Source organism: Zingiber officinale, chromosome 10B, assembly GCF_018446385.1.
Source record: "Zingiber officinale cultivar Zhangliang chromosome 10B, Zo_v1.1, whole genome shotgun sequence".
NCBI lineage: Eukaryota > Viridiplantae > Streptophyta > Magnoliopsida > Zingiberales > Zingiberaceae > Zingiber > Zingiber officinale.
In genome coordinates, this window is record NC_056005.1 from 52,900,012 (window position 1) to 52,972,100 (window position 72,089).

At 36.9% G+C, this 72,089-nt stretch overlaps 1 protein-coding gene across 1 annotated transcript; it reads left to right on the forward strand.

Moving 5' to 3' along the window:
- Positions 1–10,753: 10,753 nt before the first annotated feature.
- LOC122028564 (transmembrane protein 50A-like) lies at positions 10,754–36,258 on the forward strand. Its single transcript, XM_042587406.1, has 4 exons — positions 10,754–10,988; positions 11,068–11,164; positions 35,841–35,993; positions 36,070–36,258. The coding sequence occupies exons 1-4, from the start codon at positions 10,853–10,855 to the stop codon at positions 36,104–36,106; spliced, it is 423 nt and encodes a 140-aa protein (XP_042443340.1). The 5' UTR covers positions 10,754–10,852; the 3' UTR covers positions 36,107–36,258.
- The last annotated feature ends 35,831 nt before the right edge of the window (positions 36,259–72,089 follow it).

Here is a 72,089-nt window from a genome sequence, read left to right on the forward strand (position 1 = left end):
AGGGTTTCAATAACATTAGTAATTTAAACTTTAAAACTATTGTTAATATGTGTCATTATTTTTCCTAGAAAGATTATGTCTATTTATATATTATGTCTTTGAAAGTCTCCATACTCTCTGGTTTGTACTGAAATTTTAATATGCTCTATAAAGTTTGAGATTCTCATATTGAAATTTGGACAGAAATAGGTAATTCCTAAATTGTTATTCATATCTACTTCAATGAGTCCAATAACTCCCTTATCATAGTCAGAAAATCTTGAGTTATAAAGGACTAAAAATACTTTGGCTCCTATGTTTTTTCTAGTAAGTGCTCTTAGGCCAAACACTATTAGTCTTAAATGTATGTAGTGATGTTCTCTCTCATCACACTTTCTCATCATACTTTCTCTCTCCTCAATCTTTCATTTTCTCTCAATCACACTTTCTCTCTCTTCATTTTTTTCTTATTTCTCTCAACACATTTTCTCTCTCATCATACCTTTTATCTTCTCAATCTCTCCTATCACGCTATCTCTCCTCATTTTCTCTCATCATACTTTCCCTCTCTTCATTTTTTCATCACACTTTCTCTCTCATCATACTTTCTCTCTCATCATATGTTTCTCTCACATTCAACTTTCTCTCTCATCTAATTTTTTTTCTTATTTTCCTCTAAGAGTAAAAAAGAAAATTTAGGTTCATTCCGATTGAAAATATTCAATTAACCAAACAATATTTTTAAGAATAATACCCAAGCTCATATCCATTTCCATTCCATAATACTATGATGTTGGTGCGGGAAGCATCCGACGATCGAACCTGAGTTTTGATAATGGCAAAGGATTCAAAGTTAAGGTGTGTGTTGATCTAACAGTCTGAATGAGATTGCAGGAAAGTCCTAAGTGTACATAGGTAAAAGCCCTAACTGTGATTAGGCAAGGTGAAAACCCTAGGGGATGGTAACCCTAGGTCATAGGGGGTGATAACCCTATGCGGAAAGTCTTGGTGGGTTGAGTGCTTCAGGCAAAAGTCCTAGGGGGGTAACCCTAGGTGGAAAGTCTTGGTCTCGCGAACCAGGTGAAAGACTAGACCAGCCGAGAAGCGGAACTCCAGCAGAAAGTCTGGAAGAATCGAGCACCGAGCAAAAGTCCAGCCGATCTGGAGGATCGTACTGGCAACAGGTAAAATCTCCTGAGTGGAGTAGGTGAGGACGCGTTCCCCGCAGAGGGAACAGTAGGCGTCGGGTCGACTTAGGGTTTCCGGTTGGAAATCCGAAGTCAGATCCGGATAGTCCGGAGGCTGTCATCATATTCTATTATCATATCCATATTGTTGTTTTGTGCTAACTTTGTTTTGCAAGATATGTGTTTGGGACTAACACTGTTTGCAAGATCAAAGGAGCACAACTTAGCCTCGGATGAATAGTGTCCGAGGCACCTCCATGGAGCTTGGAGGCGCCTCGGGTGCTAAAGTGATGTGGCTGCGCAGACCCGCTGGAGGTGCCTTCGTGGTGCGCGAAGGCACCTTGGATGCCCCATTGGAGGCGCCTTAAAGATGGATGAAGGCGCCTTCAAGGCGATAAGCGACGACTGTTCAGCGCTTATCTGCACGAGCAATTCGGAAGGGATGGAGGCGCCTTTGGAGGACTTAGAGGCGCCTTAGATACCCTTTATAAGGGGAGTTCGAGCAGCAGTTCCATATAATGAAATCATAACTTCTCCCAAGTGACTCTCTTACGACAAGCTGCGAACTCAACGATCCAGAAGTGCTGCGAATACTTCCCGATGACCCGGAGCTCCAAACCTGATATTTCCTACGTGTCGTTGGTATTTTTTAATTACTGCTTTAAACTGTATTTAGCTTGTAATAATTTTGTGCTTATAGTTGTTGCCCACGGAAAGTGATCAAGGATCGCGGGCCTTCGAGTAGGAGTCGCTACAGGCTCCGAACGAAGTAAATCCCCTGTGTTTGTGTGTTTGCTTTTTATTCCGCTACATTTTATTTACTCGAGTGTTTTACCATTCCGAAACGGACGAAATAGCTGCGAGCGCTATTCACCCCCCCCCCCTTTAGCGCTTCTCGATCCAACAATTGGTATCAGAGCGGGGTCGTTTTGAATCGGTGCAACCACCTTTCAAAATAAATTTTCGTGGTATTTTCAGATTTTTCGAAGTCAATTAGAATTTAGCTTTATAGCTATATTTTAATTCTTTTCTCGAATTGGTTTTTGCTCGAAGTTGGTGCAACACCACTCGAGTACGTTTTCTTTTAAATTATTACCCACACTACTAATCCAAGACTTAGTCTTGGAACAGATTTTCGTTGTTTTTGTCGTTGAAGTTCAAATGGCCCATCAAGAGGGTTATAGCACCGTTCGTCCCTCGCTCTTCACCGGAGAAGACTTCGAGTACTGGAAGGGGCGAATGGAAACATTCCTCAAAACCCAGTTCGAGACTTGGATGATCGTCAAGACTGGACTACAACTCCTATCCGATGAAGACGGCAAGCCAACACCTTGCGAAAAATGGGAACCGACCATAATCAAGAAGGTGGAAGCTGATGCCAAAGCGACCTGCACCCTCCAGTGCAGACTAACTAAGGAGGAGCTCAATCGAGTTGGCCCGTTCACATCAGCAAAGGAGCTCTGGGAGAAGCTGATCGAACTCCACGAGGGCACCTCCGACACTAAGGTAAGCAAGAGAGATCTCTTGTTTAATAAATTGTATAATCTAAAGATGCAGGAAGGTGAGACGGCGAGTTCACTGCACGCAAGAATTCAAGACATCCTCAACTCTCTCCACGGAATCGGGCAGAAGGTAGAAAATAGGGATATCATAAGGTACGCTCTTAACTCGTTTCCAAGGAGTACATTGTGGGCATCAATGGTAGATGCCTACAAAGTCTCTAAGGATCTATCTTGTATTAAATTAGATGAATTGTTTCCGGAATTCGAACTTCATGAGCAGACTAATGCACAGCCAACCGAGAATGGGGGTTGCTTTGGTTGCAGGTACCAGTCGAACATGCGAACCAAGATCACGACGAAGATCTGAACCGGAGTCGGAAGAAGAACCCGACTCAGACGATGAATTAACAACCGAGCTCGTGAACCTCGTAAAGAAGCTCTGCAAGAAGAAGGGCTTCAACAAGAGAGATCCAAAGAAGGCAGTACAATCCAAGGAGGTTCAAACCGAGTTCGAAGGGTAAGTTCGAGGTTATCTGCTACGGGTGCAACCAGAAGGGGCACATCAAGGCCAACTGGCCAAGTCTGAAGGATGCAAAGAAGCGAAAGAAGAAGGCCCTGAAGGCGACATGGGACGAATCCTCAGAAGAAGATACCGACGACAAACTCGATCAGACGAGTCTCCTCGCACTGATGGCCCGGGACCAGATCGACGAATCCGAGAGCGAGAGTGAGTCGGAGGCCGAGTCCGAGCGAAGCCACGTATCCGTATCCGTTTCTGAAGGGCCCAATCCCCCTGTAAGTATCCCTCACCTCAATAACTTAGTTAATTATTTATTACGAAAATTATCTAAGTCGAATCTTAAAATTAAGTCACTTCTAAAGGAAGTAGTTGTCCTTAAAGAAGTGACTAACTCCAAATATCTGACTGAACCAATTCAGACTGGAAACTCAACTCAAGCTCAAAAACTTGAGGAAGAGAATTCCAGCCTGAAAACTCAAATCAAGGATCTGGAGAAAACATTAGAACGGTTTTCTTTAGGTTCCAAGAATCTTGACCTAATTCTTGGACACAAAGAGTCGTTTACAATAAAACTAGTCTAGGATTTAAACCAAAGAAAAAAATACAAATCTTATTGATCTCTTGTACAAAAAGCAAATAGAAAAACAGTCCAAGCATGGGTCCCCAAGTCCAAGTTGATTAATCAAGTCGAACTTGACCAATATTGGATCCCGAAGGATCAAATACACTACCTCGATAGACCATATCGAGGCTATGATCTAGGGGGAGCAAAAACAAAAACGATATTAATCAAAATTCGAAATTAAAAATTAAAAATTAAAAATTCAATTAACAACTCAAAATTAAAAATTAAAAATTAAAAATTCAATTAATAACTCGAAATTAAAAATTAAAAATTCAATTAAAAATTAAAAATTAAAAATTAAAAATTTGAAATTAAATTAAAAATTCAAAATTCAAAATTCGAAATTAAATTAAAAATTAAAAATTAAATTAAAAAAAATTTGAAATTAAATTAAAAAAATTTAAAATTTAAAATTTAAAATTCAAAATTCAAAATTCAATTAAAAATTTGAAATTAAATTAAAAATAAAAAATTTAAAAATCAAATAAAAATAGAAGGAGGATCCAGAATAGCTGGCACCCCGACTAATCTACCCGACAGGTTAACCGAACTTTACCTCCTCGGCAGGGTAAATAGGGTTAGAATAAAAAATGCTAGGCTTAACTTGACCCACGGTACTGGTGAAGTATTGGATGATAGTACGTTGGGGAAGCTTAGTCATCGCATGTCTAGGAAGATATTGCTTTGACCTGGTGCATTTGGCTAACCGAAGCTACCCTTTATAAATCCTAACTAGTTAGACCAAGGTTTTGTACTAAGTTCAATGGGTAGAACTATTTGGAAAACCTCGAAAGCATGGTTACTTTAATGATGCCCTTGTGACTCACCATAGCCCAGAAGTTTATCCAAAAAACGCCTGCTTGTTGAACCCAAAACTAAACCTAAATCTAATACAAAGTTAAACTAAACCCTAAAATTGAATCTAATTCATCTCACAAAAATTATAGGTTTACCTGATTGAAAATTTAGATCGGGTGAGATGACTAAGGAATAGAAATTTAAAAGAAAATCAAATTTGAAATTCAAATTAAAAATTAAATTCGTAATTAATATTATTTTTCAATTTCAAAATTATTTGAAAATTATTTCAAAATCAATTTCAAAATTATTTAAAAATCCTTTCAAAATCAATTTCAAAATTATTTAAAAATTATTTTAAAAATCAATTTCAAAATTATTTAAAAATTATTTCAAAATCAATTTCAAAATTATTTAAAAAATTCCTTTCAAAATCAATTTCAAAATTTTTTAAAAAATCCTTTCAAAATTTTTTAAAAATCCTTTCAAAATCAATTTCAAAATTATTTAAAAATTATTTTAAAATCAATTTCAAAATTATTTAAAAAATTCCTTTCAAAATCAATTTCAAAATTTTTTAAAATCCTTTCAAAATCAATGTCAAAATTATTTAAAAAATTCCTTTCAAAATCAATTTCAAAATTTTTTAAAAATCCTTTCAAAATTATTTGAAAAATCTTTTTAAATCATTTTAAAAAAATTTTAAAACTTAATTTCAAAATTATTTGAAAAATCTTTTAAAACTTAATCTGAAAAAGTCTTTTAAAAATTATTTTTCAAATTAATTAACTTAAAATTATTTTTCAAATTTAAAATTATTTTTCAAATTATTTAACTTAAAATTATTAACTTAAATTATTTTCAAAATTAATCAAACTTAATTTACTCTAAAAAATTAATCAAACTAAATTAAGTGCTAAACATAATTTAAAAAAAAAGGCACACGTGGCACCTAAACAAAGGTGCTTCCCACACAAGGGAGGCGCCCTCAACAGCGGCGAGAAATTTCCCGCCGACCTGTTTAAGGCGCCTTAAGGAGTCTTTAAGGCGCCTCCAAAGGCGCCTTAAGGATCCTTTAAGGCGCCTTTATTCCTCAATTTTGCCACGAACAGAAGGCCTCTTCTGTTCGTTTCTGCCAAAACACAACCGAAGGTCTCGTGCGATTTCTCCCAAACCAAGGCGCCTTCAACCCATCTCTTCCTCCTTTAATCCTAGCAATACCTCCTAGGTATAATCTAAACTCTTCTCAATCATCTATTACATAAATTTCGTGCTAGTTTTGCTATTTTTCTCGTATAATGTCAAAAATAGGAAGCGTCATATTGTGGATCCCACACCGACTAGGGCCCCTTCCACGGACCCTAGATTCCCCTCGGAACAGCATAGGATAGATTTTGCTAGGTTCACTTTCGAGTCCATCAAACCTAGATATATTGGTAGGGAATTTTTATCCCAATTCTGTCTACCCGCAATCCAGATGATAGACTACTATCATCTAGATAAACTGGTTGACTGCACCACTACAATCAATCAAGACCTGTGTGCCCAGTTCTATCACAACCTTGAAAAGGTTGATGATAGCACCTATTCCACTAGAGTTGGTGGCACTGACCTTCAATTTACTCCCTCCCTGCTTCGCACCAGCTTAGAGCTTAGGGAGTCCCAGTGTACATTTTTGTGTTACCCGAGTAGGGAGCTACCTTACGGTGATCCCTATTCCCACATTACCTTAGATGACATCTACATGCATTTTTTTAGGGAGGAGAGACCCTTTGGCCTGACTGAGTTCAGGTCTACTCTTTTTCGAGTTCAGGACTATGTTATGTACAGAGTCCTGACAGCATGCATTCTACCCATCTCATCTCGAGACGTCTCGAAGATGCGATCATCCCACTCGTTCTTTTTGTACGCACTTAGTCAGCGCCTAGATATAGACATAACACTGCATATGTTTCATAACATCATTCTTGCATCTAGTACAGTTACATCTGGAGTGATTCATATGCCCTACTGCCATATCCTGACCCAGATATTCTCCGGCTCTAGGATAGACATTACCAGAGGAACACTCATCCCACTTACCATTTATGATGAATTCGGTCAGCGTAGATTTAGATTAGCGGGTGCAGAGGTCACTGCTGAGGGGATTCTGGCCTGGAAGGGTCGACCACCACCAGTTGCTGCTCCTGGTGCTCCAGAGGCCGAGGACGTACCAGGTGAGGGTGAGGAGTGGCCCGACTTCCTGGCAGAGGACTTTTTTGCAGATCCTTTCACCTCTGTCGGACCCTCCACATCAGCCGGGCCTTCGACTTCAGCCCCACCTTCCATTGAGGACAGACTTACTCGGCTCGAGATCTAGTCCATTCAGACGTGACGAGCTGTGCTAAATAGCCATCGCTTCCTCCTATCTCTTCGATCCGAGATAGCTGCAGGGTTCGCTTCTCTCCGAGGTGAAATTCGTCGCCAGGGACAGCCTCAGCCTGCACCCGAGCAGCCCCTTGCATCACCCCCAGCCGATGATCCCTTAGCTGTCGATCCTCCAGCTGACGATCCGCCTGCTTGACTCTATCTTTTTAGATTGTTTGGATATGCCACCCACTTTTTAGACCTGGATATCTTACTCACCTTTTGGTTGTATCTTGGAGTTGATTATCTTATATTTAGCTAACTTATGCTTTAATTCAGCACTTATTTATCACATCTTTCAAAATTATTTCAAAACCACTTTTAAATTGTTTTGAAAATTATAGGGAAAATAATGATTTTAAAATCCCCTTTTCTTAGAATTTTTAAAAATTGGACATAGCCTAAGCTTTCCCCCTAGAAATCATGTTCCCCTAGATTTAAGCCAAAGCATCTCACAAACACCTAGGTATACCTTGCTTGTGTTTGAAAAACATAAAATGGTGTGAGAAGCATAGGGTACAGCCTGGACTCAAGAATGCTTATTTCTGTGCATCAATATGAGTATGAGCGTTAAATACTTTATTAACAGTAATCAAGTCAAGTCTTCCAGCCTTAGTCAAATCTAACTGGACTAAATGACTTAACTTGACTAACCAAGTGAAAGCTGCTGCCCTCTAGGCAATCACCAAGTAGCTAAACGTTAGACAGTTGGTAAAGGAAATGGAAATATTAAGATTAAGCATGCTTGTACTTTAGGGCTCTGATACCTGATCAAAACCAATTAGATAATTTAATTACTATTTAACTTGACTCATGCTTGGACTTAAGGACCAACTGAAAAAATAACCTAAATTAAATTTTTAGCTACTCTATCTTCATCCTAAAAATTAACAAGTTCTTACTCCTAATTTTTCAAAAATAAGTATTATTTTATTCAAATTAAGCTAAGTACCTTTTCACTTAAGCTATATTTTCAAAATTCAATGTTTGCAAAAGGCTTAGCTAAGTGATTCATATAGCAACTTTCAAACTTTTTCAAACTTAGCCAACCTTGAAACCTAAATTCTTACTAAGATATTTTCCTAGGTTACCTTTCAGATTCATTCTTTACTTCGCTAAAAGTATTAAAAATTATAAGTTTTGCACAATTTTAACTCATTGCTTTCAAAATTTTAGGTGATTTTTTTTTCAAAGTCAACTTAGCACTTATCCCATTTTTCAAAGCCTAATATGTTTTTCAAAAAGAAAAATTTAAAAATTATTTAAAACTGGCTTATTTTTGATAAATGGCAAAGGGGGAGAGTAGAGAATTCAAAAAGTAAAAGAAAGTCTAATTCAAAAAGAAAGCCCTGTATTAAGGGGGAGCTTCACAAAGTTTAAGTGTTAGCTTAAAGTTATGCTTGTATTTGAATTTATATACTTAAGTTTGCTCACTTAAACCTTTTAAATATATTTATGTATTTGTTTTACTTAACTTTGAATTTAGGTTGTCATAATCAAAAAGGGGGAGATTGTTGGTGCGGGGAGCATCCGACGATCGAACCTGAGTTTTGATAATGGCAAAGGATTCAAAGTTAAGGTGTGTGTTGATCTAACAGTCTGAATGAGATTGCAGGAAAGTCCTAAGTGTACTTAGGCAAAAGCCCTAACTGTGATTAGGCAAGGTGAAAACCCTAGGGGGTAGTAACCCTAGGTCATAAGGGGTGATAACCCTGTGCGAAAAGTCTTGGTGGGTCGAGTGCTTTAGGCAAAAGTCCTAGGGGGGTAACCCTAGGTGGAAAGTCCTGATGTCGCGAACCAGGTGAAAGACTGGACCAGCCGAGAAGCGGAAGTCCAGCAGAAAGTCTGGAAGAATCGAGCACCGAACAAAAGTCCAGTCGATCTTGAGGATCGTACTGGCAACAGGTAAAATCTCCTGAATGGAGTAGGTGAGGACGCGTTCCCCGCAGAGGGAACAGTAGGGTTTCCGGTTGAAAATCCGAAGTCAGACTCGGATAGTCCGGAGACTGTCATCATATTCTATTATCATATCCATATTGTTGTTTTGTGCTAACTTTGTTTTGCAGGATATGTGTTTGGGACTAACACTGTTTGCAGGATTAAAGGAGCACAACTTAGCCTCGGATGAACAGTGTCCGAGGCGCCTCCATGGAGCTTGGAGGCGCCTCGGGTGCTAAAGTGACGTGGCTGCGCAGACCCGCTGGAGGCGCCTTCGTGGTGCGCGAAGGCACCTTAGATGCCCCATTGGAGGCACCTTAAAGATGGATGAAGGCGCCTTCAAGGCGATAAGCGACGACTGTTCAGCGCTGATCTGCACGAGCAATTCGGAAGGGATGGAGGCGCCTTCGGAGGAGTTAGAGGCGCCTTGGATACCCTTGATAAGGGGAGTTCGAGCAGCAGTTCCATATAACGAAATCATAACTTCTCCCAAGTGACTCTCTTACGACAAGCTGCGAACTCAACGATCCAGAAGTGCTGCGAATACTTCCCGATGACCCGAAGCTCCAAACCTGATATTTCCTAAGTGTCGTTGGTATTTTTTAATTACTGCTTTAAACTGTATTTAGCTTGTAATAATTTCGTGCTTATAGTTGTTGCCCACGGAAAGCGATCAAAGATCGCGGACCTTCGAGTAGGAATCGCTACAGGCTCCGAACGAAGTAAATCCTCTGTGTTTGTGTGTTTGCTTTTTATTCCGCTGCGTTTTATTTACTCGAGTGTTTTACAATTCGGAAACGAACGAAATAGCCGTGAGCACTATTCACCTCTCCTCTAGCGCTTTTCGATCCAACATATGATACCCATTTCTATTCCGATTCTTAAGAGAGAACTAAATACCACTTAATTTCATGAAGACTTCCTATTTTAATCATATCAATTGTCATTATTTTTATTTAAGTATATAAATATAATTTAAATGCTTAAACCCAAATAAACTACCTATAATTCAATTAATTACATTTCTATATCTATACTTTTTAATTTTTTTTCTCAAAATTTATAATCATAAATTTCATATAACTTTCAAAAATATTAATTCCGCTAAAATTATAAATTGCATAGGTAGTTTTAAGTATTATTATTAAATGTCTTTAAAACAAATCCAAAGGTATCAGAATGATGGTATAAAAATCTATATTTTCACATAAAATATAATTCTTTTATAGAAAATTTCTTAATTTAATTAATATTATTGATTTGTTAATTTAAAATTTGATGGCCCATATTAAATTATCCTGTCCATGTAAATATATAATTCAAAAAATATAAACTAAATACTTTTTGAAATTGTTTCAATATTTATTCTTTAATGTCCAAATTTTATTCTATACTAAATATCATAAGAATTATAATACTAACAAAATGCGTAATATCATTTTTGAAAAATATGATTCTAATAAATTCATACCTGCATTATATAAATTCTTTACTAAAGTTGGTATTTTACCTCTCTTCATCTCCGTGAGACCGATTTTAAGGGGGCGTTGATGTGACAGTTCCATATTTTTTTTTTTTTATTAAAGTTGGTGTTGGATTTAATAGCTAATATAAAGTAATAGTCAGCTGCGATACTCATGGATAAACCAATAATTAAATAAAATAAAAATATGTAATAATAGTATTTATCGCATGAATATTTCGTGGATAATACTTTAAGATGAAAATTTTCATAGTATTTAGTTGAAAATCGGTGTCCTAACTGTAATTGTAGATTAATTAAGCTATAAATTATAAGATAAATAAATAGGGATTTGTTTGCCGGACCAAAGCGAAGTCATCGCGAAGCGAGGGTGCGGAGATAGCAGGGAACAGGGGAACGACGACGAAAGAATCTATGGGCAACCTAGGGTTAATATGGGAGATAATGGGACCGGGATTCGCCGGGGCTGTGTTCGGCGCTGGGTGGTGGTTTTGGGTCGACGCCGTCGTCTGCAGCGCCGTCAAGGTCTCTTTCCTCCATTACCTCCCCGGTAAAACCGTCCTCCTCTTCAACATCTTTGTTCATTTCTATCCGACTTGTTAGGGTCCTAATTGACTCTTGATTTCCAGGGATCTTTGCTTCGCTTGCGGCACTCATGTTCAATTGCGTCGACAGAAACGAAATTGGGTACGATTACTACTCGCCGTACGGAGAGAGCGAATGGAGGTATGATCTTTCTGTCTGTCTAAATCTTTTTGTTTTCCGGTCACGTTGATTGATAGCTTTTGGATTTCCAATTGGGGTTCTTGGTTAGGTCGGTGCCTCAGTTAATTTTGTTGACAACGAGCTTAAATTTTTTAACGCCGGTTCTGATTGCTGTTGCTTTGCTTTTGCAACTTTTTTTTTTGATGTTGTTGCTGCTTGCCTTTTCAGTTAATTCAGTCGTGTTCTTATGCTTATTCTCTAGACTTTAACTTTACTTGTGTTATCGATTGGGTTGTCTTTATTCAGTTCTTTGTGAATCTCTACAAACTTATTGCCAAAGGAACTAAAACTAATCGAGCCGTGTTGAGTTTAACCATTCTTTTAACTGATATTTGAGCATACGTCTTAACATAATACTTGGTTAAAAATAAATGTAAGGAGAAACTAGTATTGAGATCATTATATGGTCTTGTAGAATTTGATTATCTTGTCATCAAAATACAAAGCACCATGAAGTTTTTTGAAAGCTGTTATATTTGAAGAGAACAAATGAACAATGTTTCATTGTTTATAATCTTCTTCTGGGGAATTATGGAATATAGTCAAGATGACCGATAATGCCATGTACAATTTGATATTACTGATTTACCAATGAAGACATTTTTCTTTTAAAATTTTAATATATTATTTTACTTGGAAATTTTTACCAGATTGGCCAATCTAATCTCTCCTAATTTGTCAATGTGATGAAGTCCTTGAAAACTAGGATGAGTAAGTGCAAAGATGGCTTTTGGTTTGCATTCAAAGTGACATTTGTTGCACATAAGGTGCTTGTTTTTTTTTTTATGGCAAAAGTCAAGTTTTGTTGGTGCAAGTCTAGAAGATCTTTATTTCTTTGGTTTTTGGAACTTGTCATTACTAGTTTTTGCAGTTTGTTAAATGACATCATAGATATTGTTATGTTTCTAAAAGGAGGACATTGTATCCATGTTTGTAGTTATTAATTTTTGTTTGTGCTACTCAATACAAGAGACATGTATTGTCATGAATCTTTCAAGAAGTGAATTTATGACACCATTTAGCTAGATTGGTCCTTCTTTAGAAGCAGGAAGGGAGGGCTAAAGGGTGGCTCCTTTAGTCTCACATGGACAATTTGGGGAGATATTGAGGCTCTTATGGTATAGTCTAAAAAAAGGTGACTTCAATGGAGTTTTAAAATTGATGAGAACTAGATTATAACACATACAATACTTTTTTATGCAAAAACATCCAAGAAAGATATAATGAATAAATCAAATTCCTTATGTTCTAGTTCTTGGACATATATTAGGTTTAAGTAATCAAAAACTTTCAATGATAAGTAAAGGTAAGTTGATTAGGATAATATGAAAAATATTTTACCATTGAGTTCAAAAGAAGACATAATTTATAAGATAACATGGGTTGATAGGGGTGAGAATCACATATCCTGACTATTGTTTGGGTACTCACAAAAAATATTATAATCTATCTAAAATATCGTAGTAGTATGTAATATTAAGTAGATGTCAATTCTTATGTTCAATGACACTATTTTACTGAGGTATACACATGTAGTTTGATGAATGATACCTTATGAAATAAAGAAAATATTAAAGATTGATTTCAACTCCACCTATGATGAATAAATTCCATCATGGTCGATCCCAAGCCCGGATAAAAGAGGACAGTTGCGTTAGATTGTCAACTTAAAAAAAACAAATATCATGTATAGATCCATCAAACTATTATTTTAATGCTAGGTGCTTCCTCACAAGGAACGCGTTGTAGGATTCGACTGCAACATTTTAGCAAAGATCATTTACTTTTTCTTGAGAACTTGGGTGTAGTGTTAAATATGCAAGAGTTCTCACACTGTAAGTTTGGTAAGAATAAATATTATAAGAATATCGATCGACTTAAATCTAGAACATAAAATGTAGGAATGCTCACAGTCAAAGTAATAAAGGTAGTAGATATGATGATTAGGAGATAAATTACTATTTTATATTTATAAGAGATAAAATGGGTAGAGGAGAAAATAATTATGATAAAAAACTGAGATTTTATTGTAGATAATTCATAAACAGGGTAGGATTTGTTGTAGATAATTCATTAAAAGACGAAGTAGTAGTAGTTAGGAAGGGAGATAAAATTATAACTCTTAAAATAGTTAATGCAGGACGATCCGAACTTTGAGATGCCGTAATTTTTTACTCGGGTTGAATCACATGACGATATATCGAATCAAAGTTCGTTCAGAGATCTACAATTGATTGCTGGGTGTAACTTATAATGGTCTACTCTTAGGCTCGAAAAAAATCGATTAAAGCCTTTTCGGAGGCTTCGAACAATTTTTATCATTGTTTTAGGGTTATTTTCATCTTTTGTATCTTTAGGGTTTGGAGACTATTTAAACCAATGCCTAGTTGATGTTAGGATTATCTTTTGTTTTTGAATCAATTTTTTCGGTTAAACCTAGAGACGACGTCTCTGCATTTGATGATTTCTTATCCTCTATGAAATTTCTTTGTGAAAACTATACTCTAGAATAATCGCTATTCTGTTCGATGTTATCAGAGTACATCAGATGGAAGGTCGTCGTGGTCGTGATCGTAACAGATAGGTTCCGATTGAGGAAGCCCAACGCCGTGATGGTAGTGTTTAGGATGTGATGATTGATGATTTACAGAGGCAAGTTGCATAATTAACTCTGGTGCGAGATCTTGAAAATCGTGAGATCACTTATCTTGATTCTTATTCCACTTTCAAAAACCCATATCATAATCATGGTAAATTTCGAGAGCGGCATGGTTGAGACGAACGATATGGAGACTTCGATTTTTGTGTTGATCTACCTGAGAAGTGGAGAGAATTTTTTATTATAAGGAAGCTCGATCGTGTGAAGGTAAAATTGATTGTCATTAAACTTAAAGGCTAAGCATCAGCGTGGTGGGAGTAGTTGTGACGATCACGTGACAGACAAGATGAAGTCAAGATCACTGATTGTAAGAAGATGAAAAAGAAGATGAGTTATTTTCTTCCCTTCGGTTACACTCGAACTCGGCTCCAACGACTTCATGAGTTGAGGCAGGTGCAAGATCGGTCAGATGATTATATGAAGGAGTTTTACCAGTTAATTGCTCGTAATAATCTATATGAGACAGGAGCAAATGATGGCACAATATTTAGGGGGTTGCGCTAAGTTGTCTTTAGTTTGCATTTGTTGTGGACTGTTTCAGAGGCCTACTAGTGTGCTCTGGCTATTGAAAAACAATAGAACAGGAAACAGTGATTAGGGGTGACCAAAACAGTCGACTTGTTCACCCTCAGGATTATGTCCTATGCAACAACCACTACACCCTATCAAGTGTTTTCGTTGTGGTGAGGAGACATAGGACAACTGATTGTAGAAACCTGCTAATCAAAAGGGCAAAAATTTGTTGATTGAGGAAGATATGGAAGACAAGACCGAGGTGATTAACGAGTTGTTTTATGACGATGATGAGGTTGATGAGGTGCTTTATGGTGATGATCATGAGACTTTAGTCATTCGCAAGAGTCTATTGACTCCCAAGGGCAATTCGGGGATAATTGGTTGGCAACCAATATTGATGATACAAACTGTGAAAGCAGCAATGATTATCACAGGGAGGTTGAGTGTTACGAGTTAGGACAGCACATTAGATCATGAGAGTATAGATAAATTTTTCTTTGATAAGGAGGTAGTTGAACAAGTGGAGGTTGTACAATGGACCTCTATGAATGCAATTGCCTTGTATGAACCTTCTTTTGATGATAATGCGAGGAAGATAAGTGGTAGTGTTATATCTGGGATCAACAATTTATTTATGGAACCAACCCGCCGTTCTCCATTTAGTTATTTGCCTATGGATCTTCAAACTCCATCATATTCAAAGTACATAGGAGATGGAGGTCGGGTGATTGTTGGACGTGATAGGCACAAAAATGGTTATCTCCAGGTCCTTCTAGCAAAAATTGCCTTAAAAAATCTTTTGCAAACAAATCTGGAGTTATTTCCTACTTGCATTGATCAATGCTATTCTCCAGATTCTTCAATAGTTGATGGTTACTTCAGTGTACTAGCCGAGGTCTACATATGTGAAGAAGTTACAAAATGTGAGTTTTAGAGACTATTAAGTCTAATCCTCTACATAGTAGTTGATCAATTGAGCAAATTCGTGATAATGCCCTTCAAATGTTGGAGACCCTATATATATGTGAGTGGCTGAGGATTATACTGAAGGTGCAAGACACTACTAGGTGTCAGTTGTTGGCAACCTTCCACTCTTATCAATAGTACAAACTCCTCAAAACTTGCTAAAGACCATCTTGAACTTCGTGAGCTTCTTTGTGAAGAAATTATGCAATGCCACATAATTGCTCAGCATCAGGTCCTAACATGCATTGCTCCTTGGATTGAAAATCTAAATTTTGTGAAACTTTGGGAATCTAATTTTGGTTGGAACAACGATTGTTGAAAAGTCTACTATGTGACATGGAAACATGGAGATCAATTTCTTATGAGATGAGATAGAGAAGCTATGGAATACAATTGCTTGGAATAATAGAAACATTGTTCTAGTCCTTGACTTTTTGATCACTAATGGGATTGAAGATTGTGATTCTAGTATATTAACAGAGATAACAGGAGCATTTTGTATATATTTTTCAGTAGCCAAACATGTTAGTTTATATCTAGCACGCATATGGCCACAACAAACAATTGCCGAGTTGATGCAGAGAATTTCCTTCCTAGGCTATCACATGACATTACTCTAAATTCAAGGACGAGTTCTTTTCAATCCAGGGCATGCAGGAGGATCTGAACTTTAAGCGACCATAGCTTTTGACTCGGATTAAATCACGCGATGCACAATATATCAAATCGAAGCTCGTTTAGAGATCTATCGAAAACCATCGTTTAAAGCCTTTTTCAAGGGCTTCAATCAATTTTTGTCTTCTGCAGCACCTCATCCCTCAGACGCACCAAGCCTGTCATCTCTCTCCCGTGCCGTTCTTTTCGCTAGCTGCGTCTTTCACTCGATTTCCTGTACTCCTAAATTCCTACACACTTAGACACAAGGGTTAAAAACTAACAAGACTTAACCTGACTTGGTTGATAACATCAAAACTACCTTGGGGTACTAACAATCTCCTCCTTTTTGATGTGAACAACCCAAGTTAAGTTAGGGTAAACAAACATAAAGAAATAATAACAAGGTAATAAATTTGCAACTCAATAATGTGCAAAAAAAATTAAATTACCCTCCCCCTATACTTAATTTTTCCTTCTCCTCTTTTGATCACATTAAATAGGACACTTTTAAAATGATTTTGGAAAAGCTAAAATTAAAGTTTAAGGGTTTTTTTTTTTAAAATTTACATTTAGATAACTAATTCATAGAAAATTTTCTAACGGATTGTTTAGATAAAGTCTCATAGAGAAATAAATTTGCTAAAATAATTTAACAAATATGATTTTTGTTAAATAAATTTTAACGATCAGAATTTTTTTAACAGAAATTTTGATAAACTATTTAAAGCATAAGTTAAATTGATTAAATGCTTCACAGTTAGTCAATTAAATATTTTATTTCAGAAATTGACATCCAGGCTATGGCGAGGCACTAGGCCTTCTTGGATATTGGAACAATAATCATTTTCTAGACAAAGTCTTTTAAAGAAATTAACTATTTAACTTTATCTACTAAGCATGTTTTTGAAACCCAATATAGGTTAATTCCTACTAGATTAATTAAAAATTTTCGAGCAATATATTTTCTAGATAATTTTCTAATTTTCCCTTTGTAATATTTGAATTTCCAATTTAACCCTTTATAGTTCCTGAAATTTGAAGCAGACAAAATTTAAACATGCAGATTTTTTTTAAAATTTTTTATTTGATCCTTTATATTTGCATTCTCAATTTTCAATTTTTCAAAATCCTCTATTTCTATTTTCAGTTTTTCATTTTTAGTTTTAATCTTGTTGAGATCTTCTAATCGATAAGATATAGATAAGGTTGATTTTAACTTTTTATTTTTTTTTCTAACTTACAACAATTTTTCGATACTAGTTTTATAAACTGAAATGACTTGTCAGAGGAAGAAATCGTACTTGACTTACCTTGTCGATCCTGTAATCTGAAGCTCCCCTGAAGTGCTGCTTTCTTCCGATGTCGCTCCCTCTTTATCGATGCTCTCAATGCTCATTTCGGACGAGCTTGCTTCGTCTTCGTCTTCTTGGTGACTTGCCACTAGCGCAAGTCCGGCGATTGCTTCGATCTCTGATTCGGAGTATGTTTTGTCCCATGTCTCCTTTAGAGTTTTATAGTTGTTCTGGGCTGCCTTCATATTCTTTTCCTTATCTTTGTCCTTGTTCTTTAATTTTGGGCAGTTATCTTTCACGTGTCTTTCATTGCAGTGATAACACTTTACCTTTCTTTTCTCTTTTGTACCCTGCACTTGATTAAATCTTTTAGATTTAAATAATTTTTTAAATCTACTTACCATGAATGCCATTTCACCGTCCTCAAGAGAAAATTCAGAATCTCGTCCGTCCATCTTTGCCTTTAAAGCAATATTGTGCTTTGGCTCTTTCTTCAGATCTGCACATCTTGTTTCATGGATTTCAAAAGTTGAAAACATTTCTTCTAAAGTATTTGATTTTATATCCTTAGATATATAATAAGCATCTACTAATGATGGTCATTCAGTGGTTCTAGGAAATGCGGTAAGTGCGTACTTTAGAATTTTGGTTGCTTACCTTTAATCCGAGATTCGTGAGTCCGATAATGAGTTCCTTGATTCTTGAGTGGAGGTGTGTGATGACTTCGTCTTCTTCTAACCGGAGGTTGCTGATATGGTTCCAGAGCAGGTCCTATCTCGCTAATTTTGCCTCCGAGGCCCTTTCGTGTAGTTCCAAGAATTTTTCCCAAAGCTCCTTGGCTGACTCGTAGGCTCCGCCGATACGGTTGACTTCTTGAGGTGGTAAATGCTAAGCAGATGAAACTCTGCTTTACCATTTGCCATGAAGTCGGCTTGCTCCTTCTTCGTTCACTGATATTTTTCTTTGTCTTTTGGGGTTACAAAATCATATTTCATAATTATTAATAATTCAAAATCTGTTTTAAAAAAATATCTCCATCTTTTTCTTCCAGCATGCAAATTCCTCCTCGAACTTCGGTGGGTTGATGCTCTGTCCGACCATCTCGTGTGCTTCGTTTGGCGGTTAGTCCTCATGAAGCGAACCTCGTTCTGATACCAATTGTAGGACCCTTGGTGGCCGACTAGAGGGGGGTGAATAACCTTGCAAAAATAACACGAACCTTCCTCGAACGTTATAGCTTAATTAAACTAATACTTGCATAAAATAAATAAGAAACTAGAAAGAAGAGGCACAGCGATGTTTACTTGGTTACAATCGGGGACGTTGTTAATCAAAGGAAGTTGAAGCTCACTATCAAAGTCTCTTTCAGACGGAGAAGCCTCTTATAGCAGTTAAATCACTCAAAATGCAAAGCTAGACAAAGGAAGTTGTTTACAAGTGTTTTGTCTAAACTTCTAGGACCAGGGCTGTATTTCTAGGCGCCTGGAGGGGGATAAAATTTTATCCCTGTTGCGACATCATGTTTGACGCGTTCTGAATAATTTTCATGGTCCGGGCGCCCGGACCGTCCGGGCGCTCGGAACAAAGTTAATCTTATGTTAACTTGTTTGGTTCGGGTTCTTGCTTCGGCTTTGCTCGCTTGGGTCCGGGTCTTCCGCTCCCGCTCTAGCTCCGCTTGCTCGGGTGATTTCGGCCATCTAGAATAGGACTCACTCGAACTCATTTTCTGGCGTTCGAGCAGTCTTCTACTCCGGCTTCTCGTCTCTTGGAAACGCCGTGCGCCTCCTTCTCGTCCGCTAGCGTACTCTTCTGCAGCATCTCTTCTCTCAGACGCACCGAGCCCGTCAGCTCTTTCTTGTGTCGTCCTTCTCACTAACTGTGTCTTTCACTCGACTTCCCGTGCTCTTAAGTTCCTGCACACTTAGATACAGGAGTTAAAAATCAATAGGATCTAACCTGACTTGGTTGATCACATTAAAACTACCTTGGGGTATTAACAGATGGAGATGTTTTACATATGATACAAATATGATGATTGCATTTGAGGAGGCCCCATGTTCTTTGTGATCGTAAGATACCTTTAAAACTTAAAGAGATGTTTTACAAATGATGATTATACCTGCGATGCTATATAGAGTTGAATGTTGGATTATGAATCGAGTACACGAGCAAAAAATGAGAGTCACAAAGATGAAGATGTTAAAGTGGAATATACTTATACAAGAAGGGATTGGATAAGAAAAGAGAATATTAGAGAGAGTTGGGTTACACCTATGTAAGAAAAAAAATATGAGAGACGCATTTAAGATGGTATTGATATGTATGCGACCAATAAATGTTCGAATTAGATGATATAAGACCATGATAAATATGTATTTTAATTGAGGAAGTAAGACTAAAAAATACTTGGTTAGTAATATTAAAATAAGATAAAATTCTGATAGAGTAGATCAAGTTTAATATGTAAGAGGATTCCTATAGCTAATCCCACAATAACTGTTTTGTTGTATTAAAGATTGATTGCTTGAATTTGAGAGCATTATCAGTCTATAAATTTTTAATAGAAGTGAAAAATTCTAGCTTTATTTGATAATAAACTTTTTAAATACTTCAAAAATCTCATAATGAGTTTTGAACAATTGTACATGTGCAATAGGATAAGAAATAACTAAAACCACCATTACGACCTAAGCACTTGAGCGCCACATGCCAAAGTGTGGGGAAAGAAATAACTTTGTAAGTACTAATAGGGAATGGCACATAATGATATTTATATAACACACATGTCCACGTTGAAATTTAGCGAAGGGGATATCTTGACTAGATCTGTAGGTTTGGACATAAAGAGATGATTAACATGATAATGCCATAAATATAAAATTATGATTGTGATAGAAAGAGCTTTAGGGGGGAAACTTGTTTGTCTAAGTAGTAGATTCCATTAAATTCATAGCCTTCATCAAAATCATTTTCTTTGTCCAGAAATACAATGGGTAGGGTAGGAAGCTACATAACAATTTAAGGAATTTGTAAGCATACTAACAGTAGTAAATTCATAGATAACCTTGGGACTTAAAAGTACGTTATCTAATGTTAATGAGGCATGGAAGAATCTTTGCACTTATATATATATATATTGTTGGTGCAACAACGCTCTCAAGTGATGATTTGACTATGGTTATTTGATGTGTTTGATAAAAGATAAATTTGGGGTGGTTGTATGTTTCTAGTATATACATTTATCTAACACATTTATCACATTGAAAATTAGTGAAGGTGAAATGTTGACCAGATCTCTAGGTTTGGACATAGAGAGGATTAAAACGGTAATGACATAAATATAAAATTATGATTGTGGTAGAAAAAGCATCAGGGGCAAGTTATTTGCCCAAGTAGTAAACTATATTCCATTAAATTCATAACCTCCACCAATCATTTGCTTTGTCCAAAAATACAATGGGTAGGGTAGGAAGCTGCACAACAATTTAAGGATTTAGTAAGCATACTAGCAGATAATAAATTGATGGAGAACTTTGGGACTTAAAAGTACTATATCTAATATTAATGAGGCATGTAAGAATCTTTGGCTTTTTATAAATATATATTGTTGGCGCAATGTTGCTTTTGGCTAGGTTGTTTTGATGTGTTTAATAAGAGATAAATTTGAGGTTATTGTAAGCAAGGTTAAAGGTAGCAATTTTCTGCCTGCTACCTGTTGTCTTCAAAGCGCGTTGGCTTTAAAGAGGGAGAGAAACTCTGATGCCCAAGTAGAACTTGTTCCAGGTCCACCAAGGTTGCCTCTGTAAGTGATCTGATTTGGTCTACCCTAGTCACCAAAGTCATCAATATCACCTCCAATTTTATCTTACATTAGATATACTGATGTGGATAATTTAAAAAGACAAAAAAGGCAACATATAAAAGCCCTAAAACAAAGATAGAGGAGGCGTATGCTCCTAGAGTATCTGACATCACAAGTCCATGTTATTTGACATTTTATTCCCTAAAATGTCTTGTCACATGGGTAAGGGGAGTCTCCTCGTGTAAGGCCCTCAAGAAATTCCCAAGATAGCCACGTATGACTAAAGAACCCACCATTCATTCCACCTAGCACTTGAAACTCAAGAAGCATAGCTATGGAACTTGGAGACATCAATCTAGTTGTTATAGTTCCACTTTTATCAGTCTGACATTTCTACCCACCGTCTAGATCCTCTCATCCTTGAGTTTAGCTTAGCCTTAGTCCTATACTAGAGTGATAGTATTAAACACTAATATCAAATTGATGTAGCACAAATTCACTCTAATACTAAATTGATATAACATAAAACTCTTTGATAATAAATTGATATGAAGAACTCCGCCCAGGATGAATTAGTCATGGCCGGTCCCAAGCCTAGATAAAGGGAGAGGGTTGTGTTAGGTTGCCAGCTAGCGTTCAAACTATGACAAATGTTCATTAAATTATTGTGCTAATGCTAGGTTGTTCCCTGAAAGGAATGCTTTGCAGAGTTCGATTGTAATGTCTCGGCAAGGACTATTACATCTCTAGAACTTGGGTATAATGCTAAGAGTTCGCGTTACAGGGTCTGTATCGGCAAGGACAACTATATCTCCATGAGAACTTGAGTGTAATGTTAAATAAGCAAGAGTTTTCACACCATAGGTTGGATAAGAACAAATATGATAGGAAAACTAATAGTCTAAGATTTAAAACATGGAACATAAGAACCCTCACTGATAAATCAATGGAGGTAGTAGATACAATGTTTATGAAAATAATTAGTATTTTGTGTGTACAAGAGATAAAATTGGTAGGTGAGAAGGCAAAGATGATAGAAAACTCGGGTTTTAGTTATTACTACACAAGAAAGAGTAAAACAAGAAATGGAGTGAGTATTGTTGTAAATAGTTCGTTAAATGATGAAGTTGTACAAGTAGTTAGAAAATGGGATCGAATTATAACCCTTAAGATAATAGTGGCGAGAGAAACTATAAATATAATTAGCGTATATGCACCACAATTAGGATTAGATGAATCTATCAAATCAAGGTTTTGGGACTACTTAGATGAAATCTTATAAAACATTCTGCCAAATGAAATGATTTTAATAGGAGGTGATCTAAATAAGCATTTCGGAGTCAAAAATGAGAAATATGAGAGGATACATGGGGTTATTGTTGGTGCAGTGAGCATCAGATGATCGAACCTGAGTTTTGATTATGGCAAAGGACTCAAAGTTAAGCTGTGGTGTTATCTAACAAGGTTCATGGAGCTTGCAGGAAAGTCCTAAGTGATACTTAGGCAAAAGTCCTAGCTGCGGCTAGACAGGTGAAAATCCTAGGTGGTGGTAACCCTAGGTCCTAGGGGGAGGTAACCCTAGGTGGAGGAAAACCCTAGAGGGTGGTAACCCTAGGTCCTAGGGGGCGGTAACCCTAGGTGGAGGAAAACCCTAGGAGTGGTAACCCTAGGTCATAGGGGGTGATAACCCTATGCGGAAAGTCTTGGTGGGTCGAGTGCTTCAGGCAAAAGTCCTAGGGGGGTAACCCTACGTGGAAAGTCCAGTGTCGCGGGTGAAAGCTGGACTAACTGGTCAAGTCCACAGGAAGTCCGAAGCATCGAGCAGAAGAAAAGTCCATCGATCGAGGATCGTGACGCGGCATCGATAAATCTCTGGAGTAGGTGAGGCCGCTCCCCGTAGAGGGAAAGGCGTCGAGTCGATCTAGGGGTTTTCCGGTTGAAACCGAAGTCGTTTCAGATGATGATTGTCGTTCACTTATATTATTATGTTTTATGTACTAACTTTGTGCTTGAGGGTATATTTGAGATTAATATATCTTGCGAGGACGAAAGTGCAAAGAATAGCCTCGGATGACCGAAGCAGGCGCCCCGGAGCTCGGGCGCCTCGGTGCGAGCCGGTACCGTCCGGAAGGGATGGGCGGCGAAGGAGGAAGCGCCTGAGCGAGTGGTTTAAGGTGCCTTGGATAGTGAGGAAGGCGCCTTGAGATGGATAAAAGGCGTGGTCAAAGCTTCATCGCGAGTCATTTTCGGATGAAACTTAGGGATTCAAGGCCTTGGGCTGAAGGCGCCTGAACACCCTTTATAAGAGGTCTCGACCGTGAGCCTCAACAACGAAATCCAAGTGATCCCTTTCGAATCTAGCTGCTAACCGAGAGTCTAAGTTGCGACGACAACCAAGACCGACGAGCTCCAAATCTTGATTACTATCCGATATTGATATCTCGTTTTCAATTGTACTTAATTGTAATATTTGTACTCTATTCGAGCTTATAGTTGTTGCCGTAGGCGATCGAGGATCGCGACCTTGAGTAGTCGTCGCAGTTCGAGCGGCGCTAAATTCCTTCGCCTTGTTCTAATTTTCCGCTGCTTATTACTCTGTTAGTTTTTCGTACGATTTACGAATTCGAAAAGTGAAAGCCACCAGCGTTATTCACCCCCCTCTAGCGCTTCTCGATCCAACAGTTATGGGTTTGGAACGAGAAATGAAGAATGAAAAACTATATTAAATTTTACGATAGCATATATTAGCTAATACATTTTTTAAAAAAAGAGAAAACACTTAGTTACATTAAAACATGAGAATAATAAATCGCAAATTGATTTTCTTACGGTTAAGAATGATAGAAAGATTGTAAAGATTACAAGGTTATCTCTAGAGAAAGCTTAACTACCCAACGTAGGTTAATAGTATTGCATATACGCCTCAAGCATAATATCAATAGAAAAAATTATGTACAACTCTTAGAATTAGGTGGCTGAAGTTAAAGGATGGGAAGCAAAATTTATTTAAGGAGAAGGTAAGAGCACAAGTATTAGGTGAAATATATGGTGACTCTAATACGACGGGATAAGATGATATCAAAGTTAAAAATAATAGCTAAAAGTGTATTCGGTGAGTCAAAAGTACATGCACCACTAAATAAAGAATCTTGGTCGTGGAATAAGAAAGTACGAGAAAAAGTGAAAGAAAACAAACAACTTATATATAATAGCCAAGAAAGAGATTAAGAAAATAGTGAATGAAGCAAAAAATAAAGCTTTTAAACTATTATATCAATAATTGGATACAAAAGAAGGAGAAAAAACATTTATAGAATAACTAAAGTAAGAGAAAGGAAGACAAGAGATTTTATCCAAATAAAATGTATTAAAGATGAATGTAATAGGGTACTAGTAAATGATGGAGAAATAAAAGAGCGGTGAAAGAGATATTTTCATCAACTTTTTAATGAAGGTTTAGATGACTAATTTAACTTAGGTAATTTAAGTATGTCAAATGAGTATAAAAATTTAATTTTTTATCGTATAATTCAAACTTCAGAAGTAGAACAAACTTTAATTGAGACGCACAATGTACTAGATGATATTTCGATAGAGGTATGGAAGTGCCTAGGGAAATAAGGTATTGAATAACTTACAAAATTGTTTAACATGATATTGAAAATGAAAAAACTACCTGATCAATGGAGGGTAAGTACTCTATTTTCATTATATAAGAATAAGGGAGATGTATAAAATTGTGCAAACTATAGGAGTATTGAACTAATGAGTCATACCATGAAATTTTGGAAAAAAGTAATAGAAAAAATTAAGGAAGAGGACCACGATGACCGAAAATCAATTTGGGTTGAAAGGTCGACAATAGAAGTTATACATCTTAGACAACTAATTGAAAAATATCGGGAGTAAAAATAATATCTACACATGATATTCATTGATTTAAAAAAAGTTTATGATAGAATCCCAAGAGCAATTATATGGAGAATTCTGGAAAAGAGAGGTGTTAGCATAATATGTATTGAATTAATTAAGGATATGTACGAAGATGTAACGAGTAAAGACTTTAAACAGAGTAACTAAAACATTTCCAATAAAGATAGGGTTACATTAAGGGTTAACTCTAAGTCTTTATTTTTTTGCACTAATTATGAACGAACTCACTACACACATTCAAGACATAGTACCGTAGTGCATGTTGTTCACAGATGAAACACATGGAGGAGTAAATGTTAAACTAGAATCTTGGTGGGAAATACTAGAAGAGAAAGGGTTTAGGCTTAGTAGAATAAAGACAAAATATATGAAATTTAAGTTCAACAATATTAGACATAATAAGACAATTGTTAAGATAGGAGATAATGAGTTGTCCGGAATCGAGATTTTTAAATATTTATGATCATTTTTTAAAATGATAGAGGGACATAGAATACAAGTAGGAGGGTTGAAATGAAGGAAAACACCTATAAAACTTAAAGGAAAGTTCCAGTTTGATCTGCTATGTTATATGAAGATGAATGTTGGGTTATGACTTGATCACATAAGCGGAAGATGAGAGTTGCAGAGATGAGGATGTTAAGGTGATGTATAGATATACGAGGATGGATAGAATATAAAATGAGAACATTAAAGAGAAAGTCGAAGTTGTATTTATTGAGGAAAAACTTCGAGAGACACGTTTAAGATGGTATGGGTATGTACTTATACGACTAATAAATGCTCCAGTTAGGCGATGTGAAATTATGACAAACACACTTGGTAGTATAAATAATATAATAGGAGATAGATCTCAATGACGTAAAAGGATCCATATTGATGATCCTACCTAGTAGGATAAGCCTTGGTTGTTGTTGTTGAATAAATTGATATGAAGCTCTTGGAGATGTACGTTAGAAACAATCCATCAATGAAACATGTCTACTCTTCTATTAAAGAAACATGATAACTTATCATGGTATATGACCTGTATCTTGTGTATTAACAGTTAAGTATTATTGATAGATTAATTTAACACAACTTTTAGATATTTTCTTAAGTCTAGCATTTTTTTTCTTCATCAACAATTCATATTAAAATCTACCATTGCTACTTTTTGCCCGTTTATTGTTAAGAGGCTCTTTAATTTCTTCTAGTATTTCTGCGATAAAGTTTTCTTATTGTATAAGTGATAGAGGGTTTTTATTTATCTTTGACAATGCTCCAAAAATGGTGCTACAGTAGAACTTTTAAAATCTAATTTTTCTTTTATATATATATATTTCTTGTGCATGTCATATTTTCAATTTTTTATGATGGAGATGGTTTAAAATAATTAACTAAAAGTGTAGAAAAGTTAGAAATGTTATCATGTATATTTATTCTTTTATTTCTGGGCACAAATTTTTAAAAATATTGTTGTGACTTGAATAAAAGATATCAAGAAAGTTTTATATTTATTCTTTGTATGAGTGATGTAGCTGAATAGTTATGAAAACAAAATTTTTATGAGTGATATTTACACATAATAATATTGCTGAATTTGATTGAGATGATTGTGGCAAAGTTTGTAAACTACTAATTTTTTAAAATTAATTTATGCTGCTATCATTGAATTTTTTCCTATTTATTCTCTTCTCAGTTTTTAATTAGTACTACATAGTTTAAGAATGATTAGTGTTTTTATTAGATGAAAATAGAACTGATGATGATGTAGCTGAATAGTTATGAAAACAAAATTTTTAAAATATAATGAAGTAATATTATATTCGATTCATATTTTTAGCTGTAAGTTTAGATGGCAGAGTTAAATATTATGGATGTTCTAATATTTTTTTTTTTGGATTTATACTTGGATGCAAAATTCTCAAACTTCTAACCAAAAAAAAATACAAGAAAATTTATTGAAAGAGAGGTAGTAGTTATATTGTGATAAATATGATAACTTTTCTTGACAAATAGGTTGGTCAATGATTTGTATGAGTCCACATAGCTGAGTCCTTAAAAAGAAAGATTTCATGAAGCAAACAAAAGAAAATCATTGAGCAAGCAGGAAGGGTGGTATATATTCTTATTCTGTTAGGCCAACTTTCTTATAAAATATATTTTTAAGATTCATAAATCAAATATATCAATTCTAATTTGAAAAGGTGAAATATGACATGTTAATCGAAGACATCTTGACATGGTATATATCTAGAAGCACTCTAATAATTTGTTGCTTGGATGGAAATAGGAGGAAAAGAAACTAATTCTCTTATTCACTTAAAAGGAAATCAAGATTAGGAAGGAATTTAATTTGATCTAATTTCTCTATCTCACTTTTGTCCAATCAAGCGGACACAAAAATAATGGAAAATGAAATTTAAGCATCTATTAAATACAAATAGTTAATTATTATTTCTTTCCTGTTCTTTCTAAGTAGACAAGTTGAATAAAATGGAGTGAAAATAAAATACATGTTTTGTGAATTTTCTTTTCCTTTCTTTGACTCCCTCCTATTTCCTTCCCTCCAAGATGCACACGCGCACGTATGCGCACACCTGCTCGCGTGCGCGCGCACACATGCGCACACACACACTTATAAAGAAAGTCAATCTTTTAGTGGAGCAACTATTTGAAGGTAATATATATTTTTTGAAAGAATACAAATGGTGAAAGCACTTATATGTTTCAACAATGACATTAAAAGACAAAAGCTACGTGAGTGAGTTATAAGCATACATAAGTGCTCTTTGGCAAATATAATTGCGAGAGTCGTTCGGTGTCTATATCTGTTTACACATGTTGCAAAACATGTTTGAAGTCGAGAGATCTTGCTATGCTCCGATGAACATCAATATTGATGATAGAAAATAATTGTAGTGAATATTTTAGACTCATAGCTAAAGTTGGAGCTAGTTATTAAAATTTTTGCTAGTGATGCATATAAATACACACTAAGCAACACATGAAAAGGCCATAACACATGAAAAGGCTACCAATATGCTAATTTTGTTATTTGATTCACATCATATCTTGACTAATAAGGTGTGCTTGGTCTGACTTGGTAGGAATTAGAGCTCTAATATTGTGTTGTTAACGTTCTCATTATTATGATACACATGAAAAAGTAAAACGAGAAATATTATTGTAGATAGTTTGTTAAGAGTTGAAGTAGTAGTAGTTAGGAAGAGAGATAATTATAACTCTCAAGATAATGACAATAGAATAAATTGTTAATGTAATTAGCATATATGCACGTCAAATAGAATTAGATAAATATACTAAATTAGATTTTAGGAAGACCTAGATGAGGTAGTACATTTTTTTTTTTGACAAAATGAGATGATTTAAATAAGAGATCCAAATGGACATATAGGAGTACAAAATATATGATAGGGTGCATGGTGGCTATGGTTTTAGAACAAGAAACGAAGAAGGAAAATCTATATTGAATTTCGTGATAGTATATGTACTTATAATAACTAATACGTTTTTCAAGAAGAGAAAATACCTGGTTACTATCAAAAGTGAGAACAATAAATTGTAAATTGATTTTCTTATAGTTAAGAAGAGGAATAAAAAAATTCATAAAAATTGTAAGGTCATCTCTTGAGAAAACTTAACCACCTAATCATAGGTTAACGGTGTTAGATACTCATCTCAAATATATTATTAGTAGATGGGAAACGTGTATGATTTCTAGGATCAAGTGGTGGAAGTTAAACAATAAAAAACAAAGTATCCTTAAGAAGAGGGTAGGAGTATATTCATAGAAATATATGACAACTTGAAAAATTTGAAAATGGTGGCCAACAATATTCTTGGTGAGCCAAGAGGACCGACACCACCAAAGAAAAAATCTTGGTGGAATGAGGAGGTATAAAAGAAAGTGACAAAAAAATGAATGGTCAATAAGTTATTTTATACTTGTAAGTATAAAGAAAACTTAAAAAAGTATGCAGTAACTAAGAAAGAGGCTAAGAAGAAAATGAGTGAAGTCAAGAATGGAACTTTCGAATGCATATATTCATAGCTTGATAAAGAAAAAGGACAAAGAGACATTTATAGAATAACTAAAGTGAGATAGAGAAAAACAAGATATCTTAGTCAAATAATATATATTAAAGATGAATCTAGTAAAGTACTAGTTAAAGGATGAGGAAATAAAATAAAGATAGAAAAAGTATTTTCATAAACTTTTTAATTAAAGTTTACGTGAGCAACTTAGTTTAGAAAATTTAAATAAGTTAGAGGAGAATTCATTGTAGCATATATTAAAACAATGGAAGATATGTATGTCAATACAATTGCAAGAGTGAAGACTATAGGCGGATTAACCGAAGTATTTCCTATAAATATAGAGTTACATTAAGGATCGACGCTTAGTCCATATTTTATATATTAGTCATGGATGAACTACAAATCCAAGACACGTTATCATGATACTTGTTTGCAAATCATTGTTTAGGTTGATGAGATATAAATTCTAAACTCGAATCTTTATGGGAATCACTGGAAATAAAAGGTTTTAAACTTAGTAAAGACAATATGTAAAATTTAATTTTAGTAGTAATAGATGTAACAAGACAATTGTTTCAATAAGAGATGATGAGTTAACTATAATTGAGAGATTTAAGTATGTAGAATTGTTTTTACAAAAGAATTGAGGGATTGATAAAGATGTTTTACATAAGATGTAAGTAGAAGATTGAAATAGAGGAGAGCGTTAGTTGTTCTTTATGATTGTAAAATATTTTTCAAGTTTAAAGGGAAGTTTTACAAAACGACATTTATACTTACTATACTATGTAGAACTGAGTGTTAAACGAATCAAGTACATGAGTAAAAGATGAGAGTCGTAGAGATGAGGATCTTAAAGTGGATGTGTTTATACGAGAAGAAATGAGATAAGAAATGAGAATATTAGAGTCTAGACTGTGTTTATTAAGGGAAAACTCCGAGACACATTTAATATTATATGAATATGTACTCATACTAATAAACATGGTTTAAAATTTTATTTTGTGTCGAACGAAATGGGCGAAATTTACTGTTTCATTCACCGGCCAGGCATAAGCACTATGGGGCGTCGGGGGGTCGTGGAGGTGTTGCGATCCCGTGGCAAACTCCACGAGGTTGTGGAGGTCGTTGCGATCTCGTTGTGAACTTCATAGGGTCATGATCACAGAGGCCAGATTGCGTCCGCTCACGGGCACACGAGTGTGATGTAGAATGAAAACCTAGGTTTTGAGAATTAAACTTAGGTTAATTTTAATCTATTCCTAGCTATAAATAGGATAATCAACAAGCTTAATCATACCCTAATAAAATTATCCCATTAATTTAATATATATATATATATATATATATATTTAATTTCAAATTATATAATAAAAGTTCAGCTTTTTACCAAACCCAATAGATAAGTTTCCAAAATACCCAAATCACGTACCATAGTTTCAAAATTACCAGATCGCGTACCCACTTCTTGTTTTACCCCGTCCTTAATCAACGAATCAGAAAAATCGTTGGAAATTTCAACGAATTCTTTCGTGAAAAATATACAATTTTTCAAAAACTCGGTTGATGGACCTAGAGACCTCGGAATAACATGCTCCTATATGTTCGTCTAGTTCTCCTGATTGTAAAAATATTATCAAACATCATTTTGATCCAATATATTGAGAGCAATGAATTTTTGAACATGAATTGATTTTTTGAACACATTCATGTTCAAAAAATCACTACTCTCAATATCTTGAGTCAAATTGATGTTTGATATTTTTTACAATAAGGAGAACTAGAGGAACACATAAGAACTGTTTTCATGTCATTTCGAGGTCTCTAGGTTCATCAGTCGGTTGATGGACCTAGAGACCTCAGAATAACATGAAATCAGTTCCTATGTGTTCGTCTATTTCTCTTGATTGCAAAATAGTATCAAATATCAATTTGACACAATATATTGAGAGTAGTGATTTTTTTTTTTTAAACTATGGCTGAATGAACCTAAATAAAATCAATTCAAGTTCATTTAGCCAAAATCGGTTGATGAACCGAGAGAGTTCGGAATGAAGTGAAACTATATCCTATGAGTTCTTTTAGTTTTTATGATTATATTCATGCCCTCAAATATTAATTTGACCTAATATTGAGAGCAACAATATTTTAAACATAAATGTGTCCGAAAAATTAATTTGTATAAAAAAAATCATTTTTTCAATATATTGGGTCAATTTGATGTTTAATAGTATTTTTACAATAAGGAGAACTAGACAAATACATAGGAACTGGTTTCATATCATTTCGAGGTCTCTAGGTCTATTAGCCAATTTTGGCCGAAACTGACTAGATCTTGATACCACGAAATGACATGAAACTAGTTCTTATGTGTTTCTCCTGATTGTAAAAATGTTATCAAACATCAAATTGACTTAATATATTGAGATTAATGATTTTTTGAACACGAATTAGTTTTTCGGACACATTCTTGTTTAAAAAATCTTTGTTCTCAATATATTGGGTCAATTTGTTATTTGATAGCATTATTACTATCATGGGAATTATACAAACATATAGGAACTGATTTCATGTTATTCCGAGGTCTCTAGGTCCATCAGTGAGTTTTGGCCGAAATTGACGGACAAATTTTTTGAACACACAGAAAGAAATCAATTTGACTGGAACTCGACTGATTTTTTTCTCCAGTTGAATTGATTTGAGGGCGAGGGTAAAATGAGAAGTGGGTACGTAATTTGATAATTTTGAAACTATAGTACATGATTTAGGTATTTTGAAAACTTACCTACTGGGTTCGATAAAAAATTGATAAAAGTTTTATTTATTTATTTACCATATGGAGTTGACTACACCTCGTGGGATAAGACTTAATTGTTGTTGTATTTATCATATGGAGGCGTCGTGATTTCGTATTTTTTTCTTTTTTAAAAAGTTATCTTATTTTTTAAAAAATATTTAGATTAAATTTTTTATTTTTAATTAATATATTTCATATTTAAAAAATATTGAAATCATATTGGTATGGTACGATACGGTATCATAAATGTATTGATCATAAATCGAAACTTCGATACGGCTCGAGATTTTAAACTATACTAAATATCTTAGTTAGGCGATGTGAGATCAAAAGAAGACTTGGTTAGCAATAATAATAAAAGAAGATAAAATTCATTTGATGATATAGTAGGGATTAAGTCTAATGATATAGAAGGATCTATATAATTAATTCCACGGATTAGGATAAAGGTTTTATAGTTTTGTGGAACTTTCTCATTGCAGTTATAGGCAACTATGTTATATTGATGATTATTCTATTTCTGAATAGTAGATAGATTTATATCAGATATCTATTGTGTCTTAAAGAGTCTCTTACTATGAGTTATTTGAAAAACGTGACATTTATAAGTGCCAACAACAACAACAATAACAACCAAGTCTTTTCCCACTAGATTGGGTCGGCTGTATGAATCCTTTTACGCCATTGAGCTCTATCTCCTATTATATCATCATCTATATTTAAATAAATTTTATCTTGTTTTATTGTTGCTATTGGTCCTTCCTCTCTTCCTCTTTTGATAACGGCAAAAGATTCACAGTTAAGATGTTTTTGTAGTCTAACGAGTCTACTTGACCATCTTCAAGTGCCTCTCAGAGTTTTCTCGATAGATGCAAACCCGACTTTCTCTCTAATATCATTCCTTATTTTGTCCATCTTCGTATGTCCACACATCCACCTTAACATCCTCATCTCTAACTCATCTTATTCTCATATAAGTTCATAGCAACATTCGGCTCCATATAACATAGCAAGTCTACAATGATTTTATAGAACTTACCTTTAAATTTAAGAGGTATTTTACGATCACATAAAACACGAACGCTCCTCTATTTCATCCATCCGCCAGATTCTATGTAAGCGATCTCTCAATCCCTCCATCATTTTCAAAAATGATCCTAAATATTTAAATCTCTCGGTTCCAAGCAACTCGTCTTCTCCTATCTTAACAATTGTTTCATTACTTCTAATATTGCTAAACCTAAATTCCATATATTCTGTCTTTAATCTACTAAGCTTAAAACCTTTCCCTTCTAATGTTTCTCGCCAAGATTCTAGCTTAGCATTTACTCCTTCACGTGTCTCATCTACTAAAATAATATCATTTATAAACAACATATACCAAGGTACTTTGTCTTTCTTGAATATGTCTAGTGAGTTCATCCACAATTAGTGTAAAAAGATTTGGAATTAGAGTTCATCCTTGATGTAATTCTATCTTTATTAGAAATGCTTCAGTTAATTCGTTTGAAGTCCTTATACATATCATTAATTAATTTAATATATGTTACACTAACATCTCTCTTTTTTAGAATTCTCTATATAATTTCTTTTAGAACTCTATCATAAACTTTTTCTAAATCAATGAATGCTATGTATAGATTTTATTTTTGCTCCTGATACTTTTCAATTAGTTGTCTGAGAATATGTATAACTTCTATTGTCAACCTCCATTATTCTTTTCCAAAATTGCATGATATGAATCATTAGTTTAATAGCCCTATAGTTTATACAATTTTATACATCTTCCTTTTTTTTATATAAGAAAACTAAAGTACTTACCTGTTATTGATTAGACATTTTTTCATTTTCAATATCATGTTAATTTTGTAAGTCATTCAATATCTTACACTACAAAAAAAAAAATCTGTATTAATTTCCTAAGCACTTCCATACCTCTATCTAATATATCATCCGTCCAACGGCTTTCCATCTCCATTATCGTTTAAAGTTTGTTTTACTGAAGTTCAATTCTACGATAAAATTAAAATTTATACTCATTTGACCTAATTAAATTATCTAAGTTAAGTTGATCACCTAAATCTTCATTAAAAAGTTGATGAAAATACCTCTTCCACCGCTCTTTTATTTCTCCATCATTTACTAATACTCTATTACATTCATCTTTAATACATTTTATTTGGCTAAGATCTCTTGTTTTCCTTTCTCTCACTTTAACTACTCTATAAATCTCTTTTCCTTTCTTTTGTATCCAATTTTGATATAACCTGCTCAAAAGTTTCATTTTGCTAGTCACTTTCTTTCTTTTGCTATTATTTTTTTAAGTTTTCCTCGTTCTTACAAATATATAATTCCTTATAAGCTATTCGTTTTTCCTTCACTTTCTCTTGTACTTTCTCATTCACCACTAAGATTCTTTACTTAGTGGTGCATGTCCCTTTGACTCACCGAGTACACTCTTAGCTACTATTTTCAACTTTGATACCATCTTATCCTATATTGTATTAGAGTCATCATATATTTCACCTAATGCTTGTACTTCTACTTTCTCCTTAAATATATTTTGTTTCTCATCCTTTAACTTCCACCACTTAATTCTAGGAATTGTATATATTTTCTTTCTATTGATACTATGTTTGAGGCGTATATCCAACATTACTACCCTATGTTGGGTGGTTAAGCTTTCTCCAGGGATGACTTTGCAATCTTTACAAATCTTTCTATCATTCTTCCTAACCATAAGAAAGTCAATTTGCGATTTATTATCCCACTTTTGAATGTGACTAAATGTTTTTCTTTTAAAAACGACGATAGTTATAATATACGCTATTGCTATCGCAAAATCTAATATAGTTTTCCCTTCCTCATTCCTCGTTCCAAACCCATAACTCCCATGTACTCTCTCATATTCCTCATTTTTCACTCCGATATGCCCATTTAGATCACCTCCTATTAAAATCATTTCATTTGGTGTAATATTTTATAATATTTCATCTAAGTCCTCCCAAAACCTTGATTTGGTAGCTTCATCTAATACTACTTGTGGTGCATATACGCTAATTATGTTCATAGTTTCTTTCGCCACTATTATCTTAAGGGTTATAATTCTATCCCCTTTTCTAACTACTCTTACAACTTCATCCTTTAACAAATTATATACAATAATACCCACTCCATTTCTTGCTTTACTCTTTCCAGTGTACCATAACTTAAACCCGAGTTCTCTATTATCTTTGCCTTCTCGCCTATCCAATTTGTTTCTTGTACACACAAAATGTTAATTTTTCTCTTAATCATCATATCTACTACCTTCATTGATTTACCAGTGAGAGTTCCTATATTCCATGTTCCAAATCTTAGATTATTAGTTTTCCTATTATATTTGTTCTTATCTAACCTATGGTGTGAGAACTTTTACCTATTTAACACTACACCCAAATTCTCATAGAGATGTAGCGGTCCTTGCTGAGACGTTACAGTCGGACCCTGTAACGCGAACTTTTGCATATTTATCACTACACCCGAATTCTGGAGATGTAGCGGTTCTTGTCGAGACGTTACAGTCGGACCCTACAATGCGTTCCTTTCGGGGAACAACCTAACATTAGCATAATAGTTTAATGGATTCATTCATTGAATATTTGCCATAGTTTACAAGTGCCAAATGAAGTTAATTACTAATTGATTCAATGAAACCAAGAAGTTCTTGTGAAAGTTCCACTTTAATAAAAATAAGGATCCTCATCATTTTGAATTATTTTTTTTCCATTTATTATTTGCTTGTGGAGGCTCCGGATGAAGGCTTATTGTTATTGTATTATTCACGTGCCATTTTATCAATTTCTTATCCTTTTTTTACCACCTATCAAAGTAACATTTTGTTTGATACGTAGACAAGTTATCAAATACAGACAATAGCTGTGCCTCTTTAAAAGAATATACATAATAGCTTGTGTCATTGCAATTTACAGGTTGAAGCTCTGGCTTTTTGTGTCATATGTTGTATCTTTTGTTTCTTTAGCGGGATCAGTGGGCTTACTCATACAAGACACACTTACTGATAAAGGTCCCTCCGCGTGGACTGGAGTTGCAGGTGTTTTACAGTGCGTGTTTGTTTTGATAAGGTATTACTACTCTTCAAATATATGGATGGATATGTTATTGAAAGTTACCTTTAATTGATGTTGAGTTTATTTGCAGCGGATTGATCTATTGGACTTCTCATTCAGAAGAGTGACTGAACTATGTGGTTAGTGGAAAATTTCAAAGACCAACATGTATCTTGTACCTACTACATCATGTTCTGTGCAATTGTGAACTTGAGTGGTGTACATGCATCTTCATTATTAGTTACCCGATATTAGTGAAACTGTGCATGGTGGTATGATATATCGACTGAGTGCTAATTATTTAAGTGTCATGCCCTCATACAATCGAATGAATGTGCAAGGTCTTTATTTGCTTTGTATTAAGATGGCCATTCTGCAGGTTTTTGAATGCGGGAAACTTAGCCAGATGCATATTGAGGGTGGTCCCCAAGGTAATCTGCCCCTAACAATATCACATAAGAAGAATAAGTAAAATGTTGATTCATCATTACAAGAGAACCCTATGGGAATAAAGCATCCATACAAAATTAGGCAAGAGAGTGGCTAGGCTAAGAAGTACCATTACATGCCCTTGAGGAAATAGTGGTAGGCAAATTTAATAACAAATACATCAGATGCAAACCATCTCTAGTAGGTGGTGCCAACGTCTAAACCCCCCAATGGTTAATCTTTACGGAAGTGATACATTAAGTGAATCACTTGTGTAAATTCACTATGAATAGCTTCTTTTGAGAGGAGCAAGCGTTGTGTTGGTGCAATCAATCATGACTCTAAATATGTGGTTTTGACGTTCAGGCAAAATTTAAGTTAGAATGATACTGTGATTTCACGAGTGTCTAGTGTTTAGGTATAGGATAGCTTGACGTGTATTGCAAGTGCAAGTATGTGGAGGATCACATGCTTATTAATTGAAAGTTGAGTGGTAAAGGATTGAATATTTAGTAGATTGAAGTCCTAATAGATCAAATAGATTGGAATCCTAATAGATAAAAAAGGATCAGATGCTTGGTATGAAGAGACTCTTGGTATCAAGACTGAAAGCAGGGTAGCTTTTTAGCACGATAAAGTCTCAGAAGAGGAGCCTTCTGAGAAGCCTCTTGGCACGTAAGTAATTCTTATAAGGATGAGTTGAGTGCACTGTCCAATGAGGTAATTAAGTGACTTAGAATCGTGTTTCATTTGACTAGATTAAGTTGACTAAGTAGTTAAGTTAGGTTTGAAAATAACAATAATAACAACAATAACAACTAATATTCTACTAGGTGGGGTCGGTTATATGAATGCTATTGAGGTTTATCTCCTACTATATTATTATTTATACTTAAATAAATTTTATTTTATTTTATTGTTGTCAATCAAGTCAATTTTTTATTTTTCTCGTTTGATATAGGTGTTGTTATAGTTTTACATCGCCTAATTGGAACATTTATTATTCGTCTAAGTATATGTTCGTACTATCTTAAACATAATTTTCGGAGTTTTTTCTCAATAGATGTAATTTTGACTTTCTCTCTAATGCTCATATTTCTTATTTTGTTTATTCTTGTATGCCCGCATATCCATCTTAATATCCTCATCTTTGCAACTCTCATTTATTGTTCATGTGCTCCAGTTATAGCCCAACATTCAATTTCATATAACATAACAGGTCTAAGTCTAACTATGTTTTTGTAGAATTTTTTTTTAAGTTTTAAAGGTACTTTACGGTCACATAAAACATCCGATGCTCTCCTTCATTTTAACGATCTTGCTTATATTCTATGCAAGATATCTCTCTCAATCGTTCTATCATTTTGTAAAAATGATCTTAAATATCTAAAGCTCTTAGTTTTGAGCAACTAGTCATTTCCTATCTTAACTGATCTTGTCCGAAAGGGAAAAATATTACAAGCTGGGGATGTTGGCTAAAGGTTAACAAGATGAAGACTCCACATGATCGTGCAATAGCCGGGCCAAGGAGGGGGTCTATGTGTTGGCCCTTTGACGCTCAAGTCAGTAACTTGCGCGAGAAGTAGAAGGGCAGTGAAAATGTTGTAGTAAAGGTGTGTTAATAGTGAAGCATCACATACCTCCGCCTGTAGATGGAGACCTTCTTATATTGTCCCTTAGCATTTGCCCACGCATCTCAAAGAGGATATTCATTTTCTAAAGTGTCCTAAGAAAAGACAAGTCGAAAAGTGTCACTGACATCTTTTCCCAAATAAGCGTGTAAATCCCTGATGTGATAGGGTGGAGACTTTTTACACTAATTATCTTAACAATTATCTCATTATGTCTGATATTGTTATATTTAAATTCCATATATTCTGTCTTCATTCTACTAAGCCTAAAACCTTTCCCTTCTAGTGTTTTCCGTCGAGATTTTAGTTTAGCATTTACCCCTTCACGTGTTTTATCTACTAAAATAATATCATCTGCAAACAACATATACCACGGTATTGTATTTTGAATGTATGCAATGAGTTTGCCCATAATTAGTCTAAAAAGATAGAGACTTAGAATTGATCCTTGATGTAACTTTATCTTTATTGGAAATGCTTCAGTTATTTCGCTTGAAGTCTTTAATCTGGTTGTTACATCTTCGTATATATACTTAATTAGTTTAATATATGTTACTCTAACTCCTTTCTTTTTTAGAATTCTTAATATAATTTCTCTTGAGACTTTATCATATATTTTTTCTAAGTCAAGGAATATCATGTGTAGATCTTGTTTTTGCTTTTGATATTTTTTAATTAATTGTCTAAAATGATATATAGATTATATTGTCGACCTTCCAGTCATGAACCAAAATATATTTTCGGTCACCGTAGTATCCTTAATTTTTTTTCTATTACTTTCTTAAAGTTTCATGGTATGACTCAAAGTTTAATACTCCTATAGTTTACACAATTTTATACGTCTCCCTTATTCTTATATAAAGAAACTAGAGTAATTATCATCCATTGATCAGATATTTTTTTTCGTTTTCAATATCATATTAAATAATTTTATAAGTCATTCAATACCTTATTTCCCTAGATATTTCTATACTTCTATTGGAATATCATCTGGTCCAACGACTTTTTCATTGTGCATACAATTTAAAGCTTGTTCTACTTCTGAAATTCAAATTCTATAATAAAAATTTAAATTTCTATGCTCATTTGACCTACTTAAATTACCTAAGTTAAGTTGGTCACCTAAACGTTCATTAAAAAATTGATGAAAATACCTATTTTACCGCTCTTTTATTTATTTATCGTTTAATAGTATCCTATTATATTCATCTTTAATACATTTTATTTGGAAAAAATCTTTTATCTTCCTTTATCTCACTTTAGCTATTCTATAAATGTCTCTTTTCCCTTCTTTTGTATTCAATTTTTGATATAATCGTTCAAAAGTTTCATTCTTTGCTTCATTTATTAGTCTCTTAGCTTCTTTCTTAGATATTGGATATTTTTTTTAAAGTTTTCTTCATTCTTATAAATATATAATTTGTTATAAGTTGTTCATTTTTCCTTCACTTTCTCTTGTACTTTTTCATTCCACCACAAAGATTCTTTACTTAGTGGTGCATGTATCTTTAACTCACTGAGTGTACTCTTAGTTACTATTTTTAACTCACTTTGTACTCCTATATTCTGCTTAAATATATTTTGTTTCCCATCCTTTAACTTCTACCACTTAATTCTAGGAGTCGTATATGTTGGTGCGGGAAGCATATGATGATAGAACCTAAGTTTTGATAATGACAAACGGTTCAAAGTTAAGGTTATTTGTTATCTAATATGTTTGAATGAGCTTGTAGGAAAGTCTTAAGTGTATTTAGATAAAAGTCCTAGCTGCGGTTAGGCAGGTGGAAAACCCTAGGGGTAGGTAAGCCTAGGTCGTAGGGGGTGGTAACCCTAGGTGGGAAGTCTTGGCGGGTCGAGGGCTTGGGCAAAAGTCCTAGAGTCGAGGACTCTAGGTGGAAAGTCCTGGTGTCGCGAACCAGGTGAAAGATTGGACGGGTCGTGGAGCGGATGCCCAACGAAAAATCCTAGAGCCTCGGGGGCTGAGAAAAAGTCCAGTTGGTCTGGAGGATCAACTGGCAACAGGTAAACTCTCCTGAGTGGAGTAGGTGAGGACGCGTTCCCCGAAGAGGGAACAGTAGGAGTCGGTTCGACCTAGGGTTTTTGGTCGGAAATCCGAAGTCAGAATCGGACAGTCCGATGATTGTCAAATACTTTATTTTACATGTCTATACTGCGCTAACTTTGTTTTACAGGGTATAGTTGGTTTGTTGGACTAACGTATCTTGCAAGAAGTAAATTGGACAACTTTACCTCAGATAAACAGTACCCGAGGCGCCCTCCATGGTGCTTGGAGGCACCTCGGGTCGTATGCGGAGACTACCTCACAACTTGGCGCGAGGACACCCTCATGGAGCTTGAGGGTGTCCTGGACACTAGTGCGAGGGCACCCTCGGGCGGATAAGCGGTGAAGAAGTCAAAGCTCATCTACGCTGCGGTTTCGGCGGGGATGAGGGCGCCCTCCATGCTGTTGAGGGCGCCCTCCATGTTGGGTTTTTCGAGTCTTGAAAACCGCTTTTTCACGTCGCGGAAACCCCGAATCACCCTAGCCAACGGATCTCGTGCGAAGAAAAATTTCAAAACAAAATTACAAGTACGAGTTTCTACTTAGATCTACTCCTAGATCTACATGAAACGAGTTATACCTTTAAAGCGAAGCCCTTCGCGTTCCCGCTCGTCCAAACGGTGCCGGATCTCAAGAGTATCAAGATAGATACTCCTCTAGAAGTATCCACACAAACACGTAGGTGGAGAAAACCACACAAAAAGGTGTGCTAGCACCTATGTGTGGTTCGGCCAAGTTGAGGAGGAGAGGGAGAGGGAGAGAGCTCCAAGAGGAAGAAGAAGGAATAATGCACTTGAATGAGGAAAATCAATTTCATCCCCATTCAAAAGTGGCCGGCCATATTCAAAGTGTAACTCCCAAAAATTGCATTAAGTGCAATTAATGTGAAGCTATTAAAGAAAATGAGATGGCACCCATGATGATGTGGAGTAACATCATTGGTCCACATCAATGCCTACTCACCAATGAGATGGCATAAAGTCAAGTCAAACTTGACTTTTAATCTTCCTCTCAAGTCAAGTCAAACTTGACCAAATCTCTTCCATGGTTGATCTAATCTAACCATTTGATTCAAGCCAACTTAATATAATGAATCTAATTCATTAAATTAAGTTAATTTAATGAGTCATAATCTAAATTAGACTCATTGAATACATGAATCCACTTGAGTCCAACTCAAGTTAGCCCAATTAGGATTACTCTTAATCCAATTTGATTCATCAAATGAATCTAATCCTCTTGGTTCATCATATGAACCTAATCTCCATCTAATTGTCCTTAGTGTGTGACCCTATAGGTTCTTGTAACGTTGACAATGCCCTAAACCCATTTAGGAGCATAAGTAATGAGCGGTATCTAGCAACAGATCATTACTACCCAAGTTACAAGAATGTTGAGATCCAACATCACCTTGTGACTACTAATTGTGACTCCTCACAATATATGACAAGTGTCCTTCTATCCTAGACATCTAGATTGGTCAATGTGAGGCATAGACCATGTCATCCTCTGACCAATCTAAATCTTGAACTCCAAGTAGACTCACTAAATCAAATGAGCTCAATATCCTATATTGACTCATTTGGGCATGGCCATACACTTCGTGGTCTCACTCTATCAAGAATACCGATGTCTCTCCCGTCATATAGGAGGGATAGATCCCATCTACATCACTCACATTCCTCTGCATAATTTGTTATATACCCAGTAATCGCCTTTATAGTCCACCCAGTTACGGGTGACGTTTGACGAAACCAAAGTACATAACTCCTTATGTAGGGATCTATGGTGACTTCAGGTCTAAGGACTAGTAGTCATACTAATAGCCACATGAGAAAGTATATGACACTCATATAACGATCCATGATACTTTCTCATGGCGGGTCATTCAGTATACATTCTCTAATGTATACCCATGTGTCAACTTGATATCTCTATATCCATGACTTGTGAGATCAAGTCATCGAGTTGACCTACATGCTAGTCTTATTGCATTAACATTGTCCCTGAATGTTAATACTCGACTACGAATGATTAAGAGTAGTGTTCCCTATATCATCTCACTATCGATTCAACCAATCGATTGATATAGTTAAGAACCTTCTACTCAAGGACGTTATTATACTTAGTTTATTTGGCACCAATACAAGTAAGTATAATAACCAAATAAATGCCTTTATTAATATAAAAATATGATACAATAAGTCCATAGTACAATCATCAAATGATTGACTCTAGGGCTCTAGCTAACACTCCAAGCTTTATAAGCATGTCTCGAGCAGCAGCTTAGTACAACAACGAAATTGTAATCTGTTTTCTCTGTGCTGCTCAAAAGATGATCTAGAAAAGCTATAGCAAGACCCCGACAACCAGGAGCTTCAAACTTATTGTTTTTTGTTGTCGGTATAAATTTTACTATTGCTCTAATATTGTACTTAAATTGTAAAGAACTTCCGTGCTTATAGTGATTGCCTAAAGTAAATGCTCAACGAGCGTGGGCTCTGGAGTAGGAGTCGCTTCAGGCTCCGAACCAAGTAAATCTTTGTGTTCGTGTGTTTGTTTTTATTATTTCCACTGTATGTTTTATTTCTGATTCTTTCGAATCAAAAGTGAAAGCTACGAGTGTTATTCACCCTCTTTAGCGCTTTCGATCCAACTATTGGTATCAGAGTGGGATCGCTTCAAATTGGTGAAACCACCATTCAAGGAATCTTTTTCTTTCTTTCATGGTAATTTTCTGATTTTTCGAAGTCAATCGGAATTGGTATAATTGCCACCTTCTAATCCGTTTTTTTTCACAAACGAAATTTTTACTCGAAGCTGGTACAACACCACTCGAGTTCGTGTTTTAATTTCTTAATCCCGCATTACTAATGTAACACCCCTAGAAAGCCTAGATAAGAAAGTAAGGATAATGGGAGTTTGAAGGTAGTGAAAAGAAGGTGTAAATATTCTAAGTTGAATATTAAGATGGGAAGGATTTAGATGATTAAAACTTTATGAAAGAAAATAAAGTTGAGAATATAAATCATCTATATTTATAATACATGGAATTAATGTAAACAAAAGGAAGGAATATGAGATAATATATATGTGTATGAAATATTTATGCATAATGCATAATATGGTGATATATGAATTATTATGTACAAAAGAATATCAATAATATGTTAGAAGAGAAATAGGATTGAACCTTGGACCTCTTGTAAGGAACATGTATAGATATCAAAGGGGATAGGAGAATTATTGATAAGGAGAGAAAGGACTAAGTAGTTAAGAATAAGAAAGAATTCTTTTTACTTAAAAGGAAAAGGAAGTAAAAAGAAGTAAAAATATACATAACCAAGTTTTGATCCTTGGTTCTCTTGTGGATGCATGCATATGTTAACCAAGTGTGATAGGAGAGGATATTGTAAGAGGAGAGATAGGAATTTTAATTAAAGGAAAGAAAAGAGAGAAATTAAAGGAAAGAAAAGAGAGAACTCAAAAAGCATTTCTCTAGAATATTCTTATCATTAAAGAGGAGAAATAAATAAGGAGGATGAATCAAGTCAAGTTTTCCTCCCCTCATTTTAGTATAAATAGGCATGGAGGGGTGGCTTCATCCTCAACTCACTCTCCTCCTCTTCTCCTAGAGGTGCCGAGACACTCCTCTTTTCTTTCTTTCTTTTTGTTGCCGAGCAACACAAGAGGAAGAAGCCTCCTCTTCTTCCTCCTCCTCTCCACCAAAAGACCTAGCCACTTCTTCCTCCATTGGTGCCGAGCAAAGCAAGCAAGGAAGAAAGGTCCACAAGCAAGTTCTCAACTCTAGGAAACTTAAGCAAAGAAGGTAAGCTTCCTCACTGTGGTACAAGGCTTTTATGTGATTTTCGGATTTATAAGGATTAGAAAACCTAGGAAAGAATTTAAGAAAATTCGGCTAAAGAAAAGGTTTTCAAATCTAAGATGATTTAAACAAGACCTCATTTCATGATAAGATTTTCTATGCTATGTAGAAGGATTCTTTTCCATGATTTTATACTGATATGATGTATGATCAGAGGAGTATCTAACCCTAGGATTTAACCAAAAATATTTTAAAGAGGCTAGGAAGATTATTGTCTAACCAAACTAGTGCAAGGTTCCTTCTATGAAATGCTAAGGACCTTTCTATAGTTTTCTTGCTTGGAAATTAATTGGAACCAAAAGAAAACTCACTTGTATGCTTCGGACCAGAAAGGTTAAGGGTTAGAAAGACCTTCAAAAAAATTTAAATAAACATGCTCCTATGATAGGATATAAAGTTTCTTAAAGGGTGTTCACATTGCTAGAAACTCATGAACTATTTTTAGGGTTTTTCGGCCATGATAAAAGGGATAGCTTAGATTAGCCTAAACAAAAATATTAATATGCTCAAGACCTCTGTGATATTATGATATGAAAGTTGATTAATGCTCTCATGTTTAATTGAAATGTAGAAAATTAGTTACATGATATAAGACATGTAAGACCACAAGAGTCCTAGCTTGTTTATGATCCAATTTTGTGTATGATGTTCTTAGTAACTTTTGCCATGATATTTACTTAGGATTTCCATGCTTTAGGCCACTTAAGAAACCTAGCTTAAGGACTGGTAGGTTTCGGCCATGAAGGAAAATAAAAGAAAAAGGGAAAGAAACCTAGGAAATGCTATACATAATGAGAAGAAATGAAATTATGTTATGTAATATGCCATGATATGTTATAGCATAGGAAATGCTATACATAATGAGAAGAAATGAAATTATGTTATGTAATATGCTATGATATGTTATAGCATAGGAAATGCTATACATAATGAGAAGAAATGAAATTATGTTATGTAATATGCCATGATATGTTATAGCATAGGAAATGCTATACATAATGAGAAGAAATGAAATTATGTTACGTAATATGCCATGATATGTTATAGCATAGGAAATGCTATACATAATGAGAAGAAATGAAATTATGTTACGTAATATGCCATGATATGTTATAGTATAGGAAATGCTATACATAATGAAAAGAAATGAAATTATGTTACGTAATATGCCATGATATGTTATAGCATAGGAAATGCTATACATAATGAGAAGAAATGAAATTATGTTACGTAATGATATGTTATAGCATAGGAAATGCTATACATAATGAGAAGAAATGAAATTATGTTACATAATGATATGTTATAGCATAGGAAATGCTATACATAATGAAAAGAAATGAAAAAGGAAATGCATGAAAGATTGTTAGGGACATGATATGATAGTTATGCATGATAAGTTATTTTTTTGTATGGTTTGTACCAAGGGTGGGCTCCGTAAACGCCCCGGGGTCGATGGAGTAAGACTCGGGCCTCGTCAGTAATGGGCCTCTGAATGCCCTAGGTCGATGGAGTAAGACTCGGGCCTAGTATGTATGCATGGTAGGGTTCAAGACTTGCTACCTTGGACCTACCTATGAAGCGCGCGCATTATGTATGTGGTACAAACCGGGATCCCCTCTAATGATGATATTAATTTCAAGTACTTATAAGTATAAGTTTTCAAATTCATGATGCATTGCCTACATATGTACTTGAATTATCTGATGATTAGATATAATGTCATGTGATATTATGATATGAATATGAATATGATACCCTTGTATGTCGTATGCTTATGATACCTCGCATGATATTGATATGCAATGATATGAATTCGGTTTTAGTGAGTAGGAAAGGAACTTACTGAGCCATGAGTGCTCATAGCTTACTTTCCTTGTACCGCAGATAAAAGAGAAAGCTGGATGTACAACGGAGCAGCAGGAGGAGCAGATAGTGATGTGTGTGGTGGTGGCTCGGCAAGAACGATTCGGACAAATTAATATTTTTAGTTATATGATCAATATATGCACATTCGAACTAATCAGAATATGTGATATCATGCTTATTTAAATAAAAGGAATGATTTAAAATTTTCCGCTGTTATAGTATAACTAAAGCATGTACGTAAGTAGTATAAGATCGTAGCGCCGCCCTTGGGTAAGAAGGGTGGGCGTTTTACAACTAATCCAAGACTAAGTCTTGGAACAAGTTTTTTGTTTTTTTTTGTGTGTGTGAGGTTTCCTTTACTATAATGGCCCATCAAGAAGGCTACAGCACAGCTCGCCCTCCGCTCTTCACCGGTGAGGACTTCGGCTACTGGAAGGGCCGAATGGAGTTATACCTCTAAACTCAGTTCGAGATGTGGATGATCATCAAGACTGGAATCACACTTCCACTCGACGGCTCGGGAAAACCGGTAACATGCGAGAACTGAGACGCAAGCATAATCAAGAAGGTCGAGGCCAACGCTAAAGCAACCTGCACCCTCCAATGTGGACTAACAAAGGAGGAGCTGAACCGAGTCGACCCATTATCAAGAGCGAAAGAGCTGTGGAAAAAACTGATCGAGCTGCACGAGGGCACGTCTGACACAAAGGTAAGTAAGCGTGATCTACTCTTTAACAAATTATATAACATCAAAATGCAGGAAGGAGAGACAGCAAGCCAGCTTCACGTGCGAATTCAAGACCTGTTGAACGGACTCCACGCGATCGGGCAGAGTGGAGAACTGCGACGTCATAAGGTACGCATTTAATGCCTTTCTGAGGAACACTTTGTGGGCATCCATGGTTGATGTTTACAAAGTATCCAAGGATCTCTCTCAAATTAAGCTAGATGAACTTTTCTCTGAATTTGAATTGCACGAACAGACTAATGCACGTCCGACTAAGAAAGGTGTCGCATTGTTTGCAGGTACAAGCAAGACAAAGGAGGCAAGAAAGAAGCATCAGATCGAACCCGAGTCCGAAGAAGAACCGGACTCAGATAATGACGACAACGAGATAGAAGCCGAACTCGTCAACCTAGTACGCAAGCTCTATAGAAAGAAGTGGCTCACAAAGAAGGATATCAAAACGGTGGTTCAGTCCAAAAAGGTACAAACATGTAACAACCGCCTTTCTCTTACCCTAACTTAGGGCACGAACGTTACCTTTATCTTTGTTTTTTTTTGACCTTGTTATTTGCACTTCGCTCGATTCAGAAATCTAGTTTGAACTTGCGTGGCACACGGCCGTGTAACCTTTCTAGAAGCTAAACCTTACTTTCCAGAGGCTAAGCCTCGCATGGTCGTGTGTGGCACACAGCCGTGTAACTTTTCCCGAAGCTAAGCCTCGCATGGCCGTGTGTGGTACACGACCGTGTAACTTTTCCAGAGGCTAAGCCTCGCATGGCCGTGTGTGGCACACGACCATGTAACTTTGGCCGAGAGGGAGAGAGTTGGGGTCGTGTGACTCCACATGGACATGTCACAGGGCGTGTGGGGGTCACCCCCTGCACCCCAAAAGGGAGTGATTCTCCCCTTGTACTCCTTTCTTAGCTTATCAATATATCTCATTACTTTATGAGGAGACTTTGACAACTAATTACTAACAACTGAACATTCTTCATACACAATACTCCAATAGTATGTTTATGCTAAGCGGAAATGAGAAACTAGATCCATCAGTACCAAAATCTAGCATTTTCAAGTACTAGCAAGCTCCAAGATCACTTTCCACTGTTCCGTCACATACACCAACAAACATTGCTCCTGCTACTCCCTCCTTACTCGAGCTTCCCTTTACCTTTATCTGCAGTATAAGGAAATGTAAATCTATAAGCAAACGCTTAGTAAGTACCATCTACTCACAAAACCATGCATTTAAGATAACATGCTTTTAAAACTGCTTGGAAAGAAAACAACTAAACATGCACTTGAGTATAGTTCACGCTAAAACTCATGCTTTGTAAATATGCACATGATATGTATTTTTAAAATAGGTTTATAGTGCAAATCATCAACTTCAACCATGCTAGTAAGGTAATGAAAACAGAAATCTTGGCATATCATAGAGTTCATCAGCGCTACACTTTATAACTCAAGTTCTCTACTTAATGATGGTTTAATTTAACAAACCAATGAACTTGGAAACTTTATAATACATACTAGTGAAAATACTAATCAACTTCTTTGGGCCCGACAATGTACCACTTAGCGTGCATCCTTAATAAGATCCGAGGTAGCTAATCCCGAATCCATTAAGGTACTACTAGGCGAACTTATGCCTAGGGAAATCTAGGAGCCCATCCCATGGACCTTGGTCCAGTACATGCCACTTCAAAGTAAAATACTTTCTTTTAATACTTCTTTCTTATTCTTGCACTAATTTGTTATTTAGACAAACACCTGGTGTGCACTTTAACCCCGTACTTGTAGGGAAGCACTTTAGAGCCCTTGAATTTATGCTTCTTAGTCCCAAACTAGATGGGAAGTCATTCAAGACCCTCTACATATGCTCTTAGTCCCAAAACTTAGAGGGGCATCTTACATATCATAGCATGTGGAGAACATATCATAGCATATAATTCCTTTAACATGCATAATCTACATTAACTACCACAAAAGGGTCTTTTTACATGCACAACATAACAACTCATACTGCAGGTGAGAGATACTTACCTCCTTTTGCTATTTCTTACTCTTACACTCTTAAGGTTTAGGGAGAACAACCTCTCTTGGGCGCCTCACCCTCCAACTGGACCTTCACACACGTACCACTTCCTTGGGAAAACCCTTCTCTTAGATTTTTTCCGCCTTGAAAATCTTTAAAACATGGAACCCTAGGGTTCTTGGCCGAACTTGCAAAGAAGAAGGGAAGAATTCGGCTAGGTATGGGGAGAAGAGAAAATGAAGAGATTTAGGTTTTAATCTCATCCCTCGCCTTTTATACTTAGTGGAAGTTAAAGCATCTCTTCCCCCAAGAATCTGCTTATAAAGAATTGTTTCCTATTACCAATGTGATGCTTTAACACCACCCTATTGGCAACTTAAACTAATCTCATGTAAGAGGTCTTGGGTTCAATCCTAGCTTGGGCCATTTATACATATATTTTTAGTTCTTTTCTCTTCTTCTATTTATTTTTGCTCTTTTGAATTAGAGAAAATTTATGTCCCCCATACCTTATAAAAAGTTCATCCTCGAACTTAGAACAATTGTGGATACTTCTATCTCATCTCGTCCTCACGTTCCCATGTTGCTTCTTCATACCGTTGACTTTGCCACAGTACTTTTACTAAAGGTATCTCTTTGTTCCTCGACTTCTTAACTTCTCGATCTATTATCTAAATAGGTCAACTTTCATTATTGAGATTCTCTTGAATTTGTACCGTTTGTTGTTCAATCACTTGGTTGGCATCTGGAACATGCTTCTTCAGCATTGAGACATGAAATACATTATGAATAGCTGACATTTCCTGAGGTAGTCCTAACTCATAAGCTACCTTGCCAACTCTTCTAATGATCGGGTATGACCCCACATATCGTGGACTCAACTTTCCTTTCTTCCCAAACCACATCACTCCTTTCATAGGAGCTACTTTGAGGAACACTAAATCTCCAACCTCAAATTCTAGCGGTCTACGGCGCACATCCGCATAGCTCTTTTGTCGGCTCTGAGCAGTTTCAATTCTCTGGCGAATGTTCTGAATAGCTTTGGTGGTGTCCTCAATAAAGTCTGTTTGGAGTCCCATTTCCTTCTTTTCACCACCTTCATACCAACAGATAGGAGATCTACATCTCCTTCCATATAGAGCTTCATAAGGTGTCATTCCGATAGTAGCTTGATAACTATTATTGTACGCAAATTCTGCTAAGCATAGGTATCGACACCAGCTCCCTGTGAAATCTAAGGCACAAGCTCGTAGCATATCCTCCAGCACTTGATTCACTCATTCTGTTTGCCCGTCTGTTTGAGGATGAAATGCAGTACTAAACCGCAGCTTAGTGCCAAGAGCTTTCTGAACACACTCTAAGAAGTGTGAAGTAAAGCGGCCATCTCTATCAGAAATTATAGTCTTAGGTACTCTGTGTAATCTGATGACCTCTTTTACATACAATTGTGCTAACTGCTCAATAGAGTAGGATGTTCTGATTGTTAGGAAATAAGCAGACTTAATCAATCTGTCCACTATTACCCAGATAGCATCATAACCGTTCGTAGTTCTGAGTAATCCTACTATAAAATCCATAGATATATCCTCTCATTTCCACTCTGGGATCTGTATAGGCTACAGAACTCCGCCTGGTCTTTGGTGTTCTGCTTTAACCCTTTGACACGTCAAACAAATACTGACATATCTTGCAACATCTCTTTTCATTCCAGACCACCAAAAGCGTTCTTTTATATCTTGGTACATCTTGGTGGAACCAGGATGCATTGCATAGGGTGTGCCATGTCTAGAATTTTCTTTCGCAATTCCTCTTGATTAGGTACACAGAGACAATTCCCATGGTATAAAATTCCACGGTCTGATACTCAGAACTCTCCATTTTCTCCTTTCTGTATCCCCTGCTTGATCTTCTGAATCTCAGGATCTTCATCCTATCCTTTCTGTATATCTTCAAACAGAGTTGACACTAGTGTCAAGGTGGAGAGCTGCCCAGTAATAATTTCTAGCCCAAAGTTTACTACTTCCTTCTGTAGGGGTTGGGACATAGCAGCTAAGGATAATAAAGCGACGCAAGATTTCCTACTTAGTGCATCTGCCACTTTATTCGCCTTCCCTGGATGGTAAAGTACTTCACAATCATAGTCTTTGACTAGTTCAAGTCATCTTCGTTGTCTCATGTTCAGGTCTTTCTGAGTGAAGAAGTACTTCAGACTCTGGTGATCTGTGTAAATCTTGCACTGAGCTCCATATAAGTAATGCCTCGATACTTTGAGAGCAAAGACTACTGCTGCTAACTCAAGATCATGAGTGGGATAATACTTCTCATAATCTTTGAGTTGTCTCGAGGCATAAGCAATGACCTTTCCATTCTACATCAGTACAGCTCCGAGTCCCAATTTAGAAGCATCGTTGTATATATCGAAACTCTCGCCATTTTCTGGAAGAGTCAGGATTGGATCACTGGTCAGTCTCCTTTTCAGTTCAATGAAACTCTTCTCACAATCCTCTTACCACTCAAATTTTCTATTCTTTCTGGTAAGTGCTGTCAATGGAGAGGCGATCCTTGAGATGTTCTCTACAAATTTCCTGTAGTAGCTCGCTAGTCCAAGGAAGCTTATGATTTCACTGACATTTTTGGGTCTATTCCAGTTACTCACAGCTTCTATTTTTGTCGGGTCTACCATGACCCCATCTTTGGAAATAATGTGCCCTAGGAAGGACACTTGGTCGAGCCAAAACTCACACTTAGAGAACCTCGCGTACAACTGTCTCTGCTGAAGATTCTGTAATACTGTTTTTAGATGTTCAGCATGTTCTTCCTGAGTTCTGGAGTATATAAGAATATCGTCTATAAAGACGATCACAAACTTATCCAAATACTCTTTGAATACTCTGTTCATCAAATCCATAAACGTAGCAGGAGCATTTGTCACTCCAAAAGGCATGACTACGAACTCGTAGTGTCCATACCTCGTCCGGAATGTCGTCTTTGGTACATCATCTGCCTTCACTTTCACTTGATGATATCCGGACCGAAAGTCTATCTTGAAAAAGACGGTGACTCCCTTCAACTGATCAAATAGATCATCAATTCTTGGCAAGGGATACTAGTTCTTGATCGTTACTTTGTTCAGCGCTTGGTAGTCCACACACATTTGCATGGACCCGTCCTTCTTCTTTACGAACAATACCGGAGCTTCCCATGGTGAGTGACTAGGACGAATAAAGCCCTTGTCGAGTAGCTCCTGTAACTGTCCTTGAAGTTCTTTCAATTCTGCCGGAGCCATGCGGTAGGGTGCCTTTGAGATTGAATGGGTTCCAGGAATGAGTTCAATCTCAAATTCAATTTCCCTATCTAGAGCTAAGCCTGGCAGCTCATCCGGAAATACTTCTGACTAACTTCCTCTAACTTTTGCTTGCTTTCTTTCGGGTATTAACCACATGAGCTAGAAACCCAACACATCTATCGGCTAACATTTCTCGAGCTTTCATGGCCGATAAGAATTTTCGAGTTCTCTCTTTGATTCTCGATGAACTCAAACTTAGATCTCCTCGGTTGAAATAAGACTCTTCACCCACGACTCGATGGAAGCACTTACTGAGAAGTCCATCCGAAAATGACATCATAGTCGGACATGTTCGGTATTACTAGATCACCAGATAGTTCTCGGCTGAATTCAGCACAACACGTAGCCATGTAGATGTCATTATCTCTCCCGTGGGTAGCGTCCAAAAATATTCGCCTTAGGACCGAGGTATACCTATTCTTTCAGAAATGCTATGGAGATAAGAATGGGTTGTCCAGTATCAAATAACAACGAGCATCGATTAAAAATGTCGACCTGTGACAACCGTAGAGGTGTTTGCTACCTCCTCGTAAGGAGAAAACTCGAGCATTTGTAAAATTTGGTGGAGCCTCCGCCGCTTGCTCGCATGAGAGGACCCTCAACGCGACTATCGTAGGCGTGCCTGCCTCCATCTTGCAGTAGTCAGCGGAGGTAGGTTGATCTTGGTGAAACGCCATATGCCCCTCTTGACCACATGCATAACAGCTACTCGTGCCCTTGCAACAGATTCCAGAATGCATCCTTCCACACGTGGAACATGTAGCATACTTAGGTTGTTTGATTACAGATCCTCCCTTCTTATTACCCTACTACTTCCTCTTGGAGCTCCCTTTCCAGGTAGGCCCATGACTCTGGGGTTTCTGAGTGCCAGAACTCCCTTGACTTTTATTCTAGGTTAGTACTAACTTCTGCTGCTTGATCCCGTTCAAAAAATGCTTCGTGATCAGGGCACGACTAATCAGCTCTTCTACAGTCTGGGGTCGGTTAATTCCACCAGTCACATTTAAAGCTATCTCCGGCCTCAGCATTTTGAGCATTAGCCTCACCCTTTCTCGTTCTGTACTAACTAGCTCAGGGCATAAGCGAGCTAGTCTATCGAATTTCTTCATGGCTTCGTCCACTAATAAACTTCCTTGTCGAAATTCCGTGAACTCGTCATAATGCTTATTTGTGACTCGCATATGGAAGAATTCTTCGAAAAATTCAGTCTCGAAGTCAAACCAGGTCATTTGATCCACTTTTCGTTTGCCCTTGACCTATTCCCACCACATTCTTGCATCACCAGCAAAACAGAAGGAAGCACATTTTATCTTTCATAGAAATTCTCTGGTTTCAGTTTCTCCCACTGGATGAGGTATGCTTCTTGCCTCACTACCTTTGTTGGGGCTACTGGTGTAACTGATGGAGCTTCTGCCATAATAGGTGCCACCATATTGGCTTCCAATGGGACTACAGGAGGAGCTTGCTGGTTAGCAGTCAGGGCGGCAATAACCTGCTGCTGCTCCGCCAATTGTCTTTGCAGCTGAGCTACTACTTCTAAAAGGTTAGGTTGTGGTGCAACCTCATTTTCCACTGGTTGAGATTCATTAACCCTCGGCTGTCTAGCCGGTCATCCTCTAGCCATTCTACATATCATAAATCAAACCAGTGAGACATACTTCAGCCCATCCTTATTCCTTCTTACTATAATTCAAGTATAAGCATCCTAATCTCATCAAGCATTTCTTACTAATCATAACAGAGATAGATGCATAAAATATGAGAATACTTGCTCACTGAGAGGTACTTAATGCATATGTGTGTGACTTTCTCTAAGAACTTGCCAAACTCTTCAGCCTTTCTCTTACCCTAACTTAGGGCACAAACATTACCTTTATCTTTGTTTTTTTTTGACCTTGTTATTTGCACTTCGCTCGATTCAGAAATCTAGTCTGAACTTGCGTGGTACACGACCGTGTAACCTTTCTAGAAGCTAAACCTTACATGGCCGTGTGTGGCACATGGCCATGTGGCTTTTGTAGAGACTAAACCTTACATGGCCGTGTGTGGCACATGACCATGTGACTTTTGCAGAAACTAAACCTTACATGACCGTGTGTGGCACATGTCCATGTGACTTTTTCATAAGCTAAACCTCGCATGACCGTGTGTGGCACACGACCGTGTAACTTTTCTAGAGGCTAAGACTTGCATGGCCGTGTGTGGCACACGACTGTGTAACTTTTCCAGAGGCTAAGCCTCGCATGGTCGTGTGTGGCACACGGCGGTGTAACTTTTCCCGAAGCTAAGCCACGCATGGCCGTGTGTGGCACACGGGCGTGTAACTTTTCCAGAGGCTAAGCCTCGCATGGCCGTGTGTGACACACGACCGTGTAACTTTTCTAGAGGCTAAGCCTCGCATGGCCGTGTGTAGCACACGATCGTGTAACTTTGGCCGAGAGGGAGAGAGTTGGGGTTGTGTGAATCCACATGGCCATGTCACAGGCCGTGTGGGGGTCACCCCCTTCACCCCAAAAGGGAGTGATTCTCCCCTTGTACTCCTTTCTTGGCTTATCAATCTATCTCATTACTTTATGAGGAGACTTTGGCAACTAATTACTAACAACTGAACATTCTTCATACACAATACTCCAATAGTATGTTTATGCTAAGCGGAAATGAAAAACTAGATCCATCAGTACCAAAATCTAACATTTTCAAGTACTAGCAAGTTCCAAGATCACTTTCCACTGTTCCGTCACATACACCAACAAACATTGCTCCTGCTACCCCCTCCTTACTCGAGCTTCTCTTTACCTTTATCTGCAGTATAAGGAAATGCAAATCTATAAGCAAACGCTTAGTAAGTACCATCTACTCACAAAACCATACATTTAAGAGAACATGCTTTTAAAACTGGTTAGGAAGAAAACAACCAAACATGCACTTGAGTATAGTTCACGCGAAAACTCATGCTTTGTAAATATGCACATGATATGTATTTTTAAAATAGGTTTATAGTGCAAATCATCAACTTCAACCATGCTAGTAAGGTAATGAAAACATAAATCTTGGCATATCATAGAGTTCATCAGCGCTACACTTTATAACTCAAGTTCTCCACTTAATGATGGTTTTACTTTAACAAACCAATGAACTTGGAAACTTTATAATACATAATAGTGAAAATAATAATAAACTTCTTTGGGTCCGACAATGTACCACTTAGCGCGCATCCTTAATAAGATCCGAGGTAGTTAATCCCGAATCCATTAAGGTACTACTAGGCGAACTTATGCCTAGGGCTATCTAGGAGCCCATCCCATGGACCTTGGTCCAGTACATGCCACTTCAAAGTAAATACTTTCTTTTAGTACTTATTTCTTATTCTTGCACTAATTTGTTATTTAGACAAACACCTGATGTGCACTTTAACCCTGTACTTGTAGGGAAGCACTTTAGAGCCCTTGAATTTATGCTTCTTAGTCCCAAACTAGATGGGAAGCCATTCAAGACCCTCTACATATGCTCTTAGTCCCAAAACTTAGAGGGGCATCTTACATATCATAGCATGTGCATAACAAATCATAGCATATAATTCCTTGAACATGCATAATCTACATTAACTACCACAAAAGGGTCTTTTCACATGCATAACGTAACAACTCATACTGCAATTGAGAGATACTTACCTCCTTTTGCTATTTCTTACTCTTACACCCTTAAGGTTTAGGGAGAACAACCTTTATTGGGTGCCTCACCCTCCAACTGGACCTTCACACGCGTACCACTTCCTTGGGAAAACCCTTCTCATAGATTTTTCCCCCTTGAAAATCTTTAAAATGTGGAACCCTAGGGTTCTTGGCCGAACTTGCAAAGAAGAAGGGAAGAATTGGGCTAGGTAAGGGGAGAAGAGAAAATGAAGAGATTTAGGTTTTAATCTCATCCCTCACCTTTTTATACTTAGTGGAAGTTGAAGCATCTCTTCCCCCAAGAATCTGCTTATAAGGAATTGTTTCCTATTGCCAATGTGATGCTTTACCACCACCCTATTGGCAACTTAAACTAATCTCATGTAAGAGGTCTTGGGTTCAATCCTAGCTTGGGCCATTTATACATATATTTTTAGTTCTTTTCTCTTCTTCTATTTATTTTTGCTCTTTTGAATTAGAGAAAATTTATGGGTGTTACAAAACAAGTCCAAAGGTAAAGTTCGAAGTAACCTGCTACGGGTGCAATCAAAAGGGACACGTCGAGGCCAATTGTCCAAACCTAAAAGAAGCAAAGAAGCAGAGGAAAAAGAAAACACTACAAGTCACATGGGACGAGTCCTCATCAGAAGATTCCATGAAGATCTCGAACATACGAGCTTTCTTGCACTCACAGCCCGAGAACAAGTTGATGAATCGGAGATCGAGAGCGAATTAGAAGCTGAGTCCAAGCGAAGCCATGGATGTGTATCCATTTTCGAAGGGCCTAACCTGCTGTAAGTACTTGTCAAATAGATAAACTTTTCAATTTAGTTAATTATTTATTGCATAAGTTAGCTAAATCTAATATCTGGGTCAAGTCACTTCAAAAGAGGTAACAACCCTTAAAGAAGTGACTAACCCTAGCTCCTTGATTGATCTCGATCAGACCGGAACCTCAACTCAAATCCAAAAGCTTGAGGAAGAGAATTCTAGCCTAAAAGATTAAGTTAAAGAACTAAAGGAAATGTTGAAATGGTTTACTCTAGGTTCCAAGAATCTTGATCTGATTCTTGGAAAACAGCGAGCCGTTTACAATAGATTCGAACTTGGATTTAAAACTAAGTGCAAATACAAGTCTTATTTATCCCTTGTTAACAGAACAAATAGAAAATTAGTCGAAGCATGGGTCCCCAAGTCGAACTTGGTTAATCAAGTTGGACTTGGACAATATTGGGTCCCCAAGGATCAAATTCATTACCTTGATAGATCATATTGAGGCTATAATCCAGGGGGAGCCAACAGGAAGACCATTTTTAGAATTGTTTGATGATTGCTTTTACTGCTTTTATTATACATGCTTAGATTAGTCTAAATAAGGACCTGAGTGTAATTTATACTTGACTAGTTAGACCTAGGGATTTCAAAAGAAAAATTAAATATCCAATTTCTTTGAAAGACTTTGTCTAGAAGTGGTGGATGATCCCATACCCAAGAAGGCCCAGTGCCTCGTCACAACTTGGAAGCCAATCTTTGAAATGTATATTTAATTGACCAATTGAAAAACCTGAGTCTAACCCAAATGTAAATTAATCCTTAGACATAATTTAAATCAAAGATAAAATTAACCATCTCATAAAATCCATAAGGTTTCCTGTTTGATAACTTAGAAATGGGTGAGATGGACCTAGGTAAAATTTAAAATTAAATTAAAACAATATTAACTTAATTAATTAAATCAACTAAATCAATTTTAACTCAATTAATTAATCGATATTAACCTAATAAATAAAATCAATTAATCAATTTTAACTCAATTAATTAATCAATATTAACTTAATAAATAAAATTAATTAATCAATTTTAACTTAATTAATAAATCAATATTAACTTAATTAATAAAATTAATTAATAAATCAATTTAACTTAAATTAAACTTAATTAATAAATCAAGTAATCTAAATAATAAATAAATGAATAAATTTTTTTTTAACTTGCATAGGGCGCCTCACGAAGGCGCCTCCACAATAAAAGGAAGCACCCTCCTGAGCGGAGAGAAAATTCCCATCGAAACCTTGGAGGGCACCTCCCACCAGTCGGAGGCGCCCCCCATAAGCCATTGAGGTCGCCCAACATGTTGTTGAGGGTGCCCTCAACGTAATTTTTCCCAGCGAACAGAGAACTTTCTATTCATGTTTTCATGGTCCAACCACGAAACAACTCACACCAATGCGTCCTCGTCGACCAAATTTTCTCCCTTTCAACCTCAAAATGCCTCCTAGGTATACCCTATTTCTCTATATTGCTTCAATATGTATTTTTTTTTTTTGTATTTTTTGTTATATGTTTGCTTGTGTAAAAATAGGAAGAGAAGGAATGTAGATGCTGCCTCTGGTAGTACCCCATCTACTAATGCTAGGTTTCCTTCTAAGCGACATAGGATAGAATTCCTTAGACATAAATTTACTCCATTAAAATATCGTTATTTAAGCAGATCCTTTTTTACTAAATATTGTCCATCTATCATCCAGATGTTTGAGCACTACCAGCTAGATAAGCTGGTTTACTACAACCATGCAGTTAATCATGACCTGTGTGCATAGTTTTATAATAATTTAGATAGAGTAGATGATTTTGTTGGTACAATCGACCTAGGTTTGATCGGTACGATCATGGTTTTGATGTGTGTGTCAAAAAGTTTAAGTTAGGTTCACCCTTGTATTTGATATGTGTATTTGAGTTGTGCAGGTTTGTAGGATACACATGCGACTCAAGTTGATGGCTTCGGGTCCGGTGAAGGATGGAGCATCCGAGGGACCGTGGACAAGGCAGTGAGGACAAGGGCCGAGGGAAGCGACTTCGAGGCATACGCGAAGGATGACATTGGGGATGAGCCGCGGGCTTGAATGCATCCGAGGGACGAGAGCCAAAGGAAGTAGGCTTGAAGGCAAGAAATTAAAGCTGCAAAGGAAGTGTCAAATGAGTCGTAAGGGTGAGGGTACGAGTGCATGAGAAATTGTACTCGGAGTAAAACTGAATTTTAGGGTTTTACTGTAGCGATCGTAGCGTTATTGTAATCAACATAGCTGATCATGCATGATCTAGATCGCACGTGGTGCGATCGGCATGTGATCGGCGTGGGTCGACTAGTGCGATCGAGATCGCATGCGGGCGGGCGTGAATGGTTTCGCTCGTCGGTATGGATCAGTCCGCATGTTTTAGCAATCGATTGGTAATTGACCGTTAGCCAACCGTTGGTGCTACAAAGTAGCCGCTACCTTATCACCGTGATGATTTTCGATGTGACCGGTGGAGATGAGTTGATATGATGATCAATACTCTCCTCTTATTTAAAGGAAGCTTTGGGGCTTGAAGGAGGTTACTCATGCTTGTTGAATAACTCCTTGTCATTACCCAAAGCTTCCAAGTCTACTCTCTTCCTCCAAAACCTAAGTTCATCATTGTAAAGAGGAAGAGATCCTTTATGAGAGGTTTGTTGCACCGAGAAGGAGAAAGCTCTAGCCGGAGATTGCCGGGGATTGATCCACCGAAGGATCAAGGGCTCGTCCACCTCAAGGACACGCCGTGGAGTAGGAGCAAGCAATCTCTGAACCACGTTACATCAAGCTTGTTAGCGATTTGGTATTCTTTCTTTATTGTTTTCATTAGTTAGTTGTATTTCCGTGTGTGCACTAATCTTTTATAGAGAAGAAAAGAAGTTGGGGGTGACCTAGCTATCCAACCCCCTTCTAGCCGACCACCGATCCCTTACAAGTGGTATCAGAGTGCGGACGCCCTTCAACGGACTAATCGCCGAGAAGAGCATTTCATCAAAATGGCCGGCTCAAATATTCATCCACCCAAATTCGAAGGGGACTTCTCATGGTGGAAGAAGAAAATGGAGGTACCGATTTTGATATTATGCTAATCATGAGAAGTGGTTTTGAAGAACCCAAGGATGAACGCAATGAGACAATCGACATAACGAAGATGGACCAAAAGGCAAAAAAAGAGCATTTAGCAAATTCCAAGGCAATGCATCACCTACTACATGTTCTTCCACAACAAGAAGTAACAAGAATTGGAAACTATACAAGTGCCAAAGACTTGTGGGAAAAGCTAGTGGAGCTTCATGAAGGGACATCGGAAGCAAAATTGGCAAAAAGAGACCTCCTTCGAACTCAACTCAACAATATCAAGCTTGAGAAAGGAGAAAAGGTATCAATGTTACATTCTAGAATTAAGGAAATTATTAATGGGCTAACAAGTGTAGGTGAGACACTTTCAAATCGAGACATGATGATGAAAGCCCTAAATGCTTTCCCAAGAACCACAACTTGGAGCTCCATTGTAGATTCATATTACATATCAAAGGATCTAGAGAAATCCTCTCTAGATGAACTCTTCTCAACAATGGAGCTTCACGAAACAAGAGTTGAAGGATTAGATGGAGAAGCTCATAGATCAAGAGGAGTAGCCCTTGTGGCAAACAAGGGAAAGGGAAAGAAGAAGAAATCTTCATCACCACCATCTTCCGACTCCAAAGAATCAAGTGTCTCAATGGATAGCGATCAAGAGGCATATATGGTAAGGAAGATGAGAAAGGCATTTAAATCTTTTTCTTCTAACAAATCTCGTGCTAGGAAAAGTTCTAGAAGCAAAAGTAGGATAAGGAAGATCATTTGCTATAATTGTCAAGGAGAAGGACACATAAGAGATGATTGCCCTCTCTTGAAGAAGAAGGAAGGGAAGAAGAAGAAGGAGAAGAAGACAAAAGAAAAAGGGAAGAAGGTTCAAAACCTAAAAGCAACATGGGATGATCCATCATCATCATCGGAGGAAGAGGAGCACCATGTAGTCAATTTTACTCTAATGGGAATTGATGATGTAACCTCCACCTCATCCGAAAATGAAGAGGGAAAGAGCTCAAGTGAAGATGAAGAAGGGAGCTCAAGTGAAGGGGGGAGGTCAAACATCGGATTCGGACGTCTCGGTAAGTGAGGTATACAATCTTCCTCCTCATGTTTTAATTAAGATCATTAAAAGTACAAATGATGATTTGTTCAAGGCAAAAAGGAAAAATAAAATCTTGAAAAATGACATTTGCATGCTTAAATAAAAATTAGAATCCATGTCTATTAGGGATGATTATATGCATGCTTCTTCTACAAGTTCATATAATTCATGTTTAGAAGAGGAAAATAGGAAATTAAGGGAAAAGGTAGAATATCTTACCAATGCCCTTAGAAATTTTGAAATTGGCTCTAAAACCCTAAACATGATTATTGGGAGCCAAAGGGCAAGTTTTAATAAAAATGAGTTGGGATACAAGGAACCCAACAATGAAAAGACCTACCATTGTCTACTTACTAGGGGCCAATCAAAAACCAAGACTATTGATAGAAAATGGATCCCCAAGGAATATTTTGTTAACCCAATTATAAATAATTTCTATTGGGTGCCAAAATCAATCCTCAAGGGTTAGAGAATTTTAGGTTAGTCAACCATTAAAATTATAGTTCAAATCCTTGAAAAATGGTTGACTTGAGACCTTAAGGGGGAGCACTTAGCCTTGATAGAAATTCATGATCAAGGGGGCTAAGTAGGAGTTATCTTCATCTCACAATGATTTGCATTATTTTCTAACCTTAAATGTGAGATGATAGGATAATACAAATAATTCACTTATGCTTATGACATCTTGATGAGTTATGAGATGTATCAATTTTTAGTGATCATAGGCCAACTATGGGGAAAGCAAATATTTAATTAATGGACATCTTGCCCATAGATCATAGTTGGACATTTCAAATGTTTTGAAAAACAATTCTATGTTTTATTTACAGTGGATAGTTATTTTGAAACATATGAATTCAAAACTAGGGTTTAAGTTGATACAAACTTGAGTATTTTTCAAGGTGTTTGAGTTTTTATTCAAATTTCAAAAATATGATGAATTTTCATGGAAACATATTTTTCCTTGTTAAAGAACATTATAAGAAATATGTGTTCAAAATTTCATGATTTTTTGAATTTTTTAGAATTTTCTATGCATTTATGAAGTTGGCTGTAAAATGCTAAAATTCGGGTTGGTTTGTGCCAGTCGACTGCGACAGATAGCAGTCGACTGGTAGCTGTTAACCAGCACCGTCAAGAGCTAGTTTTGGGTATTTTTAAGTCCACATTGATACCATAGTATGTGTACATGTTTGGTACAATTTTTGATGGTGTCAAATGGGGAGAAATGTGAAGGTTTACGTTAGAAACCTAACTATGTGCAAAAATCTAACTATGTGCAAAACTTGAAAATTATGGTTGAGAGCATATGTTAAGGGGGAGCTTGGGTATTATGATTCATGTTTACATATTGCTTCTAATTTTCATGTTGATATTTATGCCTAACTTAAACATATTGCCACACATCAAAAAGGGGGAGATTGTTGGTGCAATCGACCTAGGTTTGATCGGTACGATCATGGTTTTGATGTGTATGTCAAAGAGTTTAAGTTAGGTTCACCCTTGTATTTGATATGTGTATTTGAGTTGTGCAGATTTGCAGGATACACATGCGACTCAAGTTGATGGCTTCGGGTCCGGTGAAGGATGGAGCATCCGAAGGACCGTGGACAAGGCAGTGAGGACAAGGGTCGAGGGAAGCGACTTCGAGGCATACGCGAAGGATGGCATTGGGGACGAGCCGCGGGCTTGAATGCATCCGAGGGACGAGAGCCAAAGGAAGTAGGCTTGAAGGCAAGAAATTAAAGCTGCAAAGGAAGTGTCAAATGAGTCGTAAGGGTGAGGGTACGAGTGCATGAGAAATTGTACTCGGAGTAAAATTGAATTTTAGGGTTTTACTGTAGCAGTACTGTAGCAGTCGACTGCATGTTTTAGCAATCGATCATGTTGCAATCGACTGGTGCCAGTCGATGCGCAGTCGACTGGCAGTGAACAGAAGCGTTCTGTTCGCTCAGTCGGTATGGATCAGTCGACTGATAAAACATGCAGTCGACTGGTAATTGACCGTTGGCCAACCATTGGTGCTACAAAGTAGCCGTTGGCTACCTCTAACGGTAACACCAGTCGACTGATGGTTTTGCCAGTCGACTGGTGCCGAGATGAGTTGATATGATGATCAACTCTTTCCTCTTATTTAAAGGAAGCTTTGGGGCTTGAAGGAGGTTACTCATGCTTGTTGAATAACTCCTTGTCATTACCCAAAGCTTCCAAGTCTACTCTCTTCCTCCAAAACCTAAGTTCACCATTGTAAAGAGGAAGAGATCCTTTGTGAGAGGTTTGCTCCACCGAGAAGGAGAAAGCTCTAGCCGGAGATTGCCGGGGATTGATCCACCGAAGGATCAAGGGCTCGTCCACATCAAGGACACGCCATGGAGTAGGAGCAAGCAATCTCCGAACCACGTTACATCGAGCTTGTTAGCGATTTGGTATTCTTTCTTTATTGTTTTCATTAGTTAGTTGTATTTCCGCGTGTGCACTAATCTTTTGTAGAGAAGAAAAGAAGTTGGGGGTGACCTATGTAACACCCACGAAATATTAAGATAGGTATATGGATATTATTTTCTTTAGAGCATAGAAATAAAAAGGATAAGAGAAAAAGGGGAAAATAGAAACCAAAAATAGAATAAGAAGAGGTGAGGTCAAGGATTGAACCTTGAACCTCCCACAAATAATGGAGATAAATTGATGTATGATAACCACTAGGATAATGAATAATATTTGGATAGAAAGGAATGAAAAATTTAGTTAAAGGTGAGAAGGAAATAAAAGAAAACTAAGCAAAAGAGCAAGAGAAAACCAAGTGGCTTACCTCCTCTTTCTCTTGGTTAAGAAAAGAAGCAAGCAAAGGATGAATTGCCTACCTCCCTTCCTCTCTCTATTTTTGTGGGAATTAAAGGAATGAGGGAAAAGAGGAGTTGAGGGAATGAATGAAGACATGCTTCATTTACATTGGAAATAAATTAGATTGGGAGAAGAAAAAACAAGAGATTAAATCCTTTTTTTTCTTCCTCCTTCCTTCTCCTTCTTCATTCTTCACCGAACCAAGAACTCCTTCCCTCTCCTCATTCCAAAAGCTAAGCTAAGTTTCTCTTCAAAAAAACTAAATTAGAGGGGAAACCTTCAAGATCTATCCCTTCCAAGCAAGAGAAGCAAAAGGAGGTACAAGAAGAAGAAGCTCTCTCCTTCCTTGGCACTTAGGATACTTTTCTTCTTAAGAAAAACCACAAGCGAAAGGATGTAAGTTTCCCTCACCTTGTGGTACAATAGCTTGTGTGTTTTCTATGAGATTTGGTTACATAAAAACCCAAGTTAACTTCATGAAAAATTTCGGTCAAGACAAGACCAAAAAGAAGGACCTAGGAATATAAGGACCAAAATTTTAACATGCTCAATATGCTTCTTGTAACATGTATCTTAAGGTAGGGATTTATTTAATGTTCATATGCTAGAATGTTTGATTGGAACTTAGAGTCGTACCTTTAGACTCTCGGCTAAACATGAACAAAGGAGATAGGTAAATTGAGACTCAAACCAAGCATGCTCCTTTTTGTTTTATGATAAGTACTTCATGATGAGAAAGTTGTTAACATGATATGCTCATGCCTATATGATGAATAAATTTTATTCCATGCTCCTAAGTATTCGGCCATGATAAGATTAGGGGCCTAGAAAACTTAGAACCTAACCTAATTATGTTTATGTTGTTCCTTGAAATAATTGCTATGAAATTTGTTTAGGGTTCTCATGCTTGTATGACACTTGAACCCTAGATCCAAGCCTTACAAGTTTCGGCCACAATCATGTTTAAGGGCTTAGGAAATTTAGAACCTAACCTAATTATGCTTATGTTGTTCCTTGAAATAATTGCTATGAAATTTGTTTAGGGTTCTCATGCTTGTATGACACTTGAACCCTAGATTCAAGCCTTACAAGTTTCGGCCACAATCATGTTTAAGGGCTTAGGAAACTTAGAACCTAACCTAATTATGCTTATGTTGTTCCTTGAAATAATTGCTATAAAATTTGTTTAGGGTTCTCATGCTTTTATGACACTTGAACCCTAGATTGAAGCCCTATAAGTCTCGGCCACAACATGTTTAAGGGCTTAGGAAACTTAGAACCTAACCTAAATATGCTCATGATGTTTCTTGTAATATTTGCTACGGAATTGGTTTAGGGTTCACATGCTGAATGCTAATTTTTAACCCAATGTAATGCTTGTTAAGTTTCGGCCAGGATGAGTATATAAGCTTAGGAAATCTAGAACCCTACCTAAACATGCTCATGATGTTTCCTTATGGTATATGATATGATATTGGCTTAGGGTTCACATGCTTGTATGTGGTTTTCTTACCTAAATCTCAACTATATGTTTCGGCCACTATATGACATTAGGGTTAGAAATCTAAATATGTTTCCCATGTATCTCACATGCAATGTTTTATGATGTGGTAAGAACTTGCTATGTTTCTATGTTTAATTATGTGCACTTATGATCTATGTATGATGGTAACCCTTATGCTGTGTTATGTGCCCAAGTTATGCATGCTATTTATGATGAGCTGTGTGCCCAATTTATGCATGATATTTATGATGAGCTGTGTGCCCAAATTATGCATGCGATTTATGATGAGCTGTGTGCCCAAACTATGCATGTATTTATGATGTGTTGTGTGCCCAAATTTTACATACCATTATGATGAGCTATGTACCCAAATTTTATATGGTATGATATGATAAGAAATATGATGTGCATGAAATAATAAGAACCATGATATGAAAGACATGCTACTTTACTTTATATGGCTTGTACCAAGGGTGGGCTCCATAAGCGCCCCGGGGTCGATGGACTAAGAAACGGGCCTAGTATGTATGCCTTGTAGGGTTCAAGACTTGCAACGGGCCTAGTATGTATGCCTTGTAGGGTTCAAGACTTGCTACCTTGGACCTACATAGGACGCGCGCATTTATGTATGTGGTACAAGCCGGGGCCCCCAATCATGTTATGATTATGTTTAAGTATGTAAGTAATAAGTTTTCAAAGGACATGTTGCATATACTATTGCATGAATCATTTTTGAAAGTCATCTCGCATAACACTTTATGATTATGTTACGATATACCATGATGCTTATGATTATGACATGTTATGTTAAGATGAACTTTATGATTATGTTATGATATGTTATGATCATGATTATGTTATGTTAGAATGCACCTTATGATTTTTATCATGATATGTCATAATGCTTATGATTATGTTATGTTATGTTGGGATGAACTTTATGATTATGTTATGATATGTTATGATCATGATTATGTTATGCTAGAATGCACATTATGACTTAATTTTGATATGCCATGATACCTTACGATTATGTTATGATATGATCCTTCTATACATGATATGATGAGTTGTCTTTATGCTTTATGCCTTAGAGTTTTATTTATGGTATACGGTTTTTGTGAGTAGGAAAGGATCTTACTGAGCCTTGAGTGCTCACAGCTTACTTTTCTTGTACCACAGATAAGGGCAAGGATTGGATGTACTAAGGGAGCAGCAGGAGGGGGGGGGGGGGCAAGAAGGACGTGTGTAGTAGTGATTGGCTAAGAGAAAGACCTGCTTCTAGTTAATAAGAATTATGTTCATGTTGTTCTTTTATGACTCTATGACACTTCATCATGCTCTTTAGTATTATGGTTTAAATTTAAGTTAAGCATGTTATGTGACTCATATGATAGGTAGTTAGTGATGATGATTTGAAAAGTAAAGGAAAAGTTTAAAGAAAAAAAAATACTATAGATAAGACTTCCGCTGTTTTTAAGAAGAAAAGATAAGTAACCCCCGTCAGCTTAAGCAGGAAGGGGCGGGGCGTTACAGTTTGGTATCAGAGCCAGGTTCAGCCTTTTCAGTACACACATTTCAAGCCTCCACCCTGCCGCTCCAAGTAAGAATCTATGATGCTTTAATATTATGCATGATTTTTTTTTTAATTTTGTTTTTATGATGTTAAGTCACAGTTCTAGTTTAGGTATGCATGATGGTAGGATAGGAATAATAACGATCTTATTTTAGCCTAGATAGAAATAACGATAATTTATTGTTATTTAATGAAGATAAGCATGGCTAGGAGACGTACTACCCGAGCAGACGAGGCAGCAACTCCACCAGATCTGACTCAGGTAGTTACCAACCTCCAGCGTCAGATCACGGAACAACAACAGCTGATCACGACTTTGATGGGTCAGCAAGGAAATCCTGCCACCCCGCAGAGAATCAGCGAATGCCTGTCATCCTGAGTTGCACCAAGAGCCGATAGTCCCCAAGGTGGTCCGCAGAGACTTACTTGATCAATGGCTAAAGTCAATGGAAAACTTCTCAGGTACTTGCGAGCCATGGGACGCCCAGACCTGGTTCAAGACAGTGGAAAGCATAGTGGAATTACTAGACTGGCCCGTATCGGAAAAGATCAAGTGCGTATCATTCTGCTTATCCGGAGACGCGAGGATGTGGTGGGAAAGAGTAAAAGCAAAGAGACAGATTAATTTAATGAACTGGATAGACTTCGAGAAAGAGTTCTTCGAGGAGTTCTTCCATATGCAAGTGACGAACCGGCACTACGACGAGTTCACCAAGTTTCGGCAAGGTGACCTATCAGTGAACGAAGCAGTAAAACGCTTCAACCGCTTTGCCGTACCCGAGTTTGGTTCACACGAAGAAGGGTCGAGATGTTGAAGATGCTTCGACCAGATAACACCGAACGTGGCGGAGTTAATAGACCGCGTGGCAGCAGGAGGAATTGGTGAGTGCCCTGATCACAGAACATTATCAGAAAGCGATGAACGAGAATAAGAGTCAGGCCCGAACAGAAGGACAGAGAATCTCAGGTAGCAAAACAAGCTGGAAAGGGACCTCTACCGGAAAAAGGAAACAATGGGACAATGCAAAAGGTGGCTCGGTGAATAAGCAACCGAAATACCCCCAGTGCACTATTTACGGAAAGCTGCATCCCGGAGTATGTCACCAGGGTACAAGAAGGTGTTATAATTGTGGAGGGGAAGGACATCTGGCCAGAGGCTGCACTAACCGGTTCCAGGTACTACCCCAGCAGAACAACCAGAACAAGAGTACCCCCTCACAACTACATCAGATGCAAGCTACTATTGAAGGAACACCGATTAGCCAAGGGAGATTGGAAGCTCTACCAACTACAACGAACGCCAGGGTTTTCTCGCCCACTAAAGAAGATGTGGCGAGCGCCTCTACTGTCATCACAGGTCAGTTATCTACTTTTAGTCAATATGCTAAAGCTATATCTGGTGTTGAAAGCGAACCAGTGTTCGAAATTATCGGGAAACCGAGAGATATTACGAGTCAATGGATCGAAAATATGTCCGGGCAGCTCTCTACCATGACCATAGCACCCACAATATTCGACAACCTATTGGAGAAACAAACCAGTGACCAAAGTCTCTAAAGGATTAAACAAGAAACCCTAGAAGGAAAGAAGGGCGGATTCCGGATCGTGGACAGTGGAATATTATACCTCAGGGACCGATTATGTATTCCCAGGGATCCAGAGTTGCGAAGGAAGATACTAGAGGAAGCTCATTCAACGCCCTATGCAATGCACCCCGGATCCACCAAAATGTACCAAGATTTGAAAAAGAAATTCTAGTGGTCTGGTATGAAAAGAGATGTGGCTCAGTATGTCGGTACCTGCCTGACCTGTCAGAGGGTTAAAGCAGAACATCAGAGGCCTGGAGGATTGCTTCAGCCTGTCCAAATTCCAGAATGGAAATGGAAAGATATCTCTATGGACTTTATAGCAGGATTACCCAAGACAACAAACGGCTACGACGCCATATGGGTAATTGTGGATAGATTAACCAAATCCGCTCATTTTCTAGCAATCAAGATGACTTATTCAATTGAGCAACTGGCTCAATTATATGTCAAGGAAATTGTTAGACTACATGGGATTCCTAAGACCATCATTTCAGACAGAGATGGTCGATTTGTTTCACATTTTTGGGAATGCGTCCAGAAGGCTCTTGGTACGAAACAATTATTCAGTACTGCCTTCCATCCTCAGACTGACGGACAAACAGAAAGGGTTAACCAAGTATTAGAAGATATGTTATGGGCATGCGCATTTGACTTCAAAGGGAGCTGGAGCCGATATTTATGCCTAGCAGAATTCGCCTACAACAATAGTTACCAGGCTACTATTGGGATGGCGCCCTACGAGGCTCTGTACGGGAGGAAATATAGATCCCCTATATGCTGGTACGAAAGCGGTGAAAAGAAAGAGATGGGATTTCAAACCGAGTTCATTGATAACACCACCCGTGCCATACAGAACATCCACCAACGAATAGAAACTGCTCAGAGTCGACAAAAGAATTATGCGGATAAGCGACGAAGGCCATTGGAATTCAGTGTCGGAGACTCAGTATTTCTCAAAGTAGCTCCTATGAAAGGAGTAATGAGGTTTGGTAAGAGGGGAAAGCTAAGCCCGCGTTATGTGGGACCATACCGAGTTCTGAAAAGAATCGGCAAAGTAGCTTATGAAATAGAGCTGCCTCAAGAGATGTCAGCCATTCACAACGTGTTCCACGTTTCGATGCTAAAGAAATGCATTCCGAGCACGGATCAAGTGATCGAACCACGGGCAGTACAAGTGCAAGAGGACCTAACCTACGAGAGCCGACCAATCCAGATATTAGATCGAGACGTCAAAAGACTAAGGAACAAGGAGGTACCCTTAGTAAAGGTCCTGTGTCAAAATCAACGATACGAAGAAGCCACGTGGGAACGGGAAGAGGATATGAAACAGAAGTATCCGTCGCTATTCTAAGTTCGAGGATGAACTTTCTATGAGGTACGGGGTACTGTAACACCCACGAAATATTAAGATAGGTATATGGATATTATTTTCTTTAGAGCATAGAAATAAAAAGGATAAGAGAAAAAGGGGAAAATAGAAACCAAAAATAGAATAAGAAGAGGTGAGGTCAAGGATTGAACCTTGAACCTCCCATAAATAATGGAGATAAATTGATGTATAATAACCACTAGGATAATGAATAATATTTGGATAGAAAGGAATGAAAAATTTAGTTAAAGGTGAGAAGGAAATAAAAGAAAACTAAGCAAAAGAGCAAGAGAAAATCAAGTGGCTTACCTCCTCTTTCTCTTGGTTAAGAAAAGAAGCAAGCAAAGGATGAATTGCCTACTTCCCTCCCTCTCTCTATTTTTGTGGGAATTAAAGGAATGAGGGAAAAGAGGAGTTGAGGGAATGAATGAAGACATGCTTCATTTACATTGGAAATAAATTGGATTGGGAGAAGAAAAAACAAGAGATTAAATCCTTTTCTTTCTTCCTCCTTCCTTCTCCTTCTTCATTCTTCACCGAACCAAGAACCCCTTCCCTCTCCTCATTCCAAAAGCTAAGCTAAGTTTCTCTTCAAAAAAACTAAATTAGAGAGGAAACCTTCAAGATCTATCCCTTCCAAGCAAGAGAAGCAAAAGGAGGTACAAGAAGAAGAAGCTCTCTCCTTCCTTGGCACTTAGGATACTTTTCTTCTTAAGAAAAACCACAAGAGAAAGGATGTAAGTTTCCCTCACCTGTGGTACAATAGCTTGTGTGTTTTCTATGAGATTTGGTTACATAAAAACCCAAGTTAACTTCATGAAAAATTTCGGCCAAGACAAGACCAAAAAGAAGGACCGAGGAATATAAAGACCAAAATTTTAACATGCTCAATATGCTTCTTGTAACATGTATCTTAAGGTAGGGATTTATTTAATGTTCATATGCTAGAATGTTTGATTGGAACTTAGAGTCGTACCTTTAGACTCTCGGCCAAACATGAACAAAGGAGATAGGTAAATTGAGACTCAAACCAAGCATGCTCCTTTTTGTTTTATGATAAGTACTTCATGATGAGAAAGTTGTTAACATGATATGCTCATGCCTATATGATGAATAAATTTTATTCCATGCTCCTAAGTATTCGGCCATGATAAGATTAGGGGCCTAGAAAACTTAGAACCTAACCTAATTATGCTTATGTTGTTCCTTGAAATAATTGCTATGAAATTTGTTTAGGGTTCTCATGCTTGTATGACACTTGAACCCTAGATCCAAGCCTTACAAGTTTCGGCCACAATCATGTTTAAGGGCTTAGGAAACTTAGAACCTAACCTAATTATGCTTATGTTGTTCCTTGAAATAATTGCTATGAAATTTGTTTAGGGTTCTCATGCTTGTATGGCACTTGAACCCTCAAGCCTTACAAGTTTCGGTCACAATCATGTTTAAGGGCTTAGGAAACTTAGAACCTAACCTAATTATGCTTATGTTGTTCCTTGAAATAATTGCTATGAAATTTGTTTAGGGTTCTCATGCTTTTATGACACTTGAACCCTAGATTCAAGCCCTATAAGTCTCGGCCACAACATGTTTAAGGGCTTAGGAAACTTAGAACCTAACCTAAATATGCTCATGATGTTTCTTGTAATATTTGCTACGGAATTGGTTTAGGGTTCACATGCTGAATGCTAATTTTTAACCCAATGTAATGCTTGTTAAGTTTCGGCCAGGATGAGTATATAAGCTTAGGAAACCTAGAACCCTACCTAAACATGCTCATGATGTTTCCTTATGGTATATGATATGATATTGGCTTAGGGTTCACATGCTTGTATGTGGTTTTCTTACCTAAATCTCAACTATATGTTTCGGCCACTATATAACATTAGGGTTAGAAATCTAAATATGTTTCCCATGTATCTCACATGCAATGTTTTATGATGTGGTAAGAACTTGCTATGTTTCTATGTTTAATTATGTGCACTTATGATCTATGTATGATGGTAACCCTTATGCTGTGCTATGTGCCCAAGTTATGCATGCTATTTATGATGAGCTGTGTGCCCAATTTATGCATGATATTTATGATGAGCTGTGTGCCCAAATTATGCATGCGATTTATGATGAGCTGTGTGCCCAAACTATGCATGTATTTATTGTTGGAGGATCTTGCGGCCGGCTTGAAGGGGGGTTGGATAGACGGCACCCCCAATCACTCGCTTCCTACGTATTCGTTAGTGCGCAAGCGGAAATACAAATACTAATTATGAATACGAAAGCTAAAGACAAAGAAAAGAACAAGCAAACCAATACACGTTCGATGTAACGTGGTTCGGAGATGATGCTCCTACTCCACGGCTGTCCGTAAGGTGGACGATCCCTCAATCCGTCGGTGGATTAGTCCCCGGAAACTCCGGCTAGCACAATCCTCCTTGTCGGTGGAGAAACCTCGCCACAACTCGATCAAGAACACTTGGATTGCTAGAGCACTAGATGACTACTAATTAGGCTTTAACCAAGTCTAATTTCGTCGCCTTGGCCGGCCATACCAAGCTCCTTC

Excerpts from the sequence above, each read along its gene's own strand:
- LOC122028564 (XM_042587406.1), top strand. The coding sequence starts at position 10,853 with ATGGGCAACCTAGGGTTAATATGGGAGATAATGGGACCGGGATTCGCC. Across the intron at positions 10,989-11,067 it reads TTTCCTCCATTACCTCCCCG|GGATCTTTGCTTCGCTTGCG; the intron begins GTAAAACCGTCC and ends CTTGATTTCCAG. Across the intron at positions 11,165-35,840 it reads TACGGAGAGAGCGAATGGAG|GTTGAAGCTCTGGCTTTTTG; the intron begins GTATGATCTTTC and ends TGCAATTTACAG.